Source organism: Choristoneura fumiferana, chromosome 5 (genome assembly GCF_025370935.1).
Source record: "Choristoneura fumiferana chromosome 5, NRCan_CFum_1, whole genome shotgun sequence".
Lineage (NCBI taxonomy): Eukaryota > Metazoa > Arthropoda > Insecta > Lepidoptera > Tortricidae > Choristoneura > Choristoneura fumiferana.
Window position 1 is genome coordinate 11013561 of NC_133476.1, and position 54896 is coordinate 11068456.

A 54896-nucleotide genomic window follows, 5' to 3' on the forward strand; every position below is an offset into this window, starting at 1 on the left:
GAACTATTTACTGGGCCAGTAGTAATAATGGCATCGATCAATTTTTCAGTTTCACACTCAAATGGGAAAACCGGCCAACAGCGTGTGGGACACGCCAAAGATAGGGTTCCGTAACCATTACGAAAAAATCAAGTAATATATATAAGTATTTTTCTAATGATTTCGTATTGTGTACGGAATCTTCCAAGTTTAGGTATATTTTATACCTTAGGCTGCTAGGTACTTTTAGGGGCTGTTTCACCATCCATTCATTAGTGTTAACTGCCGGTTAAATGTTATGCCGTATCCGTCTATTCGAACCAAACTAATAGAGACGGCTTCACATTTAACCGTCAGTTAACACTAATCAATGGATGGTAAAACAGCCCCTTAAACTAATAATAATTCTCAAGCAATGTTAGCCGTTATAATTTTCCTTGTATTCAACGATATCCCACACAATAAATTTAGTCGAGAAAAAAAAATCTCCCCGCTACGTCTATGGGAGGTAAGTACCCTAAAAATAGTTCCTAGATGCAGTAAAATTGATTTCTCCTTTCACCGAAGTTTTCTTCTGGTAATTAAGTACTTAGGAACTATATAGGCATATACATAAACTTCAAAAAAGCGCGACTGTGATTTTAAATGTAGTCAAAACAATTAACGCTTTCACTGCCACCTGGCTTCCACAGGTGCCACCGACGCACACGTGCGTTCAAAATGTATGAATACTTTTGACAGCGGCACTGGGCGATGTTCCGAAAACGCATATGTGCGTCGCTGGCAGTGAATACGTTAAAACGTGAATAAAGGTATAATTCCTTGTTTATTTTGATATCCAACGGCACTATCTGCTCGGAAATCTAAATTCTCTAGGATTAACTGTGAATGGTGTTATATAAAACTAAGTAAGCAAGCCACGTTCATTCGCTAACACTGGGATTACGCAAAAGCATAATTACCTCCGTTCGCAGTAGGTAGGTACTAACTAGGATAGGAACATTAAACCAACTGGAGACGTCGGGCAAATGTTTAATGTTTATTTGGGCAAAAAACGGTACAATAAAGAAAAAAAAAAACTTAAGAAAATAAGACTTAAACGAAACATAGACCAGCAAATATGCCACTATTAAATTATACAGTAGAGTAACACGTACAAAGAATATAAATGACCTATTAAACAATAATTTAGATGAACAAAACGAACAAAACGAAACTAATGTCTTAACAGGGCAGCTTTAAACCTTAAATGTTACTGTCTTTTCTGTCCACATTAGAATTACCTGTTTAAAACTGGCAACTATTCAGGGGTCCGGAATAACGGCATAAGAACTTCGTCAAGATGTAATACAGTGGAGTACCTATTAGAAAGTTTTAAACCCAATGCCTTAGTCCAATGCGTGATATTTTCAATCTAATCCGAGTTTTTATGCTTACCAAAAATGTACATTGATAAATTAAATTGAAAACAAACAATTCATTAAACCACACTTTTTTATTTATTTCGCAATTAAATAGTTAGCTGGAAAAAATTAACCCATCTGTAAGCTACACAAAATGTTAAAAATATTGTGCGTTAGCAATTAGGTACTGCTCTTCCTCTCACCTCTGACGTCCGATCTAGCTGGCTGTACTAGAAACTTATTGTAAACTAACTATTAATAAATATTATTCAAATAAACCACTAAACAACACAATATTTTAGACTATCACGGTCATTACTAATAACGAGCTGCTCTAAAATCAAGGTACGCGGAACAAAACCCGAATTTAATTCATAAAACCACTAAAGACCCCACAAAACATCTATTAAATGTTATTGTTAAGGTATTGTTATCCTGTTGGACGCCTTGGCTAATGCTCGAAGTCCTCAGGATATTTTTTTTAATAAATAAACTAATTAATTAACTATCATCATTACAGTAGTAGTCCTAACTGTTAACTGTACCTATATCCTTTTGGCAGGCAGATAGGCCGCGTCGTTGACTTCTCCGGTTGGTTTAATGCTTTAAGTAAATAAATCTCAAAGGTAACTAGTAAGTATGTGCAGTGTAATGAACTCACTATTAATGTATTACCGTAACCAAGTTTATTTCAGTTATTAGCGTGTTTGTATTAAACTAAGTCGTTCGCGTCAACAAAGTGTCATCTTAAGAATTGTTATTCTCAACCGTGATGTCACAGATTTATCTCAAATATTAAGTACCTAGGGTAGAAGTTCCGGTTTTGGCCAGTTGACATTTGAAGTAATATATAATAAGTTATAGTATTAAAACAATATTTATAGTGAGTTTTCAAAAGTATATACTGAAACGAATAAAGTTTGTACCTAATGTTTTATTACTATAAATTTATTTCAAACGTATATTTGAACAATAAATGGCCACAAACGGTACTTCTGTCCTAGGTAGGTACAGATTTTACCCTCGGCGCCGCACGCGTAAATTAACCAATAGATCTAGCAGTTGAATTAAATTTCCAGAATTTTACTGAATGGAATGGGTATTCCCATGGGATACAAAGTATAATGAATGTGTTATTCTCAACGGTTAGATGCCTACGTACAAAATTCATATAAATCCATTCATCCGTTTGAATGTAAACAAAAATTTCTGTGGAATTATCGTGGTCTTCATTGAGTTTGCATTAAAAACAACCGTCCCAAAATTCATGACTAACTCTAAACCCTGTGCTTGAGATTTTATCTCGATCCCATGGGAATATCTGTATAAAAACAAGCCTTTGTGCTATTCCAAACGACTAGCTATCTACATAACAGGGGGGGACGCTCGATTTTTATGAAAATTTGCACTTTAAAGTTGAATATTTCGCAAACAAATGACTGAATCGAAATCGTATTAGCAACCCCTAATGGTCTAAAGACCTATCCAACGATACCCCACAATATAGGTTAGTCGAGAAAAAAAAACACCCCCCCCCCCAGACAGACAGACAGACANGGTTTTTATATTCTGGCCAGCCTATTCAATTTTTAATTTTTAGGATATATAGCTCCATTGAAACTATCAATGATTCCACCAATGTCCAGGTTTGAAAAAGACGCTATCAGTTGGCTGTTGTACGGTAGCTTCGGTGTTCAGTACTCTGATGAGAACCTAAAATAAATAACACAAACATAAATTTTGTTAAACTACCTACAAGTATAATTTATAATTTTATAAACTTAAATAATAAATTTACAAGATGGGTGTGGCTAGAGAAAGAAGGAAATTTATGTTTATGGGGCGAGGGAATCTGGGAGGGAGGAGGTATAAGGGAGTGGTAATTTTAGCCCAATGAAAGAAACATGTGCTCAAGGTGCCCTCGTCCATGCCACATTCACACATGGAATGGTCTCGCACCCATATTTGGCAAGGAAGACAGAGAGCAAACATGTCCTAAATGTAAGCGGATAATAGTGGGTGTGATATTTTTGGATACCTATAATCAGAATAAAATATTTTTCTTTACATATAGTTTGTTGAGGGAATAACATTTATTATTAAATTTAATTATTTATAAGATTGCATTGCAGTAAGTAAGTACCTAAGTAATAAGATAAATGTAAACAACATGCTATCTAATAAATAAATCTATCTCTCTATTTAACCAATTGCACTAGTTATACCTATCCATATTAAACTTGGAATTGCTACTTCAAATCTGCTCTCTAATAATATATAGTAAGTGTTAGACTGGCGCAACTAGTGTCTTGGAGAAATTATCTTTCTTTGACCTGATGAATGTTCCCTTAAAGCTAATGGAAATAAAAATAACATGATACCAGTATATTCCTCTATCTATAGCATTTCCAGTAAAACACCAATAGTTCATGCCCATCTCAATATACATATACAAGAACTTTGAACTACTACTACTACTACTACTTTTACTTTGAACTTTGAAGACAATTACACAAGTGAACAATGATATGCACGCATCAGCTATAAGCTGCCTGTGCATTATATTTACCACTCTCAGACTTGGGTCAATGATATTGCACTATTTTGCTTGTGTATGCAAATATTCTGGAAAAATTTTAGGAAGAAACTATTTTGATACTTTAAGCATGAAGCCATTGGTTTAGCCAAGTGCATCAAAAATAGGTACTCATTAACATAACATTATAATAATTATGATGTGTATGCAGCATGCACAAATTTAATTATTCCTACTACTAGTTTATCATATGATGTTCTTTGTATGGGTTTTGTACTGGTGATATTGTACCTACCAAAATTGTGCTAAAGATTTACAGCCTTATTCATAAAAAGTTAGAGCCTCCTTGAAGGCTCCTTGAAGGCCCGATGCTAAAAAACATGATTCATAAACGTCTGTTAGCGCTAATCAGTCGATCAAGGCTCTGCTAAAGTTAGAGGACCGTAACCCTCCTTTATCTCTCTGCTAAGTCACAAAATGGCCGCCACAAGTTGAACAGCTGACTTTGACTAGAGCAAAAACCATAGGTACCGAAGATATTTATAGTGAAGGCAGGCTACGCAGATTAAAAAATAGGAAAATTTATTTTCAGGAATTTGTATTTAAAAATCCTCTAAATTAGCAACAATAATTAACAATAAATATGAAAAAAAAATAAGGATTTTAACATAATTATGGCTTTTTGCACAACATAAACATGCGGATCGGAAATGGCGGGAAAACAAACATCTCGCTTTTATTTTTTTTCCTGGTAATTTGCTGTCACTGCTGTCAATTTTTTTTTTAATTATCGATTGGGCCATTTTTTGTCTGATTTGTCAAGGTGGCCAACATAACGCGTCTAATCCGTCTATCAGCAGCTCAACAACTAGCAGACTGCTAGCAAGTGTTTATGAATCATACTTCTTGACAACCGTCTATTAAGCTTAATCAGTCTGCTAAGTAACAGACCGATCAAACCTCAATTAAGGATTTTTATGAAAAAGGCTGTTAATCCACACAAATCCAAGTAAATTTTGAACCATTTAATACCACTGGTTGAGTTTGCTTAAAATTGGTACATGTACAGAGCTACAATAACATTGCAATGAACTAGTAACTGTAAGGTCCGAGTACTTAGGCCCTGAAGGGGAACTTTGAAGGGTGCTTTTGCCCTTGGGATTAAGTTGGTCCTGGTTTTATTACTGCTTTGAGAATATGGCTCTTTGCCATGTGGTTGGTGTTAATTGATCGATCATGTTTTTGTGTTTTTATTTTAGGTTTTAATGTGGTTTTCATATGGGCCAGCCCATAAAACAAAACTCTCCAATGGGTCAAACTACCCTGACCTTACGGTACCTACTATCAGAAAAAAACTTGCATAGAAAATATTATATAAAACCCTATTGCTTCAGTATTAAAGTAACTCTCATTCTGAGAGGAGGCCTGTGCCCAGCAGTGGGATGTATATAGGCTGGGTAACAATGTAATGCCTTTGTGGCTATAGGTAAAAAACAAAGCTAGACAGACACAAATGACTTCGTAGTAATAGTAACCTACTCAACATCAAGTTAAATTTTCCCTAAACACATGAGAATATTATTCTCAACATGTTCAGTGTCATCCCATCAGACTCTTTGACCACACTTCACACTTGTGATCATGAACCATTCCTGGAGTTAAAGAAGTTAACCAGTTTATAGTATGATTTGATATTAAAGATAGTCATCTACCTTCTATATTTAATGATACTGGCTTAAGTGCCCTTAAAGCTACCTTAAAGGCATCCTTTACTGACATTCAACGCCCAAGACATGCAATTGTTGGTGCTACTGTTATTACATTCTGGAAAATGCTCTATACATTTTTGTTTTTTCATCTTGTTATTATTGCTGTCCTATGTTAATATAAATATATACAAAGTTCATATTTCATTACCTACATGAAAATTTATCACCATTTGGTTTAGCATACAAACTTATTAACATACAGTTATCAATGTTGAAGTGTACTGAATGCTGAAGTCCATTATCCCCACTGAAACATCAAAAATGTTTATATCATAAATATCTCACGAAGTACACTTTTTGTTTTAGATTGTTGATAAAAGTGGCTTATTACAATGGTTCCTTGCCGCCAGCTTTTTATGTGGTCAGTCCCTTCAATAGCAGTATTACTTGGTATATTCTGGTTTCGAAAAAAGAGGGAATTTGCCAAATCTGACCCTGGAGGAAGAGAAAGAATAAAATGTTTGCAAGAAGAACTTGCAGAGGCCCTGAAAGCTGAAATTGAGGCTAATAGTGCATCCCCAGTGGGTAGAGCAGAACGCTCCATTATCAAGTCATCACCCATTGACATTGTACCTCGAGGCAGCAGCTCCCAGCGATCCTCATCTCTTGAATTGACTGATGAAGAGATTGACTTGGAGATAGAGAAGATTATAAGAAAGAAGTCCCTGGACAAAGACAAGAGAGCTTCTTATGTCGGAAGCCAGAAAATAGTGATGAGTCTTGCTCCAAAACAAGGATCTTTCATTGTCAAAGAGTCACCCCTGAAACAGCTTTCTGTAAATGAACCTGAGATGGCATTAAAAAAAAATGATTTTGAGCAAATTTCCTGCCAATCTGATGGTGATACAAATGTTGGCATATCTAAAGAAGTTTCTGGATCACTTGAAGCTTCTCCTCCATCCTGTACCAGGTTTGAATCTGCATCATCTACAGGGGACACAATAGAGGAGAGCAAACAGTTGATACAGAAGAATTGCAAACTAATAATAATTTAGATGATCAACCTAGTGATAGTAGTGACAGTGGTAATAATAGGTACTCAACAACTCCTACAAGACGCATTTCAGAGAGAGATTCTGCTAACCACAGTCCTGTTGATCCTATATTAGCTAGTCCATCAATGTGTCACTTCTCTGATAATCATAGTGAGGTAATTAGCAATTATCTAAATTATTTGAATTACTTTAGCATTATTTTAATACACTCATGCAGGTCAATTAAACAATAAGGGAGAAACATAACTAAATATTAATAAAACTGATGGTTTTTGAGTCCATAATATTGAAAATTGTAACAAAAATATTAATATTTTGGGTACATTGCATTTGGATTTTGAGTGGTGCTTATTCATTAGTAACTGGGAAAAGTGCATATCATTCATTTTGTTCCACATCTTTCTTCAGCTTTCAGCCAAATAGGCAAATGATGACCACAATATCATGAGCATAACCCTTCCATGGTCTAGGTACATGTTTTTTGTGCTTACTATGTGTGATTGTTACTATGGAGTAGGTATCATTATCATGCATATTTTATTTTTTACTATAATTGTCACAGCAGTCAGCTGGTTACAAAATTGCTGGGTACACTCTGAAGGTGTTATTGTAGAGTATAATTGCCTATGAGTGTAACTAAATACATGTTTTTATAAAACATTTCCATTCAACTATTGCTGGCCTGGCAAATGTATATTTGTATTCACATTTAGGTATGACAGGCATTTGACTACTGGTTCCTGTTGTATGTTCTAGGGCTCCAGTGACAGTGGAAAGGGTTGTTCAGAGGCAGCCAGTCCTCCCCCTGCTGGTATGAACATAGTTCCTGCTGAAGGTGGGCTTAGAGTACATCAATTCCTCATTTCCCAGGCCCTGGTTGGCCTATTAATAGGAAAACAGGGTTCATTCGTAACCCAAATTAAAGCTAAAACTGGTGCAAGTGTAAACGTCAGAAGACATCCTGACTCAATGAAACAAAAGATTTGTGCAGTTGAAGGTGAGTATAATTTAATTTTTAAATGTATGGGTAATAATCTAATAATGATTAGTTGTTATTTTTTTTACTATATTTTTTTTGTTTTTCACAGGAACTCAGAGTGAGATTGAAGCAGCGTTAGACATGATTAGAGAAAAATTCCCTGAGAAACGGTTCCCTAACTTTTCCTTACAAGAAATAAGTGCTGAATTATGTCAGAGACTTGTGCCTCTTGTACCAGAGTTCCTTCAAGTAAGTACTAATTAACATCATTATGATATCCTAAATGTAATTATAACTAATAATAATTTACTAAAAAAAGTAAAAAATAAGATAATAAAATGGTTGATATTTTTTAACATCAATAAAAAACATGAGTAGGTAAACATTAATTTACATCACTTATTTAGCTTTACTGCATTATTTTATTATGCTATGGGCATTAAATAGTTTTTGTTAAGGAAGCAATTCCGGGTAAAAACTATCATATGTTCTTCCCAGAGCCTTAAACTATTTTCATACCAAATTCCATCTAAATCGATTCAACTCTATCCATCCATCCCTACCATTAATTTAAATGCAGAAGTAACCTGTCTACCTCTTTAGTAGTTTAAGGCTCTGGGGAGGACTATTATTTCTCAAAAAGTTGTCCATTTTTAAATTTTTCAGTTATTTCACCACAAAAAATAAGTTTTTTTTTAATATATACAAAACCTTGTGCAAAAAGTGATAAAAAGTCAGATCGATTGTTGAAAACAAAAATTACACAATACAAAAAGTGCTACTTTTCAGTATGGCGATCTAAACTTTTGAGTGGCCTTTTACGATGTGTAACTAACTTGAGGTGTATTTATTAATCACTTTTAAACATTCAAACTATATATTGGTTAGTTGTCATTTTGATGTCGTTTTTCATTTTCAAAATTTTATCACAGTTGTCTTCTACTTTTTCAATATATGACTTTATTTTAACAAAGAAGTACAGTTTATGAGTAACGTTATAAAACTTTCTTTAGCCATTCTTATTTGAAAACTGACACTAAATGAAAAGTGTCTGTTCATGGTTTAATTTTAGTTTATTTTGAAAAAATGTTACTCAAAGCGGCGCTATGCAAAATATGTCGTTTAAAGTTAATAAAATTCCCGTTTAAAAAATAACAATCGACATAAAATCGTCATTATTCGTATAGTGACACTTTTTCATTCACCCTCATAACAGCTCCGCTCCGTGCTTGGTCTCGGTCTGATTTAGTGACACTACCGCCATCTTTCGGCAACTAATGTAAATATTTAAATATGAAGGTGTAATGCATTGCGTGCGTCTCGCCAGATAGTTTGTAGAAGGCGGGTAAACTAAAATTGTCATTTTTCGTTTAGTGTCAGTTTTGTTTTCAACAAGCGAGATAATCTTTGTTGTTGGATCCAATAGAAAGTTTTGATAGGCGAATAGTCGAGCGTTTTGACCGTGCGGTCAAACGTCATTAGCGTCCCACGTTTATTATAGCACAACGGAAAGACAAGTCAGAAGAATTTTAATCACGCTAAATTTAGCATCGGCATTGTCTTAAATTTTCATTAAAAAAAACCCTGAGCATTAGCTTTTTTAATAACACCTGTGAAGACACTAATGACGAATAAAAAAACGCTGAATATTCGCCCTGATGTAGTTACAAAATTACGATTCACCTCACAAGATTTCGTGACGTTTTCTTGACGTCAAGACATTTTGGATGTTTTATGATCTTGTCCTTGGGCTAATAATTTCTTGACAAAACTGATTTCTTGTCAATTTCTCATGAAATCAGCAACAGCAGCAGGCAGCAGGGCAACTTTTTGAGAAAAACTTATAGGATTGTTTTTAACCTGGCAAATGCATAGTTGCCACGGGATAGCGATAAACGAGTTTTTCGCAGACGGAAACGCAGGCAACAGCTAGTCTAAAGTAAAGAAGCTATTAAAATAACTACCCATAGTGCTTAAATTTTATCATTGATTATTATATTCGAAACTTAGAAAGATACAAGTGGCAGAGGGAGGTTATATAAGGCAAATTTAACCTCCCTCTCCCCTCTCAACGGAAATAAAGAAAAACATTGTGTAAAAAAAATGTAGTGTTAACAGAATGAGTGAACAGTTTCACACCATTTCATTTCCAAGTCATTCATTACTATCATACTCTATCGATGCCTTGAACGGTGTATGCTTATCTTGTTAGTTGCAGCTCGTGGAGTCGGTGAACAACGACACGATAATGACGTGCCTGGTGAGCGCGGGACACTTCTTCCTGCAGCAGCCCTTGCACCCGACGTTCCCTTCGTTGCACGCCCTGCACCGCCTAATGGCTGCCACCTATCAAAACCCGGATGTACCAGCCCTCCCACGTCCTGTAAAAGGTAAGAAACTTGACAAGGTTAACCCCCTTTTTCAGGCGTATTACCTTGCTCCTCTGCTACCGCACAAACCAACGTAACGTGTAGTTCATATAGACCGCAGCGTTTTTTCAGATAATTTTCACAATCGCATTTTTTCATTGTAGCGAATTTTAACATCGCGGTTTTTCATGATCGAAAAATTATTTATTCGTCTTTTTTCATGCAGCGCTTTGTCATGAAGCGTTTTATAATAATCGCGTTTTATTTTTGTCGCTTATTTTACCAGTACATTATTTTATCAGTCGCATATATTTTCAGCAGCATTAGGCAACCCACGCCTTATGTCCACACGGGCTCCTTTTTCTGGGCGGTCTGCCCTTCGGTCGGGCATCTGAAGATACATAACGAACCTAACCTACCTATTAAAAAAATAGACGCGATCATTATAAAACGCATCATGAAAAATCGCTACTCGGAAAAAATGCGTTTTCTCAAACATGCTATGTAATGTTTATAATGTGTTCCTTAAAACAGGCTTCAAAATATACTGTTGCAGGCCTAGGCCTGCAAGAAGACAGTCTTTTGTTTAAATGCAAAACGTCAAATATTCGCGACAAATTATTCACGACTTGAAATTAAGAATCTGAATTTCTATGGTTCATTTATTAGTTACTGAATAAATTCACAGGACTATAAATATTCTATATGTAAATATATAAATACTAGCTTTTGCCCGCGGCTTCGCTCGCGTTAAATTTGGGGTAACACAGATTTACTTTCCACGATCTTTATTTTCTTGTTTTAACTGATTTTTCGGAGGATTATATTTGCAAATTTTCGAATTTCAAAAGCCCTGTTTCACATCTTCAGGTCAGGGGTGTAATATTAGACAACCTACTTGTTTTTTTTGCCCGCGACTTCGTACCTACGCGATATAGGATTCCCGTGGGATAGGAATCAGTGAATTCAATAGAAAACCACACTGTGATTGATATGAAACAGGCTTCTATTGTTTACGGTATATATTTTTAAAAATATTTCACCAATAGTTTTTTTTTTAATCAGCTCAGTTGAAGTCAGAGTCAGAATTTCCGTCAGAATTTCGGGAAATTCTTTAGTAGTGCTCCTTTACACTCCCAAAGAACCTAAACGCCAAATTTCAGTTTCCTATAATCAAAATGTACTATTGTGAAAATTGAAAATTATCTTACAAACCACCGCAGCGCGTAAGTGTATCACTGAGCACTGACCGTCAATTTCAGCGCATGTGACATCGCGAGCGCCAATCAGCGCTTACGCTTGCTAGGCCCGCTCGCCCCGCGTATTGCTCAATCCCCCACGATACCTACCTTATTTTGAACTGAACGCATTAACGGTCATCGCTACACTATACCGCGGGCTATGTGAACTCCACGTTGCGTTGGTTTGTGGTAACAGAGGAGCAAGGTAATAAGGTTGTGCTTCATTGATATAGACGAATTTATTTACGCCTGAATGTATAAATCATAGTGCGTATCGATTTTGTTCACAAATCTGCACTTAAGATTCGACCTTGCTCCCTTTATAATTGTACAAAATCGGTTGACTTTTAAAATTATTATTCGCCTTGAAATTAATCCTTCATAGTTGAACAATATAAAACTGATAAATTTTGTAGTAGCGTGTCTTGTCTCAGGGCTAGAAAGAGGGTATATAAATAATAGGTATGTAGTTAATTTGTTGCGAGTCACACGGATCTACGTAGATTTCAGACATGCCGCACCAATGTGTTTTTCTATTTATTCGTCAAGATTTCCGAAATAATATTATTTTCTCAAACATCCAAGGAAATGTCGTCCTTATCTTCGTGATCATAGAACGCCAAGTACGTCATTGTATAGAACTTATTGAAGATTCGTTCTAATTTAAAATTAGAGGATAGTTATGGAATTGAATACATTTCCGGTCATGGCCAGCAAAGAGATTGTCTTTTGTTTCAGTGGGTATTAATTTATTTTATTGACTATCTATGGCATACTGCCAATTAAAAAAACATAGCGCGCGTATGTCTACCGGAAATAGGAAAAAAAAATTACTACGGATTAAACCTTAAACGAGTGGTTTTTAATTAAAATAAGTGTTATTGTTTCCGATATGAGTTCATCATCAAGTGACATGGTATTATTTCCTTGGATTTATTTGAGAAAAGCACTATACAAGCCTCGTCCGCGAACAGGGATTGTCGGCCTCGTATCTCTAGATGGCCTCGTTAACACTCGGCCGGCAATCCCCTATTTCGCGGTCTCTGCAATAACGTACTATTGTTTATTATTAGCAATACACTTGCTTAACGAAAACTAAGATTTTTACTAGTTTAACCAGAGCCAAAGAAATAATTAGGTTAGGCGCCAACGAAATGAAGGCATAATCATGAATCATAAACTGTTCTTATCATTAGTTATCAGCAATTAATGTTCACCTATTTTTAAGATTACATATTAACTCTCATCTATTTTGACCAGATAAGATCTTGTTTAAATAGATGTGTTCAACGTTTCGAGCCTCAGGGGTTAAGTAAAAAAATCGGCTTAGTGCGAGTCGGACTTTCGCACGAAAGGATCCGTATCACCGCACTAAATATAGTCGGTTTTCCATTTTATTTTTGGCGAATACTATCATCATCGCGCTAGCAGATATCTGCTAAATTACCTGTTTCAAAATGTTATATGGAAAGTGGGCGCTGTTATACCTTTAAACACACTTCAAATTGAAGTGTCTGATCACTAACCTACCATTATCCGGATATGCCCGCCTTCCCCCGCCCGTGAAAGGCAAACTACTTAAACCGGCCCCTGTCTAGGTCAACGTTGCAATATTCTTTTAAATACCTACCTTGCATATATTAGCTGAATTGGGAAATTCTTGTCGTTGCTAAGGACAAGCTTTATGAATTACTAAAGGTCGAGTTTCATTAGTTTCAATGATAATGATAATACGTCACAAAGTGCTTGACTTGAGTAGTCAAGCTATTGTTACGTGACATATAAGATCGCACAAAATAAATAAGAGCATTATTTTCCTAGCATCAGCAGAAAAATTGCTTCGAGATTTAATAGAGCATTTACACAGCGTTTTTATAGAAAGTTCACAAAAATGTTGGTACCTAACCTTTCGCTTTTTGACTATACGAGTACTCGTATAACCTGGCTCTGTCTGTTCTTTAGTTCGACCAATTTTAACAACTGCTTGATATTTTATTAAAGTAAATACTCAACTCTATCAGAACCTTTACTTTCTTTTTATCATTTTGCTCGTAAGCTGTGACAAAAAATTCAAGTTGGATGTTTCACTTTTTATTCGTTTTCTCTCAAATGAGATAAAATATTGTATACATATCTCTCACGGGTGATACGGGAATATTATAATAATCGATTCAGAAAGTCCTGTCTTCGACTTCGGCCTTGTAATAGACTTGCGTTCGTAATTCCTTACTTCTTGCCCTTAAGATACAATGTACTACTACTACTCGTTCGTTTTCATGTTTAATACTGTACTTTACGATTTATGACGTATTAAAAAAAACTACTTACTACATCTCGTTCAAACCAATTTTCGGTGGAAGTTTGCATCGTACATCATATTTTTTTTTTTTTAGAAGTTACAGGGGGGGGGGACATTTTACCATTTCAGTTTAGAAAAAAATGATATTAGAAACCTCCATATCAATTTCGAAGACCTGTGGGTCTGATGAAAAAAAATCTTTTTCGAGTTTCAGTTCTAAGTATGGGGAACCCCCAAAATTTATTGTTTTTTTTTTCTATTTTTGTGTGTAAATCTTAATACGGTTCACAGAATACATCTACTTACCAAGTTTCAACAGTATAGTTCTTATAGTTTCGGAAAAAAGCGGCTGTGACATACGGACGGACAGACAGACAGACATGACGAACCCTAAAAATAGTCATAAAATGTCTTTCATCGCATGCGCTGCGGAAACTAATAAAGATAAAACAAAAAAATGTTCTACAATATTAAAGAATACATATTATTATATCAATACCTACAAAAATCTTCGCGATCCCATACATACGTCCAACTATTGTAGTTATGTCACTATAACTACTTTTTTACATTTTAAAAGTTGATAAAAATGCCGTCTAAAATCAGACCATTTTATCCATACCTTCATATTCATCCTTATCTAAATAAATTATTTCATATTCAAGACTGTTTCAATACCTGTAGATTACTTTTTGAATCATTGAAATCGGACGTTCCATTGAAAATACGAATATATGTGGATTACGAATTTAAAAATATCAATCTAACAGAAAAATTTCATTTACGTCGACGCGCGCCTGCTTCGCACGGGTCGGGTGTAAGTAGTTTTGGGAAGTGGAGCTGAAAATGTGTGTAAACTCTGTCCTAGACTAGATTAGACACCTTTTTAGGGTTCCGTAGCCAAACGGTAAAAACGAGACCCTATTACTGAGACTCCACTGTCCGTCTGTCTGTCATCAGGCTGAATCTCATGAACCGTGATTATCGTATCGCTATAACAATAAATACCCTACCAAAAACAATAATATTATTTTTGCTTGATGTTAATAACCGCAACAAGTACACGTTTGAAATATGTATTCAAGAAACAAAAAATATTTAGTTGGATATTCACTTTAAAAATAATTAATTAAATTAAAATAAATATTTAAGGGGACCTCCCATATTACAAACATGATTTTTTTGCCGTTTTTTGCTAATGTCATTATTCTCATTATTAGACTAATGTTGTAGATAACGGTACGGAACCCTTCGTGCGCGAGTCCGACTCGCACTTGGCCAGTTTTCTTTAAAATTTTGCCCATTCTAACTACGGGCTACCGGCACGGAGACCTTTTTACCCGACTGTCCAAAGGAGGGTTATTTTGAATATTGTACCCGTGCGGATCCGGGACGGGGAGAGCTGGTCTATAGATATAATCTATATTAATAATTTTGTCCAGGGGTACGGTAGACTCGAACGAAATGTACATCAAATAGAAGAGCGTAAAAAATTAGTCAATCCGAGTCGACAACTTGTAGGCGGAAAATACGGATTATCGAGTATTTTCAAAAAACTTGAATAAATTACTAAGTATATAATGGCGTTGCGAAGTAAACATGTCAAAGTCATCACAACTAAGTGGCGTTAGTGTCACGGCATCACGTGTCACAGGTGTCACAGGTTTGCATTTCGTTCTCCATTGTGACCTCTGACCACACACCAAACACGGTACGTTTCGTCGATTTTCATCAGATTGATCGTACAGACGAATCGTATCGTATATGGGGCCCTTTAGGTCTAATTTCTTTGTTTATGAGACAGAGACATCATAGTTATTTGGGCAAATAAGATTTAGGAGAGATATCTACTGGTGAAATACCGATACGTAGGTTAGCCGTTAAAGTGTTTGTGATAATAATTAAGGCTGGGAATATACGTCAGATTTTTCGATAAGTACGACAGTCTTTACTGGCAATTTTTTTTAAACATATTAATTATTATGAGTCTACATTTTACCCGAGCGAAGCCGGGTTTTCATCTAGTATAAAATATTCGTGTGTTTTTTAAATGTTGTAACGTGCAATATAGCATTCACTTTCTTAATTATGCTTTTTAATAAAAACCTTTATCAAAGAGAAAGATGAAATCGGTAAAGTCATCCGCAGATTATGGCGTACCAAGGTAAATGAGGATTAATTTTAAGAATAAAGCATTTTATTCGACCAATGAATACTTAAAATAATTGTCATGGAAATTATCACACTATTATACAGAAATTTATATTTATCTCTGATACTGATAGAGACCTCAGGAGACCCCAGAGCTGGCGCTTACCTCTTCCAGCAAATTTCTCTGACCGTACAGAGAGGTAATGCCGCCTAGAGGTGGGTAAATCCGGATCTGAAGATTCAAAAGAGTCAGATCCTCAAGCGGATCCGAATCCCTTAATGACTCCTTTCAAATCTTATTGACTCCGGAGTTACTAACTCCGACTGGATCGAGCGGCTCGCCTCGCTCGTGATCGCCGTCATGCTCACTCACACTGACTCGCTCCGTCCGTCTGCTTTCGCTCTCGCTCGGCTCGGATCGGATCGGCAGGGCTACTACGAAACTCGAAGTTCGTATCGTACCGTCCCTCTCGCTCTCGTATTAAATAGTATAAGTGTCAGAGGGACCGCACGACACGAACTTCGATTTTGGAGTTTCGTAGTAGCCCTGCGGATCGGATCTTGGACTTGGATCTTATTATCTATGTTTGGTTGGCCGGTTCGGTTCGGTTCGTAGTAGCCCTGCGGATCGGATCTTGGACTTGGATCTTATTATCTATGTTTGGTTGGTTGGTTCGGTTCGGTACTCGGACTTGGACTAACGAACGAATCTTTCTCTCTCACGAATCTGTACTTCAGTTCGGTCACCGCAGTACCGTACCGACACCGACCGACCGAACCGAGCCGGGGCGGATCGGCCATAGATAAATTAATAATCGCTCGAAAGAACCGGAGTCAATAAAGGAGTCGGATTCAATAAGCGGATTCGGTACCGACACCGGAGCTGGATCTAGTGAGTCAGATCACTTCGCGGAGTTGAGATTACCCACGTCTAATGCCACCAGTGTGCTGGGGTCTATGCCGCAGCAGTGCCTCTTAGATGGTGTTTTCTTTTTATAGTTAGGTATATTTATGTAGTTTTTATTTATCTTGTTTCCTATCATATTGTTGTATCTTGTGTTGTGTTTTTAAGTATGTGTCTATTCATTTAATGTTATTTTCTTATTTTAATTAAATACATATTACCTGTATACTTATATTTATTGCGTACTATTATTTTTATTGAAAACTAGTTTACTAAAGTTAGTAAAAAGCCCAGCAGTGCTCGATTGACCACTTCAAGCTTGTTCGCTTTACAGCACTTGCACTAGTTTTTTTGCAGATCAACTGCATAAGATTGGGGTAGTATTTTCTACCGCGTTTACGACGACAAATTTCGATTATAATCGTGTTGGTTACGGACACTAGGCGACTAGGCGTGTGCGGCATACTGATGTCACCTTCACAGTGCGACACTCGCTTATACAATTACCTAGTGAATCACTACTTCAAAAAAATTCTCTTCCACAAAATTGACCCTTGAAATAATTTTCTTTAAGTTCGCTCAGGAAAAGGTACCGAACTGTCTGGCTCAGATTTGTTTTATTTTTGTATATGACCGACCGACACGTATTTTTTTTTTTTAGTTTTTTTAGTCATTAAAAAAATACGTGTTTTAGACTACTCTCTCATCATCATCATCCCAGTCTATACGTCCCACTGCTGGGCACAGGCCTCCTCTCAGAACAAGAGGGCTTGGGCCATAGTTCCCACGCGGGCCCAGTGCGGATTGGGAGACTACTCTCTAACAATAATAAAACAAATCTGAGCCGGACAGTTTGTACCTTTCCTTCTCAGATTTTTTTTTCGATTTTGATATACAAACTTTTTTTTAAGTAGTGACGATAAGTGTAATATGGCTGGGTAACGCCAAAAACCAACCAGCACAGAAGTTTACAATTAGAGTAGTAGTAGGTTACACTTTCAAAATGTAACATGAAAATAAAGAAATTACAGAGATTTAGTTCCAAAATTTATCAGGATCCTAAAAATAAATATTAATAGGCTATCATGGTTGGGACTAATAATCTAAACCTGCTCTTAACATTTTTGACAAATAAATATCTAAGTTGTTGTTCCATAACCGAGTGCTTGTTTGTTGCAGAGGGCTCTATCTGCGCGGCGCCGACCGAGAACAACTGGTATCGCGCGCAAGTGATCTCAACCTCGGAGGACAATGACACATCAGTCGTGAAACTCGTCGACTTCGGCGGCTACCTCACCGTCGACAACGACCAGCTCAAACAGATCCGGTCCGATTTCATGACCCTGCCCTTCCAGGCCACAGAAGCCCTTCTGGCGTTCGTCAAACCAGCAAACAATGGTTAAACTCTTATTAATCTACGCTTCATCTCCATGCTTGTTATTAATTATGTAATTGACATTCTGCGCTATCAAATTTCTGGTAAATTCGATTAGTTCATTAAACACTTACGCTTCTTGAATATGGAACAGTGACGCTATTAACACTCATTTCAATCTTTTGTTTGTTATCCGTTTACTTGCAATTTTTTCCATTTACTGACGCTTCTTTTATAACTATACTAGCGGACCCGGCAGACGTTGTCCTGCCCGAAAAAACGCTACATTAAATTATGATAACATACCAACAACGGCGCCTTTTTTCTTTAATTTACACAAAATAAATTTCTGAACGCACGCATAAATATTTAACAACCAATATATATGTCAATCCTTTTTCATTACTGACATTATTCTACATTTTTAAAGCTAAAATACGCCATTATCCGAATATTGGGATATATATTGTCAACTCGAAACTTTTATTTAAATACGTTCCTTAATTTGAGGGGAGAGTTTACTGTATCGACGGAATGAACATTAGATGTTTGACAGGTACAAAACCATTGTTCAACCGGTGTTCATTTTGAATAGGAAAATGTTTTTTCTTTTATTTAATTTTTTCGACAATTTTCCAATGTTTTTAATACTTATTCTGCTATTCGGGACGGAGACAAATACAACAAATCAAACACCATGAAAATCGGTCCAGCCGTTCTCGAGTTATAAGTGTTCCAACAAACCCGACTTTGTTCTATAATTGTATATATTAAAATTATACTTAATCTAAATTCTGTCTGTGTTTAATCATTAATTTTCCGAATCATAATTTTTTACCAGTCGCGGTGAGTAGTTCCCATCTGCTTTGCATGCTGCACGCCATTGGTTGTAAATTAGTTGATGCTTACTAAAAACTATTTACTAAAAACTAATTAATATTTATTCATATATTGGAAACTATTTCCTCCTATACTCGAGTCCAGAAGGCATAGGAATATGTCGATATAACTTTGTGTAGACGAGGAAAGAAAATGTTTGTCACTTTTGGGCTTTATTTCCATAGCTTTAGGCCTAAAAACGACGAACCTATTCATTGCGCGACTACACCTAACACCAATTTGATTTGTGTTCTATCTGGTATTCGTAGCCATACCTCCCGCACACACAGACTTGCCTATACCATACATTATACAATTATATAGGCCTCCTTCGAAATCCATAATATCGTATGTCTTACTAGGACAAGATAAAAACAAAGAAATAATTTTAAACTATTGATGACAATGATATGACAATATGAAATGTCAACTAAACAAAAAGACGGACGGCGTCCTTACCGATGTTCAACAGATTTATTCGAAATCTTTCAAATAAAACAATTCTCTAATATACATATTTTATATCGATATTACAGCACTGGTGAATCTGTGGCAACATTTGTGTGTAATGAACTGTCAAGTTGGTTCTCTTAATTCTGGACTCAAGAATAGGCTCATATCCTAATTAATTACAAGCTAAATTCAATTAATGCCCTACCTAGCCGCCATCAAGAATTGCATAGAAATTATTGGGTAGTTCCTGGGTAAAAAGAAAATATTCCATTTAGTCCCTTGGTTAGATTATCATAAAATATTGGACACGTATATTCTCTTTTGTCAATCAAACAAAAATGACAAATGACAAAACAGCACTAAGAGGCATTTTGCGGGCACGTCGGTTGGTAAAGTTTACAAAAAAAAAACCAATTAATTTTCGAGTTGTCAGAAGAAAGTATTTATACTTAGTATTATTACTCCTTACTTATTAATAGGTGCTGTACGTTAGGTACCTGAATGTACAATATGTATGAATATGTATGTGTGTGTGTATGAAGCCAATATGTTTTAAATATAACCTAACCAACAAAAAGTTAGAAAACCCCCGACATTGTCACTTCAAAGTTCAATATCTCAAAAACGGCTGAACCCATTTTGATAAAACGTGTCTAAGAGCCATCGCTAGAAAACCTGCTTTCAAGTAAAAAAAACCATTCGAATAGGTCCACCCTTTTAAGGGGCTACCCGAGGTTTTCATCGATTTTTGACAAGTTTTGAATCGTATCTCCTACTTTTGCACTACAGATAATAACTCAAACGGCTATCGGTTCTCCAATCTTTTATCTCCCTTTTTGTCTACTGGATTTTGAAAACCATGAATACTTAATTTTGTATGTTTTTTTTTTAACATTGTCTGAAAAAACACTTATTTCGTATCTCTATTGACGTGAAAGATCTAACATATACGAAATCTACATATTTGGGTTCGTCTTTGACGTCTCTAAAAACTGGTCGAGGGTTTTCATTTGAAACTAATTAACACAAAAGTTATGGCCAGAAAACCAGTTTTTTGGCCTAAAATTATTCAACTTTGATGCCAAATATCTCGAAAACAATGAACTTTGAAGTAAATATGGGATACTATATTGCTTACAGCCGTTGTTCTTAATATAATAAGCTACAAAAATCATTAGAAAACTAAGGAATTCAGATCGAAGGTCATTGGGGCATGGGATCTCCTTAAGAGCTACTGTGCCACAGACAGACAGACACACAGCGGTCAAACTTAGAACACCTTTTTTCGCGTCGGGGGTTAAAAACAAGTAATATTGAATATTTATATAAATATTTTATACATTACCTCGTCGGCATATTTTGGGAATATACAATCAATATTTTTTCTAAATTTTTTAACAGTAAATTTTTTACGCATTATGTTGGAAAATTGAGATTGATTTAATTTTGATAATACATTATTTAGACATAACGGGTTAAACTACTAGATAATTTATAAATACTTAGTACGGATACTAGTATATTAAAATTAATGACGTGCCCGCAAAATGCCTCCTATAGTGCTATGTTTGCAAATGACGCGTCGAAGTTGGAAAGTGCGCCCGTGACCCGTGCGTGACATGACTCTACTAAAAAAATCTGCTAGGGTATGAACGTCACGCGGAACTTTAACTAGCTATCTTCCTTTTTTTTTGTTTGATTGACAAAAGTAAGAATACCGTGTCCGATCATTTTTGAAAAACTTACACAGACTGATTAAATAATATACTATTTTTAGGAATCTAGCCTATTTATCATTTTTAAGACTGTAATGGCTTTTTTTTTCTTATCATATCATAAGTAAAATGGTCACAAGTCATTAAAATATCTGTATATGTTTAGAATCTGAATGGAGCAGCGAGGCCCTTCGTATAATGGCGGGTCTGACCGCGGGGCAGCTGCTGCATGCGCAGGTTGCAGGCTACGACGAGGCCGGGCTGCCGCTAGTGCATCTCTACCTCACGCTGCACCCGCAGGTAACCGCTACTGTTAAGACATAGTAGAGACGAATTTCTGACTGTTGAAAACAACAGGAAATTAGTATTTGTTATGTCAGTCAAAGTCAAGTTAAAATATCTTTATTTAATTTAGGCTATTTATAAGAAGCACTTATGGATGTCAAAAAAAATCTACTACCGGTTCGGAAAAACCCAGCAAGAAACTCAAATGTAATCACATCTGTACTCATATTGCACCGCAGATATTCTACTAAAATTGTAAAGGCGAAAATGTGTGTGTGTGTTGTGTATGTATGTATGATTGTTTGTTACTCTTTCGCGTTGAAACGGCTAACGGATTAAAATGACTTAAGTACACAGTGAAACTTTGCCATATTTCTAAAGTGCCACATTGCCAGAACGTGTCTATGGAGCTTTTTAAGTATTATTGGCACAAACGTAAAAAAAAATAGCATATTTGGAGATTTTTCATTAAATTATGGTAGAAATTCAATATATTTCATACTTTCCTAACATTACACATATTTCGTAGATTATCGTGGACCAGATCACGTGTTAAAGTGACACAATTTAGCAGGCAAAAATTCGAGGTTAATATAAAATACCTTAGGTAGTCAACAATGAAACATTTACGCTTGGGACATTTAATAAGGCTGAAGTTAAAAACTGTTTTGATTATATTCGTCCATTTACATAAATACGTCTTTAAATTATGAAACAGATTATATTAGTTTTCACACAGTGAAATATTTCCTATTTTTTACTTTTTATTTTTTTGATGACATACTACACATTCCTAAAGAATACTGTTTATGTCGTCCGAAACCCAATAAAATTACCTAGAAACTGTAAAAAATTCAGACTTCTATCTGTCAAAACAAAAGATTTACGAAATTTTGAATTTTATGTGTTTCATTGTTGGACACTTGACCCTATAGATAGCTGAAATACACCTGAAATAAAAATAAGACGATACTTACTTTTTATCTTAATATTCCCACAGGGTTGGGATAAAGTCTCGAAATCTTAATCGCTGGGTAGTCATGAAATTTGCCAGTTGTTTTTGGAGCAACATCAATGAAGACCATGATATAATTTTTGAGAAAATTTAGTTTGATCCCGGAATTTCAGTTCAACTGCTGGATCTAATGGTTTACGCGTACGAAGCGGTAACTGTGGGTAAACACTAGTCCTTGTATATTCAAGTGGAAAGATATCGACACGGCCAAAGTTACAAAAATATGTATACACGACCTTAATATATAGTGCTTAAAATAGTTAGTTTTAGTGAGTACCTAAAAGAAATAGTAGATTGTACAACAAGAGCATACAACGAGCCATTTTACCCAAGACGTTCATATAGCGTGCGTATAAATAGACACGTCGAGGGGAAAATGGGTTTAATGCTCGAGTTTTACACCCTGCTTTTCACTTTGATGGCGAGGAAATGAAATAGCAACGGTGGAAACAATTGTTCACTTACTATGCACAGTCAAGTGCAAAAATAAGTATCTATGCGAACCACTCAAAAATAGGTTACTACGGCCTTATTGCGTCCGATTAAGAGTCTGTGGGGTACTTATTTTTGAAACTTTGAGTAAGTTCATATTTTTACACTGGCCTGTACCTTTTGTTCCATGCATTACTATTATAATTATATTTTTTAGTTATAAATAAAATAAAAAATATGTAGAAACTTCTTTGCTTGTGGCTGTTTACACCTGATTGCCTTGGTCATAGACGAACATTTTATTTTATGCACTAAAGCATAAAAAGTCATTTTATGTCGCCTAGTTCCAGCATAAACACGAACTTTACGAGAAAATGTAATTAGATATTCACCTTATAAATATCTCTAGTTTGAGACTTGTTGCTATGGAGGAGCGGAGCTTCCTGACAGGTTTGCATACCTACTAGGAAGTTCCAATCACTGAAATCAAATAGCCTTAAGTTTAAAGTAAATAAACAATTTTCATTTTTATTGGCCGTGTCAATATTTGGCACTTGACTGTACGTTCTCAGCTCTTAGTGTAAACCATATTTTTAGTCCCTATACACCTAGATTCCGGGTTTTGTTCTTAATGTTTATGTTTTAAGCTACGCAGGATATGAACGTTATTAAAGCATGTTTCGTCTCTCCGTTCGCAGCAAGTGATATTCCTGAACAGAGAGCTGGTGGACCGCGGGCTCGCGGAGTGGGAGATCCCGGCGGACTCGTGAGCTGCGGCCGCCGCTGACTAAGATATACGGATTGCATTTCAATCGACATGTTATCGCGTGCCCGGGCGCGTCCGGGCACCGCCTATTGTAGTTAAGCAAACGCGCTCTCGCAATATTATTTGCGTATTTTGTAGTCTACGACTCTGCACTTGGAGCTCTTCAATAAACATAGTTCAAAAACATAGCTTATGAATACTTTGTATTGAACACAACGTACTCGTAACATTAACTTATTTATGTATGAGTAGTAAATCAAATCGATGATAGGGCACGGTGCATAGTATGACTGTATATCATGACGCTCTAATTCGCTTGCAACTTACTATTGATACTATAATAACGTTAATGTCTAAGCACCCCTTCGGAACATAGATAACAATACGCTTATGAAAAAATTAGATTTAACACATTGCAATTAAATTGTCTCTTTTATTTTTAAGTATTTTTAAATATTTCTATCTGGTTCAACACGACGACGTCATGAGATTTAAATATTTACATAAGAGTTTCAGGATGCTCGTTATACTAGCACCTACACTGCCGGCTGCATTTTTTATTTACTCTTTCTTAATCTACATGCAGTGGTGTAAAAAGCAATAACTGTTTCTTCCTGTATCAAAACTTAGTTTAAAATTCGCTACCTTTTACTTGTGCCAAAAATGTTTTGTCACAGTTCTCGTTAATATCGTAATTTTGTACAAAAATGAAAGCGCGTCATGTGTATACGTATACATGAATAATTTTTTATATTATGGGGCTACGTAGCCTTGTATGGATGTGCCTTCAAGAAATGGATTGCTTCTGTTAAACTTCCGACATACGACTATGTATGTAAAATATTATTTGTCACAAGAAAGTACGACAAAGCTACTTTAAAAATAAGGTGAAACCAGTAGAGGTCGCATAGACAGTGACGATCTCGTAACTTTATCCAGTCTAATTATAAAAGTGTACTGATTAGTATCTTCTGGGCTAACAGCCTGTTCTTCTTTTGTTTTCTTGGTTTCGCTATATTCTAACTTATTTTTATCTATAAATTGTTTGTGACAAAAAAGTATTTTATTTATATTTTTTAGATTATAAACTAGACTTCAAGTATTTCGGATGATTCTACGTTCGTAAATAAATGACTGAGAATAAATGTAAATGATATATGTATAAACTGCACGTGCGATAATGATAAAACTTAGTGTGATTCAAGCAAAGTGATATTTGTATTGGTACGGAATTTTTTGCTTTATTGTTGATTTATTAATTGGGATGGCTAGAAACAATGGAAGGCACTGATTTTTTTTATTAGTAATAAATAACGCAGACCCGTGGTATCTTTTGTATTTTTCTGTACTTATCACATTAACCTGGTGAGGTCCAAACTTTTATTTTCAAAAATGAGTCCTTAACTGACTTTAAATTGTAGATCAACTTTTATTCCCAAGTTTGGATCTTACTAGGATAAGGCTACTTTTGTTTACAAATTGACAAAAGATCACTGAAGCAACATTTCTAGCCATTTTAATTGATGAACACTTAGCTCTTTATAGAGTACAATCATTTTACTTCTTTTCAGATGTCAAAATACAGCAAAATGAGACGCGATTTCATATTCTTATGGTAATTTTCTGAGTTTAGGTATTATTATTGACTTTTAATGAGAACGTTGGTAATCCTGACTTTCATTAGTCTAATAGTGTACATAATAGAAACAGTAAGTAGATTTAAAAAGCGATTTGATATTTGTAGTATTTTTAGTATGTTGAAAATTAAGTGGTTGTCCTTTGTGCATTTGATTTTTGTATGCGTATTGTGTAGAACGTGGCATTTGGGATGCTTAGGACGTGACTTTTTTTTTGTTATAGTTTACGGCGTCGATTACTCGCTGACTTTTAGGATTATTTTATTGAGCAACAAGCCAGTGTTAATTTTAAAATTTACGTGTTGTAGTGCTTATACTATGATAAATCAATTTATTAGCGTAATGACTAAATATGAACACTTGGCTCTCGGTTCGCATATTGTTGACGTCCCTATTGTATATAAACTAATATATTTGCGGTTAAATAAATAAATTATCGTTTTGAAAACCACTTAAAACCTATTTTATTCATTGACAAATCCCTGTCCGCGATACTTGTGGAAAATCCCTACGCAATCAACATTAAATTTTAGTAACGGGTTGGCTCAAGGTAATGAGAATGTATTTGAGGTACTGCAGCATGCACGCCGCGTGCGCGCCGCGTTCCCGCTCCGCCGAGAAACTGCAGGCAAAACAGCTAGTGTGCACCATCTCGTAGAATTGATATAGTTTTATTCAGAGCATACCATGAGTATTACGAGGCCCGAATGAAGGTTGTAACTCTTTAACCTTTTAACCGCCAATACGTTTTCGTTCGTACGTGTCCGTGTCGCCACCTACACAGAAACTACATGAAATTTTGTCTTCATTATAAGACTGCGGCGAAATGAGCTGGATAATTTGTGTCTTATAATTCAGACAATGGCGGTTAAAGGGTTAAGAAGTAAACTGTAAATTTTAAAAGATTATTCTCTAATAATTATATCTCAAATAATTTTAATATATTTGTCACTTCTCATGCTCGTAAAGTTGGTTGGTATTTATGCTGGATCTAGGCGACATAAAATCGGCTATAATATCTAATGATATCGGTACATACCGTTATCATCATATCAGATATCAGCCATATGGCTCTGTGCACGACATCAGCGCCACCTATCGTCCGCAACTTTGCTGGCTCTGAGGCTCGACGTTTTGAAATTTCATCGCAACATTGTGACAAAAATCAAACCTATCACAACATACAAAATTACTGTGATACCGTAGTTTGGGTGAACCAAGGGTTGTGAATTCATTTTAGTTCATTAAAAGTTGAATGAGGTAAGTAAAATTTATTCAAACGGTGTGATTTATTTCGGTTATGTCAGGGCTTGTTTACTTCATGTTCATAGTTGTACTTTTACTGTAAAACAAAAAGATACTTAAAGCTACTTTAATGGTTTCTTCAAATAATAGTGAAGATATATAATTGTTCTTGTATCGCTAGTAATAAGTTAAATATCGTTTGCAGATCAAAATGAGTATCATTCTGAAGACTGGTTTTGTGAGTTCACTGTTCACTCAAAGATGAGCGCTACGATAGATTTCATTACCCCGACCTAGTACTTCGCATCCAGCCAATAGCTATGTTTAAATCTGTCCAGCCGTTAACGCTGCAGCGAATACCAATGAAATGGACACGCATATGCATTCGATGTTCAAAATAATACACGATAATTCTAATATAAAAATTGTTTTAATAATATCTGATAAATACAAAAATACATAAAACTCTTATTCTTAAGACTATTTTCCCAGTCCAGTTATATAAAAACATGACAACAATTTATAAGTTCTTTCTAACAATAACAACCATTTCATTAAATCGTTTGACGATATTTACCGTTTTACAGGTAGATTAACGAAGGCCGAATCCATTTGACATCACAAATAACAGATAATGAATAAAACTTTAAAATCTGATTTCCTTTCGCCAATTCCTGCTTTGCTCAATCACAGCCTTCAATCCTATAAACGTAACTATGGGATCAGCTAGTACTCAAATGGAAACTTCCCCAATTCAACACTACATGTACATATAAATATTTGTTCAGATATAATAAACATAATGTAAGAATTTAATATTGTAACTTGTATACATAAAAAGGAATAAATAATATTTAACATTCAATAACAAATGAAAGTCAACTTTTGATAATTTCAAATAACCTTAAGGTTACTGATATTTAAAAATTGGTGGTCCGGTCATTCAAAGGATAATTAATAACAACAATTGCATAAAGATGCATTAATATCTCACTCAAACTATACAAACAATTATTTACTGTCATAAAGTTGATAACTTTATGGTCAAATACGATTACAAAACATCTTAGTGCGTTATCCATCAATAAGATATAGAAATACAGAATGTGAGGCATAGTGTCTATGTGTACCTATCGTTAACTTAATAAATTAAAACCTATTTTACTTTTGTTATTATTTCTGTTATATGTTCTTTTCCAAACTCCTTTCATGTAAAAGATGTGATTCTGACTTTAATATTAAAGTGAACAGGTTGCATTCTCATATCCAACAGTTTCAGAAGTTAAAAGTTGTTGAAACAAATGTTTTAACTTGCTTTTCTCAACACATCTTTGCTTAATTACTCATAAATGAACTAAAATATCACTAAACTGCGACATCATATACTGTTTGCGTTCAATATTCACAGTAAATTCGTGAATAGTCATAACATAACATGGAACACAAGGAAACAGTTAATTAATTTACCTAACGAAATATGCAAGAGGGTTTTTAGCTCCATACGTCAGCGGAATACTTCTTCATGGACTCGAGTTTCTTCAGGAACTGTACAGCTTCAGCCTCCGTTTTGCCGCCCTTCTCTTGGATCGCCTTCAGGATAATGTTACGTACATCCACAGCCATGTTCTTCGCATCACTGTTCAAAAGAAAAAAAACATTGTCGTTAGTAATTGTCGTATAAACAATGGTTCCTACGAAGATTAAAAATGGCACGGTGGATACAAATCATCATTACTGTGAAAAACCTCGTATCTCAAAATCTATAATCTGGCTAAGTGACCCTTGCTTACTGTGTATCAAGGTTTAGTTTGGTTTACATATTGATTTTATATGAGTTTTTTTTTTCGAAGTAGTCGCGAAATCCAATTATGAATAATCTATACAAGTATTATACACTTGCACTAAATATAGACCTTAAGTTATTAGAACATGCGCGTCACACATTAAATTATTGTTTAATCGGCAGCCATCTTTATGACTCAAAATTTCAAATAGCTCGTTATAGATTTGCCGTTGATACATGTTTTCTTATATAATTGTATGTACAGAGTACAGTCAAGTGCAGAAATATATACAAGTGCATAAATATATATATTTGAACCACTGAGACAAGAGGGCTGGCAGCTCCCTCGCTCAGCGTCTTGGCATCGCCGTACAGCGAGGAAATGCTGCCAGCATTCTTGGAACCATGCCACAGGGGCCTTTTTTAGATTTATATTAGTTTTTAATTATTATTATTTAGTTTTTATTGTTTAAATCATTTATTGTGAATAATGGATCAGTTAAGGGGCTACCCGGCGGAATTCGATGTTTTTACTTCGCTTAAAGTATGCTTGAACGTTGTATAAACAATAAAGTTCCTTTGAAACACTCAAAAATATGTTGTCACGGCTTTATAACGTCGGAATAAGAGTCTGTTCCATATTTTTGAAACTTTAAATAAGTTCATATTTTTACACTTGACTGTACGGAGCGTGCAAAAATACCCCTTCCCCCAAATATGTGACGTAATTTAAGGATGACCAGCATTAGAAATAAAGTCGTATCAGATATTTGCTCGCACTTGGACGGTTTTTTTTAAATAACTTACCCGCAAATATAGAAGTGACCATTTCTGTTGCCGATAATGTCCCACAGCTGGTCCATATTTTGTTCCAGCAGGTGTGTAACGTAGACCTTCTTCTCCTGGTCGCGAGAGAAAGCGAGGTTGAGTGTCACATTGCCATTCTTAGAGTATTCCTCCAGTTCCTGAAACAAATAAAACAATATAAATAGCTGGGGACATTACAACATTTTATAATCTAGCCTGCTGAAGAACAATCCGGCCGCCGGTTTTAGTAGGTATTTATTTTTTCCGTGATTTGTGATTTCGCCTTGCGAGTTAGTTGAACCCGCACAAAGGGTTCCAAACCCCGTACGGAATAAAGCGTTCCAAACCCCGTACGGAATAAAGCATGGGAACCTACTTCAGCTTTTACATTTATCAAATTTTTAATAGTTATTGTTGAGGCGACCACGATAATACACATACTTACTACTTGTGATAATATCAAGTCTCTACCTTTAAAAATACAGTCTAATACGATTTTAACATGGATTTTTTTTGACAGTCCAATTTCAGTGCTTACAGGATTGTCAGTGTTGAATAAAATTAGATATTTTGACATAATGTAAGCGAAAATAGTATAAATTAAAAGGCGGAATAACTATTAATAAGTATTTAGCCGCAGAGCTAAATATGCCCTTAATGTAAATATAGGAATCCCATCTAAAATTTAAAAAATAAATAAAGTCTCGCTACGTAGTTCTTTCACCGCAAAAAGTTGTCAGATCTCTACTAAAATCAAGTCAGTTATTTTAGTTAGTGTCTATGGAAATATTCAATACTAGCTTTTGCCCGCGGTCTCGCCCGCGTGGAATTCGGTTATCGCGCGTTGTTCCCTCGGGAACTGCATTTTTTCGGGATAATAAGTAGCCTATGTCACTCTGACCCATAAACTATATGCCAAAAATCACGGACAAACATACAAACACACACACTTTCGCATTTATAATATTAGTATGGATGGAATTATTTAACTACTTTGATATAAATTGTTATCTAAACAATTACCTATCAACACTTATAGTGACCATATCAATATTAAACATCTATTTTTCTATAATAACTATAATGACTTGGCAATTGTACGGTAACAACATATTCTACTATAATTACTACTAAAGAACTACTTTAAATGGTAAGAAGGTAGCTCTTACAGCACAACCAATGAGAGAAGCCTGAAAATTTTAGGCGAAACGTTAACTAAAGTTTGAAGTTTGTGAGACTGCTAGAAGAACCTTAAAATTATGATGATAACATTGTGACAAAATTAAGAACTTTGACTAGCGGTAATTCATTAACTATAATGTATATATATAGCTAATAAGTCGCAGTTTTATTGAAGTAATATAAAAACATAAATTTTCTTTCTGTAGCACAATTATTTATTTATTTGTAAAAACTTACTCAGCATTTACAGTTTGACACCAAAGCACTGAGTAAGACAAAAAAAAACAATTAAGTAATAATAATAACAATTACCACTTACCACAATATTACCACATGTTTAATTGCAATACATAGAATAAGCTGTTGCTAATCAAGCAACAGAGTAAATATAATTGTAAATAACTAGCTCAGTATCCCAACTAACGTAATGGGCAATTCTGTTTCTTTTTGCTAAATCTGTTGCAACGTCAGGAAATTATCTGGCGCCATTATCGTTTATAGCTCCAAGATAGTGCAGATAAGATGGACAGTATAGACTTGTAAATGTTTGTTATATGTCTGTGGTTATTTATTTACTAAAGGAGAACCAACAGCTTATACAACAATATGGTTATGAAAATAGCGACACAGGATAACAAAGATAGTTACAAAGTACAAGTTTAAGGGGCTGTTTCACCGACGGTTAAATGTGATGCCGTCTCCGTCTATACGAACAAAACAAATAGAGACGGCATCACACCTAACCGCCAGTTAACACTAATCAATGGATGGTGAAACAGCCCCTAAGATTAATTTCAACGAGGTGATAGATAATAATATAATTATTATGCAGGGAGTCCCAGAAGAAACCAACGATAAAATAATTAATTTTAGGATTAGTAAAAATGCCTTTGTTTTGAGGTATTTTACAATGATTTTTTCTCCCTCAAGTATAGTTTTTTTAATGCCACGTAACAATTTAAGAATTTCAAAAAATCTAGTTATTGACAAATATTTCTAAAAACAATTACATGGTGTCATAATTTATTTTCATGTTAATACTTCTTAGCTGGAAAAAGTCATAAAAGCCACGTATTCGTTCTTTTAAGCTGTGTTCCTTATTACGGTGGCATTTACGCATTACGCTACCGGATCCATAGCGATGTAGGCACGATATCTCTTGACAACCTTCGTCCATAGCGTTTAAAATTTTAAACCATTATCTACACACACACTACACCAGATAAAGAGAAACTACTATTTGGGTCAATCAACCTTTTAGTGTAGCTTGTTGTCATGGTAATGTTTATGGGGTACAAATCCATTAAAAGTTGGACAGGTTTAAGGCAATTCCTTCATGTCTTATATCCTAAGAGTGCTAATAGTATAAATTACAAACATTTTTCAAAAACAATTTGTACTAATGTCTCCTGAGTTACGATTACAGAACAGAATAACAACACTAAAAAGCTGATTGACCCATTTATTGAATAATGCTGAACTTGCCTCTTTGTATATGTAATCCTGGTCGCGATGTCTGCAGCCGAAGAACAAAATGTTATCCCCGACTTCTTTGCCGTTGGCTCGCGCATGCGCCCTCTCCTGCAGGAAGCCGCGGAACGGAGCCAGTCCCGTACCCGGACCCACCATTATTATGGGAGTTTGTGTTTGGAGAGGCAACCTTTAAAACAAACGCAAAATTATTCTTTTCTTCTTAAACTTTTAACCGCAAATACGTTTTCATTCATACGTGCCCGCGTCGCCACCTACACCGAAACTATATGACATTTTGTCTTAATTATAAGACTACGGCGAAATGAGCTGGATAATTTGTGATGGCAGTTAATGGGTTAAATTTAAGGCCAACGAACGTGCGGAGTGGCTGTTATTCCAGCGACAAAATTGTTATGTATAATAAATAATCCATGTACTAATATATACTTAATATTATAAATGAGAAAGTGTGTTTGTATGTTTGTGCGTTTGTCCGTCTTTCACGCCGTAACGGAGCGACGGATCGACGTGATTTTTGGCATAGAGGTAGTTTATGGGCCCGAGAGTGAGATAGGCTACTTTTTATCCCGGAAAAATGCACAGTTCCCGAGGGAACAGCGCGCGATAACCGAATACCACGCGGGCGGAGCCGCGGGCAAAAGCTAGTTATAAAATATTTTTATCTCAAGGTTCTGCGCATGTGACGGAACCAATGACGGAAGTTAAGCTACTGTTACACATGCTCGATATTAGCATGCTTATGAGCATGCCACTAATGAGCATGCTCATGGACTGTTTACATTTGCTAGCACTATAAGCATGCTAGTTTCGAGTTTGCTCCTAAATAAGCATGCTCAAAACAAACACTCCCATACACATGCCTTTTGATAGCATGCTTCTCTCAGTTCAATGTCAGTGTTGCCACGGCAATTACCGTGTTCTACGGCTTTCAGGCCAAACATCTGAAAACCCACGGCCTACGGCTGCAACCCTGTGGCCGTTACGGCTTTTCACAAATTCAACGGTAGTAAATTAATTAATTTATAACAAATTCACTAATAACTAGCATGCTATTAGAGAGCGTGCCACCAAAACGCATGTTCGATAGTAGCATGTCCTGTTCACACATGCTAGGAGGTAGCATTTGCCTCGTGCTACTAACGAGCGTGTGTAACAGTGGCTTAAATTCCACTGAAAGCCAAACTTTACAGCAGCAATATTTATGTAGTCAATACGCATAATCGTACGGTACGTAGACAAACAAAATGGATTCGGAAAGAAACGTTCATATTCATAATACAAAGATCAGTATATGTATAGCGACACTCGAACTCACGCTTCTTAGATTCGATGAATCGGGTTGTTTACAAAACTAATATTGCGAAAATTTTACGAAATGAATAATCAATGAAAAGTTCATCATGACATGATATTTGCGTTAACAACTTAACTTATTGCGATGTAGGTAACAAAAAAAAACCTACTCATGATTATTTTTAGTATTCATTGATAAGATAATAAAGGCGTTGCTGACGCGGCCAGTCTGACTTAAAAGGTCGTATTTAACACATTTTACTCGTAAAATGGGACTGTTTGTTTGTACAGTCAATGATCATATAGATATGATCACGAATAGGCTAGACGAGGGTATTGTACGTCAAAATTTTCATTATAGTTATTGGAGTTAATTTATAACTATCTTTTGCACGCGACTTCGTCTACCTAGAATTCGTTTATCGCTATCCGGCGGGAACTATGAAATTTTTCGGGATAAAAACTATCTTATGTCCTTCCCAAGATCTCAAACTATCTTCATATCTCATTTAAATCGGTTTAGCGGTTTAAGCGCAAAGAAGTAACAGAAAGACATACTTTCGCACTTTTATTATATAATAATAATAATCGTTTATTGTTTTCTCCACCGCCAAGTAAGTAATTACAAATAACAGTCCCAATAAAATCACAAGACAAAGACTCGCGTGGGAGACTGGTGCCCGAACTAGGAGGGCCCTGTGTGTCTAAATAGCGGCATTGACAAAACATCTGTACTCCAAATTTCATTGATATACATCTTGTAGTTTTCGAGTAAAATGCCTGTGACATACGGACGGACGGACTGACAGACAGACAGACGGACTTGACGAAACTATAAGGGTTCCGTTTTTGCCACTTTGGCTCCGGAACCCTAAAAATGACGTGTAAAAGTGCCCATTGCGATCTATTTACTGAATAAATGATTTGAAATTTTGTAATTTGATACAGATATCCTTTATGTACCTCAAGTAATATAAGTACTTAAATATACACCTAATTAATATGCACAATATTGACGTCAATGGCGCAAGGTTTCATTGTAGTAGTTGTCAATACATTTTAATTAGTGAACCAACACGCTTCAATACTACGCAAGATATTTGGGCGTTTTCAATTAGAGAAAAAATTTGACGTGAGCTCACTAAACTTGCAAAATAAATGTCAGTCAAAATTAAATGACGCGTATGCGCACTTTAGCGCAGGACACAGTTAGGACGCAGTTTCCATTTTTATAACGCAGTTCCAATTCCTGACTTATTATTTGTTTGTAGGTCAAGGTGGATAAACAAATGACCGTGTAAATTTCAATGCTATCCGCGACACGGGGCTAGAGTATAGTTCAGCGGGGGCTGCTGAACAATAATAATCTTTCCTTACCCTTTCTTACTGATGTTATTTATTTATTTATTTATTCTTGTAAATGCGAAATGCGTATGTTATAAATGCGAAGTAACTCTGTCTGTCTGTGCATCCATCTATCTATTTGTCTGTCGGTTACCTCTACACGCTTACACCGTTGATTCGATTTAGATGAAATTTGGTATATGGATACAGTATGACAACCTGGAAAGGACATAAGATAGCTTTTATCCCAGAAAATTGCATAGACCCCATGGGATAGCGATGTTCACTTCTTTACTCGACTAAATTGCACAGCACAAATGTGAAAAAGCTTTATTATATTAGGTACAATATTCTTTGTTCAATTAAGACAAGATTCGAAATTGAATGAGGTTTGAACTTTATTCTGTAGCTCTTTCAAGCTTAATTTTTGGTTTTTAAGCTTTACTTTTGAGTCATGTTATATTTTACATTTATCTGTTAAATATTTGTTTATATTTTTTATAGGAATTAATTTATTACTTATTTATTTTTGGAGTAATACTGTTTTTCCCATGTACCTAAATTTTACAGTTTGCCTATCTTTATAAATTTCCCTCTCTGTTCTAGGTTCGCTGGAAGATACCCCTTATTACGGTTAAGTTTGCCTGTATACTACTTAAAATAAGTCAACAATCTAGTAATACGTATAGTGGATTTTGATTCTATATTCACTCAAGACACTAATTGACCTATGTTTGACAAATAATTTATTTGTCAAACATAGGTCAAAATAGTTGGTATATAATTTCTTACCTGAATTGTGATTTCCTGATGAACACAGGCACCCGAGGGTAGTCCCCGTCTGTGGGCTTGTGGTTGGCGAGCCACGTGGTCGCGACTCCCTTGTTGACGCGCCCGGTCGGCGTCTTGTACTTCACCACTACAGCAGTTATGTGCACCGTATCCGGATGCAGCTACAAAAAAGAACAATTATTTTTAATTTCTATTTATGCGACACAAAATATCTTTTTATAAAGTATAAAGTGCATAAAGTAAAATCTTCATCTTGTTTCTAATGTTTTATCAGTCGTTCAAATGTTACCTGGAACATTTCCCTTCAAGGACTTAATTCGCCTTTGTACATCTGTCTCTCTTGTTATATCTGTTAATTTCGTGTGTTTTATGTTAAGTCCAATGAAGAGCTACATATACATACATACATTCATACTATACATGCGCTAAATTTTTAGGTTTTGTTTGACATTGAGAAGATAATAGTCTGAAGACAACATTTCTTTACTAATCATTGACGTTCAATAGATATTGAAAAGTAAACATTTAAAGGTTTCGGTACGGCTAGTCACAGAATAAGTGATAGTACTACCGTACAGAAGGGACTCTCTCGAACAAGTCAAGTTTAGGTATAAATCGTTACCTACACTTACGACTTGCACGCGAAATTGAGACTTATCATGGTACACGAGCGTTCATATTCCGTTGGGCACCGTTGACTCGAAACCGGTTTGGCGTCAAGAGCACAGGGTTCCCACTCGCCGATGAATTAATATAACAGTGGGTATTAACATGAATTCAATAAACTACCTTTAATAAACAAGTAAAAATTCCTTAACATACCTATATATAACTAACTGCAGCATGACAATGAAAACCTAACTAACCTTTACCTTCTACAGATTTCCGTATTGGCGAAACCATGACCTAATATTATTTCTGACCAAACAATTACAGAATTTTATCAGTAGAACTACAAACATACGAAAATATTACTAGGCAGGGACTTAGGAAATTATAGAAGTAAAGAGAACGACCTTTCAATAACTTTCGGAATGTTGAAAAATGATAATTCTGATTCCTTTATCCTCTTTTTAATTATACATCCGTAAACACAACAGTATAACTCAGACGGATTATATCGTTTCGAAGTAATTGTTGCAAAATAAAATAAGTAGGTGACTACACAAATCACGCGCGCGCGGCGCGTCCAGCGTGCGAGCCGAGCGGCACGGCAACCCACTGCCGCGCGCCTAATGTAGGCGCGCCGGCCGAACGTACCTAAACTGCGGAGTGTCCAACCCCTTGTTATGTTTATGACCGATCATACACCACGAAATGACTAAATACACTGATAGCTAATGTCTGCAGCAAAGTTATCATTACTGTGCATTCGGGTATAAATAATTAATCAATATTTGTATTTGTAGCAATATGAAATGAAATGATACATGAATGGTCACGTGAGATTATATCCGTCTTTATGTATGCACATGACGCAACAAAAAGGCGTATCACATTTGTGCCTCGTAATATTAAATTGGAATTAATTATTTAATTGTTCGCTTATCAAACATTCGCTTTTCCTCAATAATCGATAACATTATCTAATAACCTTACAATTATCTGTACCTACTTTATCGTTAAACCTGGTGCATGGACAGTTCCATTATGTTTGTGACTTCATCTACGTCCGCTTATTCTACCTACATTTTAAAAAAATACGATAGCATTATGATTATCTGGATTGTTGTCTGGAAAAAAATAGCTTTTACGCGATAAAAGCGCCTATATATTTACTACCTTGTTTTATTTTTCACTAGCTGTGGCTGTGGCCGCGAAGAATTCGCTTACAGCTACCCAGCAGGAACTATGCAATGTTCCGGAACACAAACTATCCTATGTCCTTTCCAGGGATTAAACTATCGCCATATCAAATTTAATCTAAATAGGTTCAGCGGTTTAAGAGTAAAGGGGTAACAGACAGACAAAGTTACTGTCACGTTTATAATATGTAATAACAATGAATAAAAATATTAGTAAGAAGTTCGGTACCTATAATGCCACACACATCGCGATAACGCGAACATTCGCTTTAACGCGATGTGTGTAGCCGAATATTCGCGAATACTTTGGCATTTCGGGCGAAGCCGCAGACACTTCGCCCCACTGTCAGTAAACTCGCGCACATCAAAGGTTTTCTTTATCGATCGATATTTCTTTGTTTGCAATTTGCAATATGACCATACACAATGCCGTAGGCCGAAGACGAAGTTTTATTGCAATAATTTTTATCGCGATGTGTGTGGCCCTACCATTAGAATATTTCTCTGTTTTGCATGATATGGCATGGAGTTGACAATTTTTTTATAACAAGCATATCTTTGGGTGTTTATTTTTTACCATTGAGAAATAACAGAATATTTTCTTAATTACTATTGCTCTAGGGCCTCTTCAATACTATAATGTTGTGTGATAGTCCTGAGCAAGCTGGTAATTTCTTGAATATATTATTTTATCTTTATTACAATCAAAACCAATTACAAATCAAATAACCACTCCTTGATTTTTAGTAAATTAGAACACAAGCTTGTAAAAACTTATAACTAGCACCTAGAAAGTTTTAAGATAAGTAAAAAACAAGTTCTTACCTTAGGGCTAGAAGAGATGGAGTAATATCTTGGCTGTAGACGGGGCAGCAATTCACAAATGTGGTCGAGTGGTGGTTTACAAGACTTGATGTCTTCGAGGATGTGCACAATGTTCCTGCACGCTTCCGTAATGAAAGACTGGAACAGATCCTTGCCCTCTTGCGAGTTGGTTGCCATTAGCAACAGCTTCTTCTTGTCCTATGAATAATAATAAGTGATTAACTAATTGTATGCTAAACAGAAATGTACCTACATGTACAATATAAATTATTTTCAAAGCTGTTGTGGTATTAGAGTTTTTTTTTTGCAAAATTGAAAATATTTAAGTAACACTAAGTACTATTATTATTTACAGTTTAAGTTGGCTACCAGGTTCTTTCTCTAACAATAGCAGTTGGACAATCAAGATTTATTTTGCCATTCTTGCACGGCTAACAAGAAGAGAGACAATATATCGCATTCTGATTAAATAGTTAAGAGAGAGAGCACAGTGCTGCAAAACGAAAAAATGGTATTATGTAGTATATGAAAAATATTTACCTCCTCATCAGTACAATATTCAGCCAATTCCCTCAGGATGTGAGTTCTAGGAAGAGCAGTGATCTCAATGTAATGAGAGAGTGCAGTTCGGTATGTGGTTGGGCACGGGAATGGGTGTTTCTTACTGCTTTCCTGATCAGTGTTGATGAGAGAGAATACTTCGTCAAGGTTCGCTGAAGTTAACTTTCCTAATTGTTCAACTAAGTTGATGTCGTTGATGGGGTACACAGCCACATGATCACCTGAAACAAAATTATAAACACTGCATCCGAAAAACATTTTCGTTTGCTCAATAGTAAGCACTGGTGGCTGTAGCAAAGAGATGCAGCAGTTTTACTGACGCTAACATTGGAAAAAGTTATAGATATAGTTTTATTCAGAGCATACCGTGCGTATTGCGCGGCCCGAATGAAGGTTGCAACCAATTTGTAACTCTTAACGAGTATACTATAAATTTAAAAAGTTTATTTTCAAATAATTATTTCTTCAAATAATTTTAACCGCCGCGCCCCTCTGATGACAAATTAGGGTTAGTTTAACTAAACTGGATTGAAAATTATATTTGACAATCTGTACGGCCTTGGGTCAACAAAGCGCTTATACTGTGTAAATTGCACTGTATTGACTGTAGCTTAAACCATTTGACTTTAAGACATGTGTGATATAAGGAGACGGAAACCCTGACATGAATCAAAGGTTATCTTGTTATAAGGAGCATACCAAAAACTATTTTATGTAATGATAAGACCATTGTACATACCAGCTTCGTATCTCATCTTGGATTCAGAGATGTCCAGCTCCACATGAAGACATGACCTGTCGCCGCCCTTATGCAGCTCCCTGTTGACTTTGATTTGAGCCAGGAACGGATTCTTAGCGTCGTAAGGCCTGAAAGATGTTTTAATTTTATGTGGGCACAAACGGTATAATTTAACTTAGATCTAACAAACTTCTATCTAACATTAACCCAAATAAACTTTTTCATTTTCAACATTAACCAATAAAGATGCCACCATTAGATAAAACATAAAAATTAAAGTGGGTTGGTGTATCCACAATTTACAATGTACAAAATATTCTAAACAAAATTAGAGAGGAAGTCAAAAAATTGTATACTAAACTAATAAAATTAAGTAACCATTAACTAAACCTAAAAGAGAAGCCTTAAATCTAAGCAGAGAAAAATTAAATACTTCTGCTTCATAAAATGAACTATTATACATTTTACATGCTCTACTTACAAAACCATTGCTTACATAATTGGTTAGATAGAGAAAAGGGGACTCTAAATCAATTATTAGTTTGGCGACTATTAATTCGAGGAACTCTAAACCCTATTTCACCAAGAAGATAGGAAGAATCAACAAGACCAGATATCAATTTGATTAAAAATAACTGATCTTTCAATGCGCGTCAGCTTTCGAGGGAGACAATATTTATTTAATAATAAATAAATAAAAGAATATTTATTCACAAAGCCAAAAATATAACATAACAAAATACAAAGAAAGAAACAGATAAAAAATAATTTGTGAAGAGGTAAAGGACTCAGCAGTGCTGCTGGTTTTCAGTCCTCACCTTAAAGAAAGAAATGGTAGTGTGGCTGACAATAAGCAAAACACTACCTAAAACATAATAAAAAAAAAAGAAAAAGAAAAAATCAATTTTCCCATACAAAATCTTCATGGGTTTCGTAACTGTTAAAGTTTGGAAAGTTAAAAGTAATATATATTTAAAAGCAACACTAAACTGTGGGTGGCTCAAATAGATGAAGATTTCAGGGAATTAACTTTAAACTCTTTCAACAGTTGGTTAATATTGTTTTGGAATTGAACTGATCTTCATTTTAGAGCCAATGTGATATAAATTAGACTTCTGTCAGAAAAACTGCATCTGAATCAGTCCTTAATAATATGTTTGGGTACTACAGACTTGTGTCTACATGCGTTAAACTTACATTTAATTTTCTTTCTCAGGCTTTAAAAGGAGTTTATTCTTTTTAGTGTGAAGGACAAGGCTTAGTTTTATGAGTATACCCAGCCTATATTATCTAGTTCAGTGTTTTTCAACCTTTTTCATGACACAACCCCTTTAGTATAAATAAATATTTCGCGACTCCCCTACCCACTGTTTTTTTTTTCATGTTTTCTATTTTGTGACAAATATAATTAGTTAGGAACACATTTTAATAAATATTTTTGAACTTTTTTTTTTTACTGTTTTAGTGCTCCCAGCATCTAATAGGGGCTCCGTAAACCCCCTAAAGAGGCTTTGCGACCCCAAGGGTGTCACGACCCACAGGTTGAAAAACACTGATCTAGTAAAACCAGCCTAGTAGGTTTTATAAGTTAACAAGTAACTGTAACAAAACTTAATATCGAATATTTGCAGCATATAAACAGTTTTTTTTTCATGATCACTGATGCAGAACTTAAAATGCTTTAGTATACAGTCTAGTGTTGGCATAAGCATTGTAGTGCACTGTGTGTTTAGTCTGGGCAGCACTTGGACCAACTCCCAAAGAAAATCTCCTTTGCATCAATTATTTATAATCCAAAACTTAAGTAGCAGGATCACAAAATGTATGTATTACCTAATCATTATTTCCACTAACATCATTTTAATCAAGCATGATCAGGATGCCTCTAAAAATTGTAAAAACTTAAGGTCTAATAAAGAAATTCATACTAACGGTCTTTGTACTTGAAGGGAATGTAACCGAGCTATTTCACCAGTGAAGACGCTGTTGGGTATGATATCTACAGGAGCATGGGTCACCAAACGGAACTGGCGCACCAACTCTTCCTCGCCCGTGCTCTCAATGTTGAACTTCTCACAGACAGCCGGCCAGAACTTGTCTTTCCAAGTAATAAAGTCATCTTCAATACTAAAAAAAACAATTAGAACTTATTTATATTTGACCTAGAAAAACAAGTCTCATTTGTGTCATAGAAATACATACTTGGCATCATCATCACCTAAACCAACTTCATATACCCGAGTAGCTCCCAATTCTTCCAATTTCTTGTCTAAGTATATGGCAACGGCATTGTAATGCTCATATGTCTTATTGCCCAAACCAAAAACCTGAAACAAAAATTATTCTTATCATATTATTTCAAAATAGCATGATCACTTTTGGTCTCCTTTTTTTGGTATTCATAATTGTCCAAATCCTAACCTAACATTTGTTTTTTTTTATTGGTTGAGTAGTTCTAGAGATTATCTCCTACATACAAATACAAACATATAATTAAATCATCATAACTCAAAACTATAACATTTCAAAATGTAGTGACATATTTCTATTTGCAGAACAATTATATAATTTAATAAACATGCTATATTACTAATGTATAATGATTTTGGACTTTGTTACCAAAAGAAAAAATATATCACTAGCATGGATAGAACACTGACATAACTGCTGCTGACCTTAACTGAGGTAGAGTTACTAAACCACTGTTATCTGAATGAAAATCTTACCAGATATCGCAGCTTGAGCCACGGTGACAAACTGCGTCTTTTATTTATTATTTTCCTCACAAAAAACGGTAAAGTTCGTAAAACAACACTCATACTTAGAATAAAATAAAATTGCGTTATATCACAACTTACTACGAATATCTCGAAGTGAAAATAATTTACTGGAGTAGCCACTAGTAGTTGAAATAAACTACGTAAATTTAATTCATAAATAGTTAAAATACTATTTATTTCTATTTAAAACATCAGTAGAACATCAATTCAATTCAGCTAGCTGAGGTTATGACTTACTCAGTGACGTTTGACGTTTGATTTTGACAATTGACGTAACAACTGGTGTTGCCAGTTGACATTTGAATAGTTAATGTCTGAGATGTGTTACATTTAAAGTCTGTGTCATACTATCACGTAAACAATCTTACGATAGATCAGTTTGTCACCATCAAAGAGGAAGGAGAGGTCACCATGAATACACACACACATAAAATTAAGTATCAACTTTTAAAGCCTATTGAATATTTATTTCTACTTAAGTTTAATTAAATTGTAAACTAATCACCATGCAAATTTAGGCGGTCTTGCTCTAAATTGGCTCATTCTCCCGTTTTTGGCCTACCTGTGGTAATAAAACAAAGTCGACCTACCTACGTCCACGTCCACCCTTTCCCTTAAGTCTGTGGTATTGTATTGATATCCCATTTATGTTTGAAATCCTATGTTTGAATTGAAATCGACTGGAAATCGAGCAATGAATTCTCAGTTTCTCAAAGACAAAGAGATATTTATTTATTAGGTACCTACCTAACTATTTGTTTTGTTGTAATTGGTTTATAAATGTTAGTTTGTTTAATAAATTACAGTTTATTCTGCGACTCGTTATCTATTTTCTTCAAGTACGTAATACATAATGATCTAACTAAATTAACAGGTAAGTTTTTTTTTACTTTTTAATTTAATGTTGATTTGATTTGATTTATCTACAAACTTAACTTATACCCGCGGCTTCACTCACGTGAACCAGGTAGGTATTAAAAATTAATTAATCTAGCAGTCGTGTTGTAATTCCGGGATTTTACTGAATTCCCATGAGAATTTCTAAAAAATGTATTACATCGTGTGGGCATCATTTACGTTGCAAGACGAACCCCGTGCAAATTTCTACTTAAGCTACTTTACTTAGCGGTTAACATTTTGAGATTCTATAGACGTCCATCTATGTAGTAAATTTCTGCCAAATTACGTACTCGTCACACAACTTGTTCGTTTAGCTGTCTACTTTTTATTTCACCCATCTTCGTTATTTCACGCATCACGCGTCTTCGTGGCTAGGTATATATTTTGATTGCGACATTACTTCATTTAAGTAGGTTTTATCCTATTTATTTATAGTTAACCATCACCAACGATGTATTTTGTTGTATTTTATAGCTCTATTGTTTAACTTAAGTTAAATTGAGTGTTTGGTTGTGGTACTGTTGGAGCCGTAAATAAACCATTTTTAGGGTTCCGGAGCCAAAATGGCAAAAACGGAACACTTATAGTTTCGCCATGTCTGTCTGTCTGTCTGTCCGTCCGCGGCTTTGCTCAGACTATCAATGCTATAAAGCTGTAATTTTGCACGGATATATAAGTAAACTATGCTGACAAAATGGTACAGTTAAAAAATGAAAAAAAAAATTTTGTAGGGTACCTCCCACAGACGTAAAGTGGGGGTGATTTTTTTTTTCTCATCCAACCTATAGTGTGGGGTATTGTTGGATAGGTCTTTTAAACGATTTTTCGATTCAGTGATTTGTTTGCGAAATATTCAACTTTAAAGTGCAAATTTTCATTAAAATCGAGCGTCCCTCCCCCTCTAAAATCTAAACCGGTGGGTGGAAAAATTTGAAAAAATTTAGAATGGTAGTAAGTATATCAAACTTTCAAAGAAAACTATAACGGTTAATTTTGATTGAGAATTATTAGTAGTTTATGAGTAAATAGCAGCCTAAGGTATAAAATATACCTAAACTTGGAAGATTCCGTTTAAAATACGAAATCCTTAGAAAAATATTACTTAATTGTTTCGTAATGGCTACGGAACCCTATTTTGGGCGTGCCCGACACACCCTTGGCCGGTTTTTCTTTCTTTCTTTCTTGTTCAGAGTTCAGATCTAGTTCTGATAATGTCAAAAACTTTACGTTGGTAAGGTGTGTTGTTTGTACGTGTGTATGTTATTTTTAATTATTTTCTGTCAATTAGCAATACTGCTACTACTACAATAATACTATACTACTACTCTACTACTACCTTTAGTGAAGCTGAGCGGGTAAAAAGACTTCAAGAAAGGGAGGTTTTCAATTTGCTACGTATTGATTTTGTCTTTTGTATTTTAATACATAATACTTACGGCGTAATTTAGTCCAGTTAGATCAGGATCTCCATTCTTCAACCACTCATAAAACTCCATAGCGTTGTCTGTAGGATCTCCTTCACCGTATGTAGCCATACAAAATACAGCCAATGAATTTGGTATATCTTTGAGTTTCGTTAACTCTTCCTAAAAGAAAAAAACAGATAAATGCAAGATTTGTAACATATACATTGTTTACTTAGACCATCTCAATACTGTGAGTGAACGTATAATATGTAAGTAAGTATATAATAAGTGGTTCAATCAACTTTTATGTTCTTGTTTTGTCCAGTAACTTCAGTAGACATCAGTGATACATTTTCATAGAAAAATGTTGGCAATGTATACAATTAGCACAATACAAGTAACAGGCAGTAGACCGACTCGGCCGTATTCTTGAATTTTATACCTACAGCTTCGCGGATCGCTAGGGTTGGCAACTACAAAAAGTAAAACAGACGTGTGTAGATTTTTATTGTATGTGCGTAGTAAGCCGCGGATGGACAGACAGACTGACAGACATGGCGAAACTATAAGGGTTCCGTTTTTGCCATTTTGGCTACGGAACCACGTGACCACTCGTGAGCTACGGTGACACAGACAGACACACACGCACGCACGCACGCACGCACGCACGCACGCACGCACGCACGCACACACGCACACACACACACACACACACACACACACACACACACACACACACACACACACACACACACACACACACAGAAAGACACTGTTTAAGAGCTACGGTACCACAGACAGACACCGACACACATAGTGGTCAAACTTATAATACCCCTCTTTTTGCGTCGGTGGTTAAAAACAGAGACAGCATCACATTTATCCGTCAGTTAAAATTAATCAATGTGTGGTGGTGGTGTCTATTTGTTTAGGTAGGTACAGTCAAGGTCATAAATATCTATACAGCAATAGCGTCACATTTATGTATACATCGACCTTATATACATATAGTGAAATAAAGGTGTATAGATATAACAAAATATTAACAACCGAAGAATGTTTTAAACTAAATACGTTTTTAAAAATGTGAATTAATATTAGTTCAAATTCATAAATTCCTTCGGATTTATATTTTGATAGAAGATTTAATTTGTAAATAGCAATTTGCATTTTTTTATGTTATTTTCTATAAATAGACACATCACTATGGTTTACATTTTGTTGAGTAGGTACCTAAACATTTTAATAGACTAATAATAAAGTGCCTAATAGGTATTAATTTTACCTTTCGGCATCAGCAGGAAATTGAAATAACCTAACCATAAAAAAAACATTTTTAATGCAAGCTATTTTTGCTGACTGTACTTTTTATTGACTGTACTTGCATTGTCACCCATACCATACTACATTTGCATACCAAATTTCAAGTCGATATGCTATTAACCATTGAAGTTCCGTCCTGCAGAGACGATCCTGCCTGGCTGGACTACCTGGATGTCACTACTAGATTATTGTATTGTCACGCGATTTACATAAGTATTCCAATTTCCAAGTCCATCTGACTACTGGAAGTTGATCAAATTTGACTTGCAAGATTTGACTACAGACAAACAGACAGACAGACAGACAACGGGATAGGTGAAACTAAATAAAAGCTTGTAATAATAATAAATGACAATGTTGGTTTTATCAGCGTTGAACTTAGGCACCCGTAAACACTGCAATACACAACATAACACACGTTCTCGTGCACTCACTCGATGCAGCGCGCAGTGACCACACTGCGCGGCGCCCGGGTTAGCGGCCGTGTAAGACGCTCCGCTGAGTGCGTGCGTCGATTTTGTTCCGAACAGTTTTTAGGGTTTCGGAGCCAAAATGGCAAAAACAGAACCATTATAGTTTCGTCAAGTCCGTCTGTCTGTCCGTTCGCGGCTTTGCTCAGGGACTATCAATGCTAGAAAGCTGTAATTTTGCACGGAAATATATTATGTAAACTATGCCGACAAAATAGTACAATAAAAAATCAAAAAAAATTTTTTTTGGGGTACCTCCCACAGACGTAAAGTGGGGGTGATTTTTTTTCTCATCCAACCCTATAGTTAGGGGTTTGCTAAGATGATTTTTCGATTCAGTGATCTGTTTGCGAAATATTCAACTTTAAAGTGCAAATTTCATTAAAATTGATCGTCTAAAGCCCCTCTAAAACTACTTTTTTGATTAAGTGAAGATTCCCGGAAATAATCGCTCCCAAAGTAGCAAAAATTGTGTCCCCCCCCTCCTCTCTTGTCCAAAGATATGCAAAAAATATGGAAAGGTAACGCTTAATAAATACTTTCAACGAAAATTGGTTTCAAGGTGATAGGATATACTGTTTTTGAGTTATTGCCGGAAAACTGCGCTTCTCAACAAAAGGACGTAAGTGCCGTGAAGATACGCTCTTTTTCTGGTAATAGATTTTAAGACTAGTACGTAAGTGTTTTAATTGTGTTGTAACGCACATAATATTACTTGATTTTTTTTCGTAATGGCTACGGAACCCTATCTTGGGCGTGTCCGACACGCTCTTGGTCGGATTTTTTCTTCTTGCGTTATAATAACGCGGAGTCCAGTCTGTCATCAAATCCGACCACTTATCTTGCATCATATGACTGGTCCATTTCCACAAAAGTATACAAAGTGTTTATAATTATCTAAGTATGTATTCAAGTAGTATAAATTTAACTTACCATATCACACTCTTCGGGGTCAGCGACCATACCCTTCATCTTATACCGGATGCCCTCTTTGGCGAGGCGACCGGCAAACTCCTCTCCTGTGCCTGTCTGTGATCCATAGAACACTACTAAACTCCTTCCAGACGCTTGTAATTTCTTTATAAACGAATTTTCTGTAACCTGAATTGTACCTGCAGGCCTGCAACAAAAGGGGAAAACTAAAATAAACTTGCATAGGTATTTTTTTTCGTTGTAATGTAATGCATTCGGCCAAGGAGCATGTTACTTTTACCCGCGTCAGAATTTAAACTCGAGATTGGTGACTTACTACTGTGACTACTTATATCTTCTATTCTAACTACTAATTTTCACTTAAAAGAGAGGATCGCTACCTATTTAGTTTCAATTTATGAAATGATTCTGCCTTCCTAAGCCGAAAGGCGCTATCTGAAAAAAAACCTTTTTCTGTCATTCACACATGCAGAATGATGCAGAATGTTTTAAGCTACACAATAGTATTAACAACTCGTGTTTTTTTTTTTGATGATAACGCCTTTTGGCATAGGGCAGTATTGCTCATATTAATAAGAGTGGGTATTAGGCAACGATTTCTACGAACATCTGGGGTGTTTTTGGGTCTAGAGTACTTACGATCCGTCAGAGTGGTACAGTCACCAGCATTAATATCTGCAACAGCGGAGCGTGCAAAAATATCTGACGCGTCCTTCCGGCCCTAGAAATAGAGTCGTATCAGATATTTATACACGCTTGTTGTATCAGATATTGGTGCTGGTGACTGTACTCGTCTTGGGAAAGAACATTTTACGTCTATATTTCAATTTAAATGTATTGTGTGGTGTCGTTTATTGTTTGTTGAATAGCTGAATTATAATAGTAGTTGATCGTTAAACTTAGCTGCACTATGTGGTAAAAAAGCCGTGGTGGCCTAGTGGTTGGTCCTATCGCATCTCAAGCAGAGGATCGTGGGTTCAAACCCCGACTCGCACCTCTGAGTTTTTCGAAATTCATGTGCAAAATTACATTTGAAATTTACCACAAGATTTACGGTGAAGGAAAACATAGTGAGAAAACCAGCACAAACCTCGAAGTAATTCAATGGTGTGTGTGAAGTTCCCAATCCGCACTGGGCCCGCGTGGGAACTATGGCCCAAGTCCTCTCATTCTTAGAGGAGGCCTGTGCCCAGCAGTGGGACGTATATAGGCTGGGATGTGATTTGTGAAGGTCGTAATTCATCAATCAACCGTATTAAAACTTAAACTTCGTGGTTAAACGTTTTAATCGAAAATTTAAGAAATCAAGATCTCTTGATAGATCTTGGCTGTGATAAGCGAGGTTCAATGGTCCCTGGCTGTGCAGACTTTAAAAAAAATGTTTGCTGAATTATACGTTTGTTATTAATTATTATTTAGAAAAATATGGCGCTGTTAATGACATTTAAACCATTTCGTTATCCAACTACACAATTAATGATGTCAATTGTGATGTTTTGACGATTGGGCAACTGTTCATAACAGAAACATTAATCTCTCAACACTCTTAAACTTTCATTTAACCCTGCCAGTGGTACGGGTCGACGTAAGGGCCCCTGCCCGTTACCTAAATATAAAACGGCATTTAGTCGAAGGTTTCAATGTGTCCTTGGTCCTATGCTCTACCTACACTACACTTTTGTTGCACTATATTTATATGGTTGTTAATAATCGCATTCGCCAATAAGTAATGGCATAGGAAGAAACTGGTTTCTAAGACGCAGGCTCAGCCTAGTTAGACACCAGTGTCGTATATTTTAGACTAATCACCCTACATCTCATGTTATAACTATTAACAATGTAACTTTTTAAATATAAAGACTCCAAAAAACCAATCTTAATTTGATTGCTTAATAACGACTTCTCTTGTCCAGGTGAGCGGTTAGTTTCGGAGGATTGATGAGAGCTAACATAGATGTCGCTAATATCGTTGCCTCCTAGGCAACGGATAAACATACTTATATAGATAAATACATACTTAAATACATATTAAACACACAAGACCCGAGAGCACACATTCATATTATTCATACAAAATATCTGCCCCAGCCGGGAATCGAACCCGGGACCTCAAGCTTCATAGTCAGGTTCTATAACCACTAGGCCATCCGGTCGTCATGATGAAACAAGAATTTGCTTCTTGGACCAGTCAACTGTAAATATCACGGAAAAAACATTTTTTCCATAGCCCGGTAGGCCGGACTACACAACAGTACCATGGTTAAAATAAGTCCTGTTTTATTACTTACTTGTCTTTATTGATTTTCTTTTCGGCTATTTCAAAGTAAACCTAGACTTAAGTTTAAAGTACGATCATACGACAAAATTATTATATGTATCCTAATGACAGGAAATGTAGGGTGACCGTGCTACTCAATAGAATGTTTTTAATTAATAATAAGTAATTACTACAACACACGCGGTCACACGCGTAGTTTTTGGTCTAGGTCCTACAGGCGCGGATCCAAGATTAGATTCAGGCTGGGGCAATCTTAATTATTTCACCAGCCCAGCTTAATCTTCAAAAAAAGTTATGATTAAGTAATAAAATATGAATTTCAGTTTGTCGTGAGTCAGGGGGAGGGGGCAATTGCGCCCATTGCCACCCCCTTGGATCCGTGGCGAGATACCTACCTACCTACTACCTACTAAGATATTTTAGTTTCTGTATTCAAATACAATTTGTACCTGTGCATGATATCTTTTTATTTGCCTATTTCAATTAGAATTTTAAATTTGTCGTTTCTGTCTGGTGAGTAGCAAAATCGCTTTAACGTAGTAGGTATATAGAAGGTTAACCGAACATGCACGCGTGCGGGGTATGATCATTGGACAAGTAAAATTAACCAACGACGTCGACCCGTGGCTTGTCGAGTCACAATACGAATACATACTTTGATAAATTGTATTTACTTACTTGATAACTATTTTGCTTCGTTCTGGTTAAAGTCAATAAAAACTAACATCATTATATTTCCTATCATGCTACACTATTATGCCAAATTAACTAGTTGTTACTACGTAAATAAATAAGGAAGTTAATTATACTTACGTCGTTGTCAAGGTTATTGTTGTTACGTAGGCAGGTATTCATAGATAAACATATAAATGCACTGATTGATGTGATTATCAACCCTTTTAAGTACGAACAGCCCGGCTAAGTCCATTTCCAAAGGTGGTGATCATGACTATAAGAGTCATAGCAGGTAGGTATTTTCTTAAAAATTAGTAGGTAAGTAGATACATAACGCAAACATAAATACTTAAACATTATTTTATACACTTGGAAACGCGTTTTTATTATACCTATGCAAAATCTATCTGAGTTAGCCACAATGATAAAAGATAACCCTGAAACGTGTATAACGACAATCACCCCTAACACGCTCAAAATTAAATTGTAAAAAAATAGTCATGTCTAAAGAAAATTGTTTTTCCTGTCTTGTTTTACCTATTCATTCAATGAGGAAGGACGTTATCTTAGAACGGCTAACTTAGTTACAGAACAGACATTTACTGCTGCAGAGATTATTTAAACCGCAAAATATTGTTGGTAATGTCTAAGTAACGATATTACAATTACTTCAGTGCAACAGGTTAATGATATTAACTTTTCCTCGTTTCTGTATTCAATTACTTACAACGAAATAATGGCATCATCAAAAAGCGTTTTATCATTATGAAGATATAAAAAGCCACCAATCATCTGTACTTCATAGTTTAATACTTTCTAATAGAAGATTATGTATATATATAAACTACGCAAAAAGTTGTATCAGTAAAATGTTAAGTGTACTTACTGAATGGAATATTTGCTGAGGAGAATTTCATCTTTCTTGTTGTCCTTTCTGGAACTCCACAGCCACCAAATGGCACCACCAAGTAAAACTACTAGCATGAAAATATCAAATGTGCTAAATAGTGATCCGCCAGCAACTGCAGCCGCCGCCGCTGCATCTTTTAGCACGTCCTGCGAATTCTCCGTCATTTTGTAGGTTATGTGTGTTCGAATAAATATCAGGTTATGTGGCCGTAATCACTCTTATGCCAAGATACAAGGTCCCTGTTCTGCGGTTAGTTTTATTACTTTACGCGAGGACTTCAGTTTATCTTGTTGCGCCACGTCTCGCTGTTAACACTTCCCAAACGACACTGACATCTCTATGTTGAAATTTACGGCCGAGAGCGAGCGAGAGCGATTGTCAAATTGGTTATCTATCTGCTTCGCACGACCGACACGCAAGCAAAATGACGTAACATAACCGACCGAGGTCTGCCTCACAACACGTCTGCACGGGACAAAGTGGCTGAGGTGAATCTGTCTGATATAGGTAGGTACTATTAAAAAGTGTATACGTGAGTGAAGGAGCTCCGCGAACGAAACGGCTCCACGTGCCGCGAACGTTGAACGGAGCCGCCCGCCGCTACCGGCCGCCACGACGCGGGACGGCGGTGCGTGGCGATCGGTCGTCGCGGTTTGCGCCATAAGTACTTATCTGAATACCTATATTACGTGTCGTAGGAATTAACCCTTAATAAGGCCCCATTTATTGGAGCATACTACCACAATCAAAAGCAGCTATCGAATACATAGGTTGTACTTGTCAAAGGGTATTTTTAAAGCTAGTAGTATTTTCAATAATTACAGTGAATATTGTAACTTATTGCTAAAACAATAAGGTTCCTAATCAATGCATGTGGTCGCTATCGCCACAGCTATCGCTAAATCGCCTCTACCATATTAAGGGTTAAAAGCCTTTAGAAACAATCATGCTGATAGATAGTTTATACTTACGTTTAGTTTTTAGTACAAATATGTTTTCGTGGCTGATTCATTACGATACTTACATAAAAAGAAAAACAATTTAAATGACAAGACCTGCACAAAAACAAAAATGTTACATTTAAGTACCTAGGAAGGTAAGTACTTATGTAGAGTAACCAAAATTGTTAGTCTTAAAAGGCAAGTACTTACCTTCCCCGCTGCCGGTTTAACATTATCCAGTGGTGTAATTTATAATAATGGGACCATGCGGTATCCCTATGATCCCCACTTCTTCCCTATTTAACCCAGGCATTGGCAGGTGTCCATAATAAATAAATAAATAAGGATAGTGTGTAGTTGCTTAAAAATGTTGGGTTAGGTATAGTTGGTTTGGTTTGATAGAATCAGTTTGACTGAAATTATAAAAAGTACTAGCTGTTACCCGCGGCTTCGCTCGCGTGAACCATAAATAAACATTTCAAACAATCAAGCAAGCATGCAAGTGAGCATGCAAACATGCAAGTAACCATCTAAGCAAGCAAGCAAGCATGCAAGCAATAATGCAAAAAATGCAAAAAAGAACATCTCACAACGATTCCAAAACACTGCTTAGGTACGTCGTTTTATACCTAACAGTTCTGTTGCCTACCTTCCAGCTTCAGCATCAGATCAGTTCGAAAAAATCATTAACTTAAAACTCCTTCTTAGTCGCTCATCTAGGTATATTAATCATGTCTTTTATACGAGCGAGCATTACTTAGCTTTGACGAGTTCCGTTGGTCATCTTCGGTCTTCTTCTTCAGGTCCAGTTTACCAAATGATACTTTCTGGATGTAAATGCTTATTTTAATGCTAAAAATGGGAAAATCGCCATAGGTGTACCTATAAAATTTGAGGTTTGCCCTCGATTTCCCTAGGATCCCATCATCAGATCTTGAATTGGTGACAATGGGGCCACCTCAGAAGAGTACCCTTTCGAATAAAAAAAGAATTTTGAGAATCGGTTCACAATTGACTGAGTAATCGGTGAATTGAACATACATAAACAAAATACAAACATTGGAACATAGAACCTCCTCCTTTTTTGAAGTCGGTTAAAAAATGAACAAAAGACAAATCTACCTAGGAATAAAGAGAAGAAAAGTTCAGAAGTGAATAATAGACTTTATAATATTCTTGTATTAATGTTATTAGGCTTATATTATTATTGTGAAGATACAAAAACCGGCCAAGTGCGTGTCGGACCGGACTACACCAGGGTTCTACAGCTGAAATTAAATTAGTCATTTTTATCAGCCACGTTATCTCAATGTATACTTCCAGTAAGCCGTGGTGGCCTAGTGGTTTGACCCATCGCCTCTCAAGCAGAGGGTCATGGGTTCAAACCCCGGCTCGCACCTCTGAGTTTTTCGAAATTCATGTGCGGAGTTACATTTGAAATTTACCACGAGCTTTGCGGTGAAGGAAAACATCGTGAGGAAACCTGCACAAACCTGCGAAGCGATTCAATGGTGTGTGTGAAGTTCCCAATCCGCACTGGGCCCGCGTGGGAACTATGGCCCAAGCCCTCTCATTCTGATGGGAGGCCTGTGCCCTGCAGTGGGACGTATATAGGCTGGGACGATACTTCCAGTATATTGTTGTTGTGTAGTGTATATTGTTATAAAAAAACTGATTATAGGTTCAAAAACTGCGTTTTGTGGCTTCGACTTTGATATAACCGTCAGCCTCTTTGTAAAAGCCATTAGCAAATTTAGTTCATAAACAATAATTAGTACCTAGTTACTATGCCTAAAGTATGATTCTTTGGGTTAGGTTTGGTTGGATATTTAATAATGATTTTTATCTCTAATTAATTTGCTAAGTTAACGTTAACAATCAGTTATATCACAAAAACAACTGTTTGCCAGCTAGCACGTGCTTAATCCGGATGACTGAACAATCATGCTATTTACGCATAATATATTATTATAAGTTGAAAAGGCAAGTCATCATGAATATTCGACTTGAAAGTCTTATCTCGATCAAAGAGCAACTAAGTAGGTACCTAATTCCAATTCCAACAAAATAGGTAACCTTACCTACCTACACACATATTTAGGAGAGTTAAGTATTTGCAAAGCTAAACCATCATCAAGTCAACATCTCGCCCTATAGGTAGGTGTTCAGTGCACCGGCTTCCTCTGAATAAGAGGGCATGGGCTATAGTTCCCACGCGGGCCCAGTGCGGATTGGAACACACAATTAACATACACCATTAAATTTCTTCGCAGGTCATGTGCAAGTCGCAGGTTGTGTGCAGGTTTTCTCACGATTTTTTCCGTCCCGTGAAGCTCATGGTAAATTTCGTGGATTAGGTTAGGTACTAATGTATGGGCAAAAAACTTTTCCCAAAGTATCACATCCCGAAATATTTACTCAAATTATCATTTGGCAAAAAATCATTTCCTAAAACAACTTATCGCAATTTTACGGTTAGTAATTTTTTTGCAAATTATTGTTTCAAAAATAATTTCGTTTCTTTCGTTCAGGTCGTTTCTGTGGGGGATGTAGCTTTATTCTAATTGCTCTCAGTGATCCTGAGAAGCCTATGAAAGTCAAAGTCAAAGTCAAAATATCTTTATTCAATTTAGGCTATAACAAGCACTTATGAATGTCAAAAACAATCTACCACCGGTTCGGAAAAACCTCTATTGAGAAGAATCCGGCAAGAAACTCAACGAGATATATTTTTTTTAACAGATTTACAATATAATTAAATGATATCTATACATCACAAGTATTTAACACAACTTTATTTTTAACACAGTAGGTTCGCTATTTGAAGGGATCGCTAATGCAAATCTGAATTATTTCCAATCCATTTCCAGTCCATGATATAATCATTAACTTTATAATACGCCTTTGATATTTAATGTCTTCTTGACAATAGATCTGAATTTTGTATCCGTGGGTTTTTTCTCGTTTCCGTGGGAATTTTGAAATCTCCACTCTCAATGCTCCTCTAATACACTCCCCAAGCAATCTACATGCCGATTTTCAGCTTTCTGCTTCCAGTTAAACGAAAAATCCCGTTCCCGTCAGGATTTCGGGTAGTCCTTTTGTAGTGCTCCCCTACACCCCCCAAGGAACCTAAATACTAAATTTCAGTTTTCTACGACCAGTATAACGAAAAATCAATCCCGTTGAATTGAATATAAATCCCGGTTTTTCCTTATCCCGTGGGAA

At 35.8% G+C, this 54896-nt stretch overlaps 2 protein-coding genes across 3 annotated transcripts; one reads left to right on the plus strand and one right to left on the minus strand.

The window, feature by feature from the left end:
- The first annotated feature begins 5999 nt into the window (after positions 1–5999).
- LOC141428100 (A-kinase anchor protein 1, mitochondrial-like) lies at positions 6000–25640 on the plus strand. The gene is given in 8 exon segments (XM_074087848.1): positions 6000–6646; positions 6649–6837; positions 7439–7679; positions 7771–7910; positions 9874–10051; positions 17805–18023; positions 21214–21347; positions 23478–25640. Coding segments are annotated over 8 exon segments (1800 nt in total). The 5' UTR covers positions 6000–6019; the 3' UTR covers positions 23550–25640.
- A 1198-nt stretch (positions 25641–26838) lies between these two features.
- Positions 26839–51286, minus strand: Cpr (Cytochrome P450 reductase). 2 transcript variants are annotated; one of them, XM_074087849.1, is made up of 12 exons: positions 50704–51286; positions 46865–47051; positions 44169–44318; positions 41255–41379; positions 40985–41179; positions 39053–39180; positions 38293–38534; positions 37753–37950; positions 35123–35283; positions 31685–31859; positions 29018–29175; positions 26839–28063 (listed from the first exon to the last, which is right to left on the minus strand). In XM_074087849.1, the coding sequence occupies exons 1-12, from the start codon at positions 50889–50891 to the stop codon at positions 27919–27921; spliced, it is 2052 nt and encodes a 683-aa protein (XP_073943950.1). In that variant the 5' UTR covers positions 50892–51286; the 3' UTR covers positions 26839–27918. The 2 variants fall into 2 exon arrangements, with proteins under 2 accessions (XP_073943950.1, XP_073943952.1); XM_074087851.1 differs by lacking the exons at positions 44169–44318; positions 46865–47051; positions 50704–51286 and adding an exon at positions 41779–42025.
- Positions 51287–54896: the final 3610 nt, after the last annotated feature.

Coding starts and splice junctions, on each gene's coding strand:
- Cpr (XM_074087849.1), bottom strand. CDS start 50,891: ATGACGGAGAATTCGCAGGACGTGCTAAAAGATGCAGCGGCGGCGGCT. Junction 44,319..46,864: donor ACCCCGAAGAGTGTGATATG/GTAAGTTAAATT, acceptor TTTTTCTTTTAG/GAAGAGTTAACGAAACTCAA. Junction 35,284..37,752: donor CCATCTCTTCTAGCCCTAAG/GTAAGAACTTGT, acceptor TCTTTTTTGTAG/CTGCATCCGGATACGGTGCA.